Source organism: Nicotiana attenuata, unplaced genomic scaffold (genome assembly GCF_001879085.1).
Source record: "Nicotiana attenuata strain UT unplaced genomic scaffold, NIATTr2, whole genome shotgun sequence".
Classification (NCBI taxonomy): Eukaryota; Viridiplantae; Streptophyta; class Magnoliopsida; order Solanales; family Solanaceae; genus Nicotiana; species Nicotiana attenuata.
The window spans coordinates 208,450-280,538 of record NW_017670500.1 but is presented as its reverse complement, the minus strand read 5'-3'; the positions used below and the strand labels follow the sequence as shown (position 1 = coordinate 280,538).

Sequence of the window (72,089 nt, the reverse complement as noted above, 5' to 3'; positions counted from 1 at the left end):
ATAATACTGCTGCGGCGCGCAGCCCGATCCCATACTCAGTCCAGAATCATATAAGTCCCTCGAGCACAATAATATATAAATATTCAGCCCAAACTTCATTAGAAATATTATTTAGGTTCCATGTTTGAGAAAAAAAAAAGGCTGAGTTGCAAAAAAAAGTGCCAAATACTAGGACTGAGTTTAATTATATGTAAAAATGGTAAGAAACCAGCAAGAGCAATCCCTGAAGGATTCAATCAATTGGCACGAGGCCCAATTATGACAATTAATCCATTTTTATAAGGATATCAACTAAGCTTCAATCAATTAGGTAGTAATTTTATAAAGCGGGACGGACCAAGTCACAATCCCCGACGGTGCTCTACCCCACGCCCGTTATCCGGCATGCAAGTCACCTCAACATAGCACTACGATGTGCAAATTCGGGGTTTCAAACCCTCAACACAGCATTTACATCTATTACTAAGCTCAAGCCGGCCAAAATCCTAGCTCGCTATGCCCTTGCCTCTCAAATCGACCTCCTTGCACGTCGAATCTGACCAAAACCACAACGAATACGTCACATTATGCTATAGGATCAATACCCAATCGAAAATAATCGAAAAACATCAATAATCCCGAAATTGACAAAACCCGAGCCCCGGGCCCACTTCTCAAAACTCAAAAATTTTTACAGAAAAGTGTTCTTCATCTTCTCCCGATTCCGTACATATAAAGAACACCAAAATCGGAGTCTGTTTGACCCCTCAAATCGACCCCTAAAGGTCTCATAATCTCAAGCCCCAAAATCCTATTTTTCTACTGTTTTTCATGAATTAAAGGCTGGGATTATGGTCTATAATCACCCATAAACGAGTTTCAATAATCAAATCACTTACCTCTGTGATACCCACTGATTTTCTCTCTTAAAAATCGCCTCAGAAGCTTCTTCCCATTCAAAAATTGGAAGAAAACTCGATCTGCTCATTATAGGTATACTGATCACGCGTTTTACTGCTCCCAATGGATTCCTTGCGAAATTCTAATGAATTTAGGCTTTTGAATCACTCAATTTGACCTTATAATGAAGGAGATATGTAGGTTTTAAGATTTGCAAATAGTGCAGGTTTTTAATACGCCGTCAGGGGCAATTTCGTCATTAACCTGAAAATCTGGGCAACCTTGGTAAAATGACCATAAAATCCTCATACGATGTTCAAATTCGACGATTCTTTTTGCTACGGGTTCGTAATTACGATACGGATCTAATACTTTATTCAAAACAGTAATCAGAGCTCATTTGTTCAATACGATATCATTTATGCTTGAAGAAACGATGTCGAAGCATAAGAAAAACGAGCACAACGCAGCGCAAACCTATCCGAAACTCACCCGAGCTCCTCGGGACCGCATACGAACATACTAACACGTCACATATGACCATTCAAACTTAGTTGCACTCTCAAAACACCAAAACTAACATCAAAACACCAAATTTACATCGGATTCAAGCCTAAGTTCTTCTAAAACTTCCGAAACACGCATTTGATCAAAACCCCAACCAAATCACCTCCGAATAACCTGAAATTTTGCACACACATCCCAAATCACCTAACGAAGCTACAACAACTCTCGAAATTCCATTCCGACCCTCGGATCAAAATATCACCTATCAACCGGAATTTGCCAAAATACTAACTTCGCCAATTCAAGCCTAATTCTACACCGGACCTCCAAAATCACTTCCGATCACACTCCTAAGTCACAAATCATCTCCCGAAGCTAACCAAATCGTCGGAATCCACATCCGAGCCCTCTAACTCATAGGTCAACATCTGGTTGACTTTTCCAAAACAAGCCTTCCTTAAAGAGATTAAGTGTCTCATTTCCTTCCAAAAATCAACCCAATTTAACTCGTTCACACATGACACTGATAGTGAAGCATAACGAAGCAGGAAATGGGGGAAACGGAGCGGTTCTCACGAGAAGACGGGTCGGGTCATCACATCAAGCAAGTTTATATAATCTTCTTTTGATTTTCTCCTCCCTGACCCTCCACTTTTATGCAGAATGATTTTCTTTTAAGGCGTTACTCGATCTTAATCTTGGACGAGGCTCATGAGAGGAGTTTGAACACTGATATACTTATCGGTATGCTTTCTCGTATAGTAAGAGAGCGTCAGGTGAGATAATAGTTTGCTATCTCCATAAAGTTGGTTGTCATTTCATTATTCATAGGTGGCTTTAAAAATATTAGTGGTTACGCTCTAAGACTCCAGTTCTCCTTGACTCTCCCCATCCCCCTCCTTTTCTTTAATTATCTTCCTTTGACTTCTACGCTTTTTGACGTTTTTGATTATGTGCTTTATTGCAGAGAGAATATGAGGAGCAACAAAAAAAAGTTCTTTCAGGACAAACGGTAAGCCCTGAAGAGAGAGTATATCCACTGAAACTTGTGTTGATGAGTGCTACACTTCGAGTTGAGGACTTTATATCTGGGCAAAAAAATCTCCGTGATCCTCCGCCTGTAATGGAAGTCCCCACTCGCCTATACCCAGTTACTGTTCATTTCTCCAAGAGAACTGAGATGGTGGACTATGTCGGCAAAACATATAAGAAAATATTATCAATTCACAAGAGATTGCCACCTGGTGGTATACTTGTATTTGTGACAGAGCAAAGGGAAGTTGAATACTTGTGTCAGAAGCTGCGCAAAGCTTCTAAGGAGATAGTTGAGAGAGCTTCCAAATTGGATAATCAGACGTCTTTGGTTCTGAAGGGAATACCATCGAGGAAAATGTTATCAAGGAGATAAGTGAGGCATTTGATGATGAAAGGAGTTCTATGACTGAGATAACTGAACGTTTTAATTCCTATGATGAGGATCACGGGGAGATCTATGAATGTGAATCAGAAATTTCCTACGATTCAGCAGATGATAGTGATTTGGATGTTTATGGTGATGATGCACAGTTGTTAAACCAGAAGTCTCTGAGCTCTGATGGTAAGTTAAATGTTTTAGGTGAGGAGGGAAGCCTTACATCACTGAAGGCTGCTTTTGAAGCTTTGGCTGGTAAAAGGACATCACAACCAGCTAGCATTTTGAAGCCTGAGGCATCAGGTCTTAAGCGGGCTGGAAATCTTTTAAACAAGATGAGGACTAAGAAGAGAACGATTGATAGTTGTGCAATGCTAAGGAAATTGTGGGATGATAATCCTCGAGAATTGTTTTCAGAAATTTTGGATTGGTTTCAGCAGGGATTTCACGACCATTTTGAAGACCTTTGGGCAAAGATGCAACTTGAAGTATTTTTAGACCCAAAAGAATGGCTCTCCAAGAAGGTCAAGAGAGAGAAAAGGAACCCATGAACTTTCTATGATTAGGAATATTATATGCCTTTCAGAATCTATCTCTGCTTATTTTGGATGATATGAACTCATTTGGCATGTTCTCACAGGCATAATATCTCTTTCCAAAAATGTGAGGTAGTCTCCTGCCTTTCCTTTTCCCACTCTCGCATCGGGCAAAGGGAATTTTAGTCAGTTCTTCCTTTGATTAGTATTTTTGCATACTATGATTTCTAGTGAGGACCAGCTAAAATAATGATTGATAAGAACTCTTTCTTAGGGCAGAGTTTAAAATCTTGCGCCATGCTCTCGGGGATTTCTCGGTTATAAAAAAGATTTCTTTTTTGTTTATGAAATGGTCCTATAGTAGAATATATCATTCATAACCTATTTGAAATCATTAGAATAGGTAATCATATTATCAAAACCTAACCAACAGTAGTAAAATGAAGTTGCTGCTTGAACTCTCGATAAACTGAACGGTTACACATGTATTTATAGTGAATTTTTGTTATTACTATTGTTTCTAATGGATGTTTACTTGAAGCTTTCAAATGCTAAACATTGCATAACTTACTTGCCTCTTATGTTCCATAGGTGCGCAGCAGAGGATGCAATATAGAAATTTAATGGAGCAGTTATCGGGAAACAGATGGTTCGTCTTTCCTGGGGTCGAAATCCAGCAAACAAGCAGGTATTTACCAAGATGGTAAAATTTGATTTCTGAAAAGCTTTTACTTCAGATATTAAGTATCTTGTGCCAACATCTGTTTCGTGGAGTCTCCATATTTGCTGTAAAGTTTTCATAAGTTCTCTATTTTGAGCAAAATGAGAAGAAGGGCAACAATGCTTCCCAGAAAATCCTACTGATGTTCTGCTTTTGTATGCTGATGAAAGCCCCATTGCATCGTGTATCTCTAATAAGTTACTTGCCAAGAAAGTGAAATGTTGAGAAGTTGACATATCTATGCTTTTGTTCGTGGTTCCCATAATATTTATTTACATACTCAGTTTGCAGAAATATGTAATCCAATTGATCACTGTTGCAGCAACTACAAATATTATTAGGCTGATGTTTCAATAGCCTTGGAACTTTAAGCAATTCACCTGATATATTATATTCTTAATGGTGTACCTAAACGAATTGAAATTTTATTTTCTGTGTTACCTTTCATTATTGATTACATTAGATGCTTTCTTCTACAATCTTTTTCACTGGTTCTGGAGGATGTTCTGTAAAATAACATACTTATTTGTATTACTATAAGGGGGCGTGTGGTTGCATTACTAAAATGTGATAATACCTGTATAAAACTCCACATTAGTAATACAATGTCTGATTACCGTTTGAAACTTGCGTAAGATTCAGCATTATATAATAAGTACTATATATTGTTTGGTTGGGTTTTTTTTTTGATTTGCACCGGGTGTCCGAGTCTCTTCGAGCCCCGACTAATTCCGAGGGTGCACAGGCCCTCGGCAAGGAGTTTCCCGTAAGTGCACCACGGTTAATTCAGGTTTTACCCAGTCCGATGGCCCTCAGAAATTGTTTGCACCCAGTGGGTTTCGAACTTGAGACCTTGAAATGGAGAAAACCCCAAGGCTCAAGTCAATAGCCAGCTTAACCAACACCTGCATAAGTTATGCAGAAATCTATGTGTTATTTAGGCGGGATAGGTGAAATAAGAATACGGAAATTAGTAATACATGAAAGTGACCGAAATAACCCTCATGGATTAAACTTTTTTTTTGAAAAAAAAAACAAAAAAACACACATGTTTGTAATCTCTCCAATACAACTCATGCGTTATTAATTTCTGCATTACAATCCCAGCATATGGATCCCTGCATTACTAATCCCTATATTCTAATTCGTGCACTATTAATCTCCATAACTTGTCTCAAAACCAAGTTGGCCCCTTTCTGTTTCTTGGTTTTTTCCACTATTATATAATCGGAACTTTTAGAGCTTCAAAGTGACAATTTATGCATCTTATGCTCTTTATTAATAGTTGGCTGTATTTCTAGATTTTAGATTCCATGAAGGTTCTTCATAAAACGTCTGTATATTTAACTTATGTTTACTTTGTTTTTTGCAGTTGGGGACTGACTCTGGTAGCCAGTGGAATGGGGGTTATTATGGAAGGAAAAATTATTATTTGGAGGGGGGGTGTTACGGATATGATGCATCACAAAGTCAAGATCCTAGCATGTATGCTGCTGGAGCCGCTTATGGGGAATCTTCTAATGGCTACGGCATTCACCAGCAGCCAGTTAGCTAGCTGAACTATAGTCTGAGTGCTTTTTAGTTAGAGTTTGGCAAACTTTTTTAGTTGTATTGCCTTTATGATTTGATGAGGGGTGAACTTACTCGTCTCGTGTTTCTCTTACCTTCTCTCTTATTTATCTCTATTCAGCATTTTATCTTTGATCGACACTGTAAAATTTACAGAGTAGGATCAAACAATAAGTAATGGCAAACACAAATTTCAACACACATGTGACTTTTGTTTCTAAAATAAGTTAATTTTTTTTTGCCAAATTTTTTTTGTTGGAAGTTGCAAGTTGTATGTTATTAATGCCTTTGCCATGGATATTGAGCTCAAGCTGCAATTCTTTTTTTTTTCTTCTCTTTTTTGGAAGAGGGGTTAGGCTAATATATGAAAACATCAATAACCTCACTGAACAAGACTAAATCGTTCCATCTCTAGTTTTTTTTTCTTTTTTTTTTTCTAAATTGAAATAAAAATGATTTTTTAAAGTCCTGACGGTAGTTTGAGCTTAGTATAATGAGTTATTGACATTTATCATCGAAGAAGATTTTCACATGGACTTTGGCGGGTTATTGTCACGATCCAAAATCCAGACCCGATCGTAATGGCGCATTTCGTGAAGACAAGGCCAGCCGACACACTCCCAATTTATTTTAAGCAATTAAAATAATACCAGTTAAGTCTTTAACATAATAATAACGAAGAAGGGTCAAATATATCCTTGTACTATCTAAAATGGTTTAAATATATCCTCCATTATACTATTCGTTTAATTAACTCCCTACCGTTATACTATTGACACTGATTTACCCGCCACGTGGCAGCTCCAGTATAAAACGACCCACCTAATTTTAAATACCCGACTTAATTACAAATCCACCCATTATCTTACTGTTTACCCGACCCAATTCCCTACTTGATAAACCTTCGTTTCGCCATCATTAAAACTAAAAACAGAAAAACAAAGAAAGAAACTCCATCGCCGACAATGCTTCCACCTGACGACGGCTTCTCCACCGCCAATTCCTCCAATTCAAGAAACAATGCTTCAACCGGAAATACTATATCTTTGCCAATGCTTCCATATACACTAATTCCCTTAATCTTAGAAAAAATACTCCAGATTTTTTTCTCACCATGAAGTAACAGAGAAAAAAATTGGAGACTAAAGTATCGGAATATGAATTGTTTGTCTTTACCTGCAACTTGCACTGGCATATTTCAACCACTATAGTATGCTTCTATAGGTGATTTAGAATTTGAGCAAAAAGTGACTATAATCGAAAGAGGTGCCTTTGGAATGGTGAAGGTTGATAAATTTGTCATTCTTTACTGCTTACTTTGGAGTGGTTCCGTAAAATCTCCAATGGTAAAAGTACATAACTTTGTCGTCCTTCAATTATTGTTAAATTTTGGTTTCGATTCGATTTCGGGCTGTCGATTGCCATCTTCTTCATTCTTGTTTTTTTGCCTTCATCGGGTTAGGAAAGGGACTTTGAAAGACGAGGAAGACGGACCAAAACTTGAACAATATTTAAGGAGAGTAGGAGGTGGTGATGGCGGAAGAGGAGAAGGAGCTGCGACAATGGGTGATGTGGTACAAATTCTCGGGTCGGGTAATAGGTTAGATAATGGGCAAATTTTTAATTAGAATCGGGAATTTAAAATTGGGTGTGAATCCTTTGTTCCTGAGCTGCCACGTGGCACTCTGTCTAAATTAAGGGCAAATAAGTGCTAATAGTATAACGGTAGTGAGTTAATTGAATAAATAGTATAACGGAGGATATACTTAAACTATTTTAGATAGTACAGGGATATATTTGACCCTTTTCTGTAATAATAAACCCAAAATAAGGTGAAATAGTACAGTTTGCGAAATAGACATAGCCCAACATCGGGGTGTCACCAGTCATGAACATCTACTATAAATACTACAAGTCTAAAAGAGTCTACACAACTATTGCATAACTAAAATAAGAGAAAATAAGGTAGAGGGAGAAGCACTGGGCTGCGAACGCCGAGCAGCTACCTAGTGAATCTCCGATGTATGCTGGAAGCTCTCAACCCTCACAAGCAAGACCTGAAGCGCCTGAATCTGCACACGGGGTGCAGGGAGTAAAGTGAGTACTCCAACTCAGTGAGTAATAATAATAAATGTAGACTGAGTAATAAGAAATCACGTAAAGGCACATCAACAGGCTATAAAGAAGCGGTAAAAGCCAGTAAAAGCAATGAAACAGTGAAAATATGTAAAGTCACTTTAGTTCAGATTAAACTTCTTTGGAATGCCTTTTTAATAGTTAAGCAAGTAAATGACAGGCAACTAGGAAAGATAAACACATAAAGAACCGCCCCTCGGGCACAATACCAACAAAATCAGCCATTCGGGCAATACATGGAACAATACCAACCCCTCGGGCTATATCTCATATCACAATGGGTACCCGCGCTCACTGGGGGTGTGCAGACTCCTGGAGGGGCCCCTTACGGCCCAAGCGCAATATCAAGCCATCTCGTGGCATTATCAATAGGCTCTCGGCCTCATATCAACAAACCACCTCGTGGCGTACAATCTCAGGCCCTCGGTCACATGATCATAGATCAGTGTATCACTGCTGCAGCGTGCAGCCCGACCCAAAATTATCCTCACAACACAGGCCCTCGACCTTACTCAGTCAGAATCTCATAAGCCACTCGGGCAATAGTAAAACATGATGCTCAGCCAAGATATCATTTAAAATATCATTTAATGTGTTAAAACAGAGTAAACATGGCTGAGTTATGAAAACAGTAGAATATAGCATGACTGAGTACGAGTATGAAGTGAGGAAATATCAGAAAAAATACCCTAAGGGTCCAAATAGTTGGCACGAGGCCCAAATATGACATTCAGCCCAAAACATGATGATATCAAACAATTTTCAATCAAATACAAAGGTATTACCCACTGACACTTTTTATTTGTGTTGATGCCATCAATAGGTACTATGTGTGATTTGTTTGCTTATCTTCAATTGCATGTTCGTACTTGGCATTCTTAAGTTTGGTATGACGAAACATTTTATTCTGCTACCCAAACACTTTTATCCTTTGCTACCCATTTTGAGCCTTAATTTTTTGTTTCATACCCTCTTTTGGAATCAGAAATAGAGTTAGGAACTAGAAAAGGAAAAGAAAAAGAGAAAAAGAAGAAAAAAAAGGGAAAAGAGAAAAAGGAAAAAAAAAAGGAGAAAAGAAAAAAAAAAGAAAAAAACAACTTTGTCTTTTGAACTACGTTCGACCTGATTCTTGTCACCTCAAGATACATAGGCAGTCTTACGGTTCGGTCGCACCAAATAAAATATTTCATAATCCCACGAAGTCAAAAGTGGGGCAGATTTTCTTAGAAATCTCATCAAAAAATTTAAAAAAAAAGTTCCCCGAACTCCAAGAAACTGGGGCAGAAGTTTTAAATTTTGCCAAAAGACCTGATTCCAAAAGTTGTAATTTTGAACCCTTCATCATAAATTATTTTGAGCCTTCATATTACCCTTTCTTTCCAACCCTGTCCAAAAGCCTACATTATAGTCCAAAGAAAGACCTCCCGACCAATCTTTGAGGATGTCAAATCAAGTATGTGGCGAAAGTATGATCTTCTTGCATCATGAGTAATACCTTTGTTCTCAGCACAAAGAGAGAAAATGATAAAATGAGAGAGTCTTATCGGTGAAAACCCTCATGGGCACCGTAAGGCGACGGTGAGTTGAGAAAAAGAGCAAAAAATGAGAGAGGCTTGATGGTGAAAATCCTTCAAGGCAACACAAGTCAACTGAAGATTGTGGATCAAATAGGATAATTAAAGTGCTGAAGCACAGTTTCACAGCAAAGAGGTATGACAAGAGTTGAATATTAAACTTGCTTGAGAGATTAGGCCACTTAATCCAAAGGTGCATGTCATGGTTATTAGAGTTGGTATCCACATCTGATAAGTTTCTACTTTGCAATTTTCTTGTTAGGTATCATCTCTTTCCCTTGTCCCTTATTTTGCTCCTCTTGTTTTGTTTGAGTCCCTTTTTGAGTCTGTTTGGTCAGAACAAGTGAGAAATGACTTCAAATTTTGCTACTAGCTTTCCAATTGCACAATACAAATTTGGTTAGCACATCAAAATGGCATAAGTCTGGGAAAAGTGGTATGCGCATTGAGTTGGTAACAATCAACATGCTTTGGGATTCACGTGAAACGCAAGGGTTCGGTAAATGTCGATTCATGAGCAAAATGCAACAGATAGAGGATATTGGGATCAAATGGGGTAGGTGTGTTTTCTGTGATAAGGGTTGGAAGAAAATGGGTAGTCGATAACAGGGAAGGTCGTCCAAGTTAAAATCAAAGTTATCTTGGCAAGTGTAGAAGCAGTCGCTCTCAGGGTCAAGGCCACAAACTAACCACCATATTTAAACTCACAAGTTTTCTTTGTTTGAAACAGGAACAAAGTAGTGCAAGCGAGTGGGTTCAAAAACAAAAACAAAAAAAAAAAAAAAAAAAAAAAAAAGAGAGAAGAATCGACAAAGGGAAATTTCTCAAATCTTCGCCTTTATCCGCCTTACTAGTGTGCATAAAATATTGCCATTGCTCTACATATTTTTCCTCCTAGGATAAAAAGTCCTAGTCCGATGTATTTTCTTCCCAATAAAAATCTTAGTCTGATAAATCTTTCTACTAAGATAATAAACCTAATATGATGAATCTTCTTCTAGGATCGAAATCTTAGTCTAATGAATTTTTCTCCTAAGATAGAAGACCCAGTCTGATGAATCTTTCTCCTAGGATCAAAATCTTAGTCTGATGAATCTTTCTCCTAAGATAGAAGACCTAGTTTGATGAACTTTCTCCTAGGATAGAAATCTTAGTCTGATGAATTTATCTCCTAAGATAACAAAAGGGACCTAGTCTGATGAATTTTCTCTTAGGATCAAAATCTTAGTCTGATGAATCTTTCTCCTAAGATAAGCAAACCTAGTCGGATGAATTTTCTCCTAGGATCGAAATCTTAGTCTGACCTAAGATAAGAAAAGCTAGTCTGATGAACATTCTCCTAGGATCAAAATCTTAGTCTGATGAATCTTTCTCCTAAGATAAAAGGCCTAGTCTGATGAACTTTCTTCTAGGATCAAAATCTTAGTCTGATGAATTTCTTTCCTAAGATAACAAAAAGACCTAGTCTGATGAACTTTCTCCTAGGATCAAAATCTTAGTCTGATGTGTTAGCTTCAAGATTTCACGTATTAATTTTGATGATAACAAACTAATATAAATCAAAGAACATTTACTTGTGGCAATCTTACTTTTGTACAGGTTTATTCAAGAAAGAAGATGCTAGTAAAGATCCAAACAAATATGGGAAAGAGAATATCATGTGAAGAATTATCAAGGAAGATTACTTTCAGAGATTTAATCTCCAAGCGTCATAGTAGGATAAATATTTGAAAGTGAAAATTCAAATATTGAATGGCTTACTTCAATATCAGAAGAAGAATCTATAGAAATTATGAATGGTAAGTCTTCAACATCTTGAAAGGAAAGTTGCTAAAATCATGCAGAAGATCTGTTATTTTGTGGAAGAAAAATACTATATGGAAGAGATACTACAAGGACAAGGAAGGATATATTTTTATGGAATGAAAATATTTTATGGGTATAGTATATTCCATATTACGAAAAGCGATATCATGTCAAGTACTACAAGGAATTGGCCAAATCTTGCATTTAAGGAATGCTGCACAAAGAAGCCTATTTACTACGTATGAGATGGAAAGTACTGTTCTTATGGAAAGAAGCATGGGTTATGGAGTCAATCAAGAATTACTACAATCATGAAAAAGTAAATCATGGGATTTTGATTTAATCATCATGACTTATTGGAGGAAAATGAGGAATATTTTGAAGAAGAATCTTTAAGCAAAGAAACGTAATTATGCACTGGAGACTTGGAAGGCATAAGGTCCAAAGTTATAAAAAGGATTAAAGAAAGAAGGTGGAATTGCTTACTATCTTTCCTTATTACAATCAACAGATCGAGCACTTAATTACTTATGCTTCAAAAGGAAAAGTCCATTCAGAATATAAGGAACAATACAATATATGGAATCACATCCATATAAAGTGGTCAAATATTCCATTATGTGAAAGGAGATATGGAAAACTTTCCCATTGAAGGAAGATATCAGGATGCATGACTCTCTTCATATAAGGAACAAATTTGTTGAAATCAAGGAATTCTCTTGTGCCATATAATCCGGTAGAAGACCAAGGAAAGAAATTCAACGGGCTTGAAAGACGACTCGATAATCATCCAGATTCATACGGAGCTGTCAAGGAAGGACCAAATTCATAGTATATCTCAATGTTAGAAAGGGAAGATTCAATCAGAGTTCAAAAGGAAAAAAAAGGCTGTCCAAATTCAAAGAGAATCCATTGATCTCATTACTTAAGGAAAAATATATCCTGGCTGTAATATTTCTGAAGAAGGGACACAATCAACAATCAAGGAATCGTCAGTAACGGCTAGATCCAGGCAATATCTATAAATACCAGAATGCTCCGGTAAAGAAGTATGCAGCCTTCTATACAAATCGTCTATCCAATTACAAGTTCTTTATTCTACTCTTAACAAGCATTGTAATTCACTTTAGTAGATTTACTGTGTACACAAAAGAGAGAAGAGAGATAGAAAAATTGGAAAAGCAGTGTGTTCGGAGAGATTGTGTCATTGTTCGTTTCTTTGGTGAGCGAGTGAAAACCAAAGGGTTGTTGTTGGTGAGCGAGTGAAAACCAACCCTGTAAACGTTGGTGGTGAACGTTGAAAATCACACAAGCTGTACTCAACACAAATTACAAAGAGCTCAAGAGATAACATCCTTGCAACCAAGGAGACTGGATTAGGATACCACACCGAACCAGTATAAAATTCCTGGTGTCGTTTACTTTATCGCTCTTATATTATATTTTGTTCCTTTACTGTTTTATTGTGATTAACACTTGTTTAAATCAAAAGGACTAACAGTTCTGTGCAGGCTGTCTCCGCATAAGTCGACTAGGTCTGAAGAGTAGTCGACTAGAAATTTAAAAAGGCTACAATTCACCCCCCCCCCCCCTCCCTCTTGTACTTTCATGATGAATCTTTCTCCTAAGATAACAAAAAAACCTAGTATGATGAACTTTCTCCTAGGATCAAAATCGTAGTCTGATGAATCTTTCTCCTAAGATAGAAGACCTAATCTGATGAATTTTCTCCTAGGATCAAAATCTCAGTCTGATGAATTTTTCTCCTAAGATAGAAAACCTAGTCTGATGAATTTTCTCCTAGGATCGACGTCTTAGTCTGATGAATCTTTCTCCTAAGATAACAACAAGAACAACAACAACAAAAAAAAAAAAGAGGAAAAGGGGACTTAGTCTGATGAATCTTTCTCCTAGGATAGAAGACCTAGTCTAATGAATTTGCTAGTCAAATGTTCTTGGTTTTACTCCCAAGAGACGCACATCCCAGTCAAGTCTTTAGTTTTGCTCTCATCATTGCATCAATAACATAGGTGATTTACAGTTTTGCTAACAACTCACAAATCTTCCTAGTGCAAACTGGGGCAGAAAATTTTATTTGTTTTGTTGTTTTGTTGTTTTGATTGCAGGCACCCACCTGGAGAATGAGGGAATCCTTTTCAGAGTTACTTCAAATTTCAAGTCAGTAGCAGGCACCCACCTGGAGAACGAGGGAAGTCATTTCAGATCTCAATTCAAGTTAAAAGTAGCAGAAGCTCGTGGCAAGAATGCGAGTCAACAGTCCGAGGTGACCAACAGAAGTAGTCTCAATTCAAAAAAAAAAGAAAGGAAAGAAAATTGAATCCAAAATGCAGAACCAGAAAAAAAAGATGTGAACTGCTCAAGACGTGGTTGAGGTCACGAGCGCTACATGTCCGGTCTTGATCCGAAAAAGCTGAAGGAGAATGAACTAGCACCTGCAGCTAGCGAGCGTCAAGGTTCAAATCTAAAGTCTGCATTAAGAACCATTCAAGACTCAAGATCAAGCTTCAAAAGACTTATAGATAGGAATTTTGTAACTCATAGCTGACAGGCTTAGTTAGTCTTTTTCTTTTTTTGATTTTGATGTAATAACAGGGTCGCGGACTGGAACCTCAACAAAACGGCACCTCGACCGGCTCTCCATCTCAGTATACTCCATCACCTCATTCACTTCTGAACTACACGTGGCCTGATTCCTTTATAGCCAAGGATATGTAGGCAGCTCAGATACCAGGGCTCGGTCACATTCTCTTCCTTTCTCTTAGTTTTTGGTCTCTCTAAATAAGGGTCGGGTCAAAAAAACCTGTCTTGTCGTTCTTAGTCTGAAACAACTTCGTATTTTCAGTCAAAGAGGGGCAGTTGTAGACATGTGATTTTTGACCCACCCCAAGATTTTTTATATTTTAACATGTAAATATTTAATTTAGGCCTAATATCACTATTTCAACTAATTTCAACTCTTTTATTTTATTTTATTACAATAGAAATAAAAATTACAAAAGAATATTTTAGTTTATGTATCTTTCATAAATTTAAAAAAAATACAAAAATAGTACCTTGTTTTTATCTTTATATAATTTTAAAAATACAAAAATAATATATACATATATATATATATATATATATATATATAATAATGTTTTTGCATTGTGTAGTATTTTTATCTTATTTTAAAAGGAATCAATTAAGGTGTTGGACCATAATTTTAGGAGCTTTAGAGCCCAATTTTTGGCCCAATTCAGATTAGCCCATTAAGTCCAATACCCAATACCTATTAAGCTAACCCTATGGACCCTTCTAGACTCTTCTTAGGAACAAAAAAAAAAATAAAAGACCCTAAGGACCTAAGAGCAAAAAAAGAGACATATACACAAGATATTGACCTAGCAGCTGAAAATACAAAAAGAGAAGGAGACATATACAAGCAACGCTGTATTTTTACACAAAAAAGGACCCCCCTAGTGGATCTCCTTCATGGAGATGGAACAAAAACTCTACACAAGAGAGAAGACCAAAAACCCTTAAGAAGAAAACACCCACGAACGTCCCCTCTCTATCCGCTGGAGAAAACAAAAAACAAGCCCCTCCTCTCCAAAGAAAAAGAACGCCTCCAGCCTTCTTCCGCCACCACCAGCCACCAAATCGCCGGAGATCCGGCAACCACCAAGTGGGGCGGACCCACATGGAGTCAAGAGGGTTCATATGAACCCGCTTTGCCGAAAAATAGCACTGTGTATATAAGTATATTTTTCTGTCTTCAGAAAAGTAAAGGTATAAATATAATTTTGAACGTGCTATAGATAAGTAAATCGCCTAGCCTGCTGGTAATGAGGGTTCATGTTTTCCACATGGTCTGACTTCGAAACCAGCTATCCACACATGGCCTCTATTTTTTTATTTTATTTTAAAATAGGTCACTTTTTCAATAAAAACGACGTCATTAGCCCTTCTGCCCTTCTAAGTCGCATATGATTTTTGAGCTTGATGCCTCTCTCCCTCACTCTCTCTCCCCCTCTCTCTCTCTCTCTTCAATTTCAAAGAAAATCGCTTCCTCTGTTAGCCCCTGCCGAGAATGTCATCTCCCTCAAAGACAAAGGGCTTCATCTTGCTATCTAACTAAAAGTTCAGGTGATCAATAAGAACCAATTCTAGTTTTTCAATTTGTAGTATTTATTCCTCTTTTGCATAAAGATTTAATCCCAATAAATTTCCTTCACCTCTATGTGCTTTCTTCTCTTTGTTGACTGTTGTAGTTCAATTTCAAAGAACATTGTTTCATAGTCGTCTCCTCCATTAGCCATAAGCCACTGCCGCTTCTCGTTGGGTCGCCTCTCTCCATCTCTCGCCGTCAGCCCGACCCCATCAATTGTCACTATCAGGTTTTTCACTTGCTTATTTTACTGATTTTTGTAATTTATGCTTTGGAAAAAAATTCAGATTGTTTTAATGGGTTTTGGCTGAGAAATTGAGAGTAATAAATTTGCTTATATTGAGAAGTTAAGCACTTTTTCTCTTTAGTTATGGAAAATTTCAGATTGTTGTTGTTGGTTTTGACTTTTGAGTGAGAAATCCTTTTTCAGTTTGAGTATAATGAAAGTATAAAAAGTCTAGTTTGAGAAATCCTTTTTCAGATTATTAAACTATGTTGAATGAATGAATGACGAATTCATGACTGAAACAACTTCGTATTTTCAGTCAAAGAGGGGCAGTTGTAGACATGTGATTTTTGACCCACCCCAAGATTTTTTATATTTTAACATGTAAATATTTAATTTAGGCCTAATATCACTATTTCAACTAATTTCAACTCTTTTACTTTATTTTATTACAAGAGAAATAAAAATTACAAAAGAATATTTTAGTTTATGTATCTTTCATAAATTTAAAAAAAATACAAAAATAGTACCTTGTTTTTATCTTTTTATAATTTCAAAAATACAAAAATAATATATATATATATATACATATATATATGTATATATATATATATATAATAATGCTTTTGCATTGGAGTCTCAAGTGTTTTGAAAGGAAAATAATTATTTTTAGAAAAACGATGGCCTGATACACCGAAATCAAATGTCAGGTGGCGACTCTGAGTTATTTACTTTTGAACACAATTTTTGTCACTTTCTAATTGAAAAACCCTTTCGAGCTTTACTAAATCTTTTTATTTATGATAAGAGGTTTAGTGAGGTTTGTTAAAAAAGGGGTGTGACANACAAAAATAGTACCTTGTTTTTATCTTTATATAATTTTAAAAATACAAAAATAATATATATATATATATATATATATATATATAATGCTTTTGCATTGTGTAGTATTTTTATCTTATTTTAAAAGGAATCAATTAAGGTGTTGGACCATAATTTTAGGATTTTAGAGCCCAATTTTTGGCCCAATTCAGATTAGCCCATTAAGTCCAATACCCAATACCTATTAAGCTAACCCTATGGACCTTTCTAGACTCTTCTTGGGAACAAAAAAAGAAATAAAAGACCCCAAGGACCTAAGAGCAAAAAAAGAGACATATACACAAGATATTGACCTAGCAGCTGAAAATACAAAAAGAGAAGGAGACATATACAAGCAACGCTGTATTTTTACACAAAAAAGGACCCCCCTAGTGGATCTCCTTCATGGAGATGGAACAAAAACTCTACACAAGAGAGAAGACCAAAAACCCTTAAGAAGAAAACACCCACGAACGTCCCCTCTCTATCCGTTGGAGAAAACAAAAAACAAGCCCCTCCTCTCCAAAGAAAAAGAACGCCTCCAGCCTTCTTCCGCCACCACCAGCCACCAAATCGCCGTAGATCCGGCAACCACCAAGTGGGGCGGACCCACATGGAGTCAAGAGGGTTCATATGAACCCGCTTTGCCGAAAAATAGCACTGTGTATATAAGTATATTTTTCTGTCTTCAGAAAAGTAAAGGTATAAATATAATTTTAAACGTGCTATAGATAAGTAAATCGCCTAGCCTGCTGGTAATGAGGGTTTCATGTTTTTCCACATGGTCTGACTTCGAAACCAGCTATCCACACATGGCCTCGTTTTTTTTATTTATTTTAAAACTAGGTNAAACCTTTTTGGGATAATTGATAATAGGTGAATTTAGACTATAATCACACCTTAAATAGTCACCTTCTTGTGAGTTTTAATAGCTAAAAGTGATAACAAAATGCTCTTATTAGTGCTTTTCATGATTTGCAGGTGATATATGTATAAGGAAGGCTAAGGAGCAGTTTGGAGTCAAAATTGATGAAAAAGAGGCCAAACTGTGTAAATTCCCAATGAAGCTACGCCATGCCAGGCCGAAGATTCAGAGCACTGGGTCCACCGCGGTTCCACCGCGACCGCGGCAGAACCGCGGTGGAAAGCAGCTGCAGAACTTCAGGGATTCCGCGAGGGTGTTTGGCCGCGGTTCTACCGCGACCGCGGCAGAACCGCGGCAGGCGCGAAAACTTCAGGGGTCAAAGTGTCACATACGGGATTTTTAGACCTAAACCCTATTTAAAACATTAGACTTCGCCCAAGAGAGGCATGTATTGATTTTTAAGGTTTCTTAGCAAGGAAAACCATTGTGAGAGAATACTTTAAACATCTTTCTTCTTTTCTTTTGATTTTTATGATGAATTCAATCTTGGTTTATTTTCCCATAGCCATGAGTAGCTAAATTCCTTGTCTAAGGTTTTGATGGAACCTATTGGGTGATGAACTTCTTGTTTATGTGAATACAAATTGCTAGTTTAATCTCTATTTGTTCAACTTCGTATTTGTTGTAGTTAATTGACAGGATCCTCAATTAGCTGTGCCTATTTAGTGTGCATAACTTGGAAAAGAGTGCATATTTAGGTTATTGTTGAACAACACCACTCCTAGATTATTAGAGGAATCTATAATTGCGGGTTTAAAGGCGGGATTAGGGATAACGAAGCCTTGGGTGTAATCTAAAGTGAATCGTGCTAAATAAAGTAAGCTAGTGTATCTCGGGAGAGTGCAATAGTAAATTACTGTGATTACTCGGGAGAGATTTGCGGTAAGATTAGCGTTCATGATTGATAGAGATGTATGGGTAAATTTGTATGAGCATAAACAGAAGGGATTCCATCAATAGGGGAAATCATTGCCTTAGCTTTTCCTCATAATTGTTTACAACCTCATTAGTTTAGTTTACAACTATTTAGTTACTTGCAAGCTAGTCGTTAAAGAACACTCAACTGAGATTTGAATATTTGGGAAGCTGGTTCTGAAGAATTAGTGGGTCTGAAGATAGTGGTTGATAGGTTAACTCTCTGTGGATTCGACCCTGGGCGTAATACTCGGGTTATATTTGCAACGTCCGCAGAGTCCTTTTTCTAAGGCATAGTTGGGCGTGATCAGTGACACATCCCATATTCCATGAAAGAACAAAACACTTTGATATTGATTGTCACTTTGTAAGGAAGAAAATTCAGAGTGGTCAAATTCAGACTCAACACATAGGGACTAAAGAACAACCTGCTTACCTGCTTACCAAGAGTCTATACAAACCACAACATGAGTATTTGATTAGCAAGCTCGGAATGAAGAACCTCTTCCATCCCTCAGCTTGAGGGGGTGTGTTGAGAAGAATGCATAGTGTAGAAGTTAGTTAGGATGTTAGAAGTTAGTTAGTGGGCCACATGTACAGCTGTCAACAACTAATATATTATTAGGTAGTTAGTGGTTAAGTGATGTATATATACACACATGTACAGTACATGAAGAAATGGATGCGATATTTCCAAGCTCTGCTCAATTACCCTCTTCTTCCTTTCTCTGTTCTCTTTGCTCCTTCAATGGCTATACCTCTCTTAACAGGTATGCACTCTCTATTTTACTGCAAGCTCAATTTGGTTATAACTTATTATAATATTTATTTGATAAATAACTTATTTTTATGTTAACTGAAAGTTCCAAGGACATGGGACAATAATCTATATATATATATATATGAAATTGTCTTAGTACAGAAATTCTAAAATCAGATAACACAGAGAACTATTTGAGAGTTAAACTAAACATGTTCCATCTCTTAAGTTGCCTCATTCTATTTGATGAACATAGCCAACTATAAGGTCCTTTTAAGACTTAACAATTTTTGAATCGTGCCAGGAGGTTGTTAACATTGAGAACTAATAGAAAAACTGTCACAACCCAAAATTCAAATCGTCGTGATGACACCTATCCCAACCCGCTAGGTTAGCCAATTAACAATAAAATACGATAATAATAATACTGATGTCAGTCAAAGATGAGAGAAACTAAATTTTTATACAACTACCCAAGGACTAGTAGTACAAATCATGAGCTTCTAAGACATAGAGTTTACAAAGCTGGTTTGAAATGAAATACACTATCTGTTTGAAATATACATGAACAGATCTGAAATACTAAAGCTACCAAGATCAAGAGGCAGCTATGACTGGAACGCAGGTACATCTTCAGGTCCAACTCCCGCCGTATGCAGCAACATCAACATCCAACATCTGCACGCAAGGTGCAGAAGTGTAGTATGAGTACAACCGACCTCATGTACTCAAAAAGTAACAAACCTAACCTTAGGTTGAAAGTAGTGACGAGCTGGGACAAGGGTCAGAGTCGAACTCCAATAACCATATACAGTTCATAACAATATAATAAAGATGATACAAGAAATAACTCAACTCGTTCACAGTTACAGGAAGATAGACATGCTTTTCAAGTATACAATAGATCCCAAATCTTTCATAAAAAATCTCAAAAATATAGGAGTACGTCCGAAAACTACGATTTTTCCCAAAAGCCTTTCAACAATAAATAAGATGTTTCATTTTCTGGTAGCATGAGGAAAATTCATTTCTATACCTACATGTCAATATACAGGTGAAATCATGGATGTCACAAAATCAGGTAGCAGAAGGAAATGCATTTCTATGCATGTAGCTCAAGTACGCATGTCAAATGTAATGTATCTCAATGATGAACTCATGTACTCACACTCTCAAAGTACTCATCCTCATTGTCTCACACTTTCCACTCATCACACTCAATCACTCGACATACTCTGTCACTCAGTACTGTATAGGGCGGATCCAGCCCAAACATAATAACTGCTAGCCACTGCGCTCACTAGGTGTGCAGATTCCGGAGGGTCTCCTTCAGCCCAAGCGATATAATCCACACGGACAACTCACGTACTGCACGAACAACTCACATGTCATAGTATCAATATCTGGATCTGCACGGACAACTCACGTCGTATAGTATCAATATATGGATCCGCACGGACAACTCACGTGCTATAGTATCAATATCTGGATCGGCACGAATAACTCACGTGCTACACGAACAACTCACGTGCTATAGTATACATATCTGGATCTACACGGACAACTCACATGTTGTAGGGACAACTCACGTGCTATAGTATCAATATTTGCATCCGCACGGACAACTTACGTGCCATAGTATCAATATCTGGATCCGCACGGACAACTCATGTGCTATAGTATCAATATCTGGATCCGTACGAATAACTCACGTGATGCACAGACAACTCACATGCTATAGTATCGATATCTGGATCCGCACGGACAACTCACGTGCTATAGTATCGATAACCTTACAACCAGGCCCTCGGCCTCACTCAGTCATTAATATCTCCCGTCTCTTAGGCTCACAACACTCGTGCTAAGTAGCCCAAATCATGATATGAAATGTGACAATATACAATAACAGAGACTGAGATATGAAATGTAATGATAAATGCGACTTAGTAAATAACTACAATTAAACAAATAACTCAACAGCAATGAACGATCACTGTGGGTCCTAATAGTACTAACATATAGCCTAAACATGTTTTCTAGCATAAATCACAGCTCAAGTTCTCTAACACATAGAGTGCGGTACAAGCATTCAGATAAGATAGCTACAAAGTTCCATGGAATCGACTAAATCGTCATTTCTACGGTGCACGCCCACATGCCCGTCACCTACCAAGCGCGTCACCTCAACATCAATCACATAAAATATAATTCGGGATTTCATACACTCAACACCAAGTTTAGAAGTGTTAATTACCTCAAACAAGCCAAATCCAATGCCGAGCAAGCCGAACGATACTCCAAGAATGCCATCCCGCGCGTACCGACCTTCGAACGACTCGAAACTAGCCAAAAGCAACTCAAGAACATCAAATAAAGCCTAAGAAAACAATTTCAAATGATAATGGTCGAATCCTTAATCAAAAACCCAAAATCGATCAAAAAGCCAAACCTTAGCTCGCGCCTCGGAACCCGACTAAACTTATAAAATCCGACACGAGTCTAACCATACTAGTTTCATTCAAATCCGACTCTGAATCGATGTTCAAAACTCGAAAATTCTCTCTACGAAACTTTAGGCAAAAATCCCCGAATTCTCTTTTAAAATCATCAACCAAATGCCAAAAACGAGGATAGATTCATGAAATATAATCAAAACCGAGTAGAGAACACTTACCTCTAACCATGTGGTGAAAGTCGCCTAAAAAATCACCCAATTCCGAAGTGTATAGCTCAATATGTGATAAAATGGCCAACCCTCGATATGTATGGATTCTGCCCAGCATTTCCGCATATGCGGTCAAATTGTCGCATCTACGACCTCCGCTTTTGCGGTAAAATATCTTTTTTGCGAAGCCTCAGAAGACCAGCACTTTCCGCACCTGCGTATATTTCCCGTTTCTGCACACACACAGGTGCGACAAACAACTCACGCTTCTGCGCCACACTCCGTTTCTTGCGGCTACAATTATGCTTTTGCAGACGCGCAGATGTGCCCGTAATTCGGCTTCTGCGATCTTCCTCACCAGCTCTCACCTCGCTTATGCGACTCCTTCATCGCTTCTGCGACCATTGCACCTACACAAACCAGCCGCAGGTGCGATCACACCAGATCCTGCCACCAGCAGCCTTAGCCAAAAATGATTCAAACGATCCGATCCTCGTCCGAAATTCTTCCGAGCCACTCGGGACCCTGCTCGAATATATCAACTAGTCCTATAACATAACGCGGACCTACTCGAGGCCTCAAATCACACATAACAACATCGAAACGATGAATCTCACCTCAATTCGAACTCGAATGAACTTTAAACTTTTCAACTTCCAAAACTCGCGTCGAAACATATCAACTCAACCCGGAATGAACTCAAATTTTGCACACAAGTCCCAAATAACATAACGAAGCTATTCCAAATCCCGGATCCACAATCCGAATGCGATATCCTCGAAGTCAACGTGCGGTCAAACTTATGAACTTTCCAAACCTTCAAATTTCCAACTTTCGCCAATTAGTGTCGAATCCTTGTAGAATTGTCCAAATGCAAATTCCGGCATACGCCCAAGTCCAAAATTACCATACGGACCTAACAGAACCATCAAAACCCCTTCCGCGGTCAAATACACAAAAGTCAAACTTGGTCAACTCTTCCAACTTAAAGCTTCAAACGTGAAATTCATCCTTCCAAATCACTTCCGGATAACATAAAAACCAAAACTGACGATTCACACAAGTCATAATATATCATACGGAACTACTCATGCCCTCAAACTACCGAGCAACGTGCAAATGCTCAAAACGATCGATTGGGTCATTACAAAAACATTAAATCAAGATATAAATTTAGATACGAATTGCTAGTATAGTAATAGAGGTTGCTCAGCAAAGCGGTGTATCAAACAAAAAACATACATTTTTATTGGGTAATTTCGAATAATGGAGTGACCACTTGAGTAATGAACTCTAGAAAAATGTTATTTTGAAAGAAAGAAAAGACAAATTGATAGTGAATATTATATTATTTCTATTATATTTAAATGAAATTGAGTGATTTAGAGTCCGTTTGGACTTTAAAATAGTGAGTTTCTATAGAAATAACTTGTAAGCCAAAAAAAAAAAAGTTGGGATTGCCCATATTATTACTTTTGGCTTGTTTTAAGCAGTTTTTAACTTATTTTAAACACTTTTTAATTTTACCAAACACTAAAAAAAGCTAAAAAGAATTTAAAAGCTCTTAAAAACCAATTCAAACACCCTCTTATTCCTAAAAAACTATTTAACGAATGAAGTTAAGATTTATTCGTTTAAACTTTTTATAATATGAGTGTATACATGTTGAACTTCGTGATCGCTCGTTTAAAATGTTAAATCTGCTTTATATTCTATGTAAACGCGTCCCTCGTGCCATGCTACATGTCCGATGTATATCCTGTACCTTTCAACCTTAATTCCACATTTTAAAGGGAGATCCTCTGGCTATCACCATTTTCTGCTTTGCCCAGAAACCAAACCTGTTTACCACATATAAATGGAAATGGATCGCCACCATTCACCACCACCATAAATCACCACCAGCACCATAAATCCGCCGTGAATCTCGCCGCCTCGACGTATTTCTAACACCACCAACTTACATTTTCATTTCCCCATGCCTCCCTCTCGCGTCTCTGTACATATGGGCTAATTAATAATTTTTTTCCTTATCTTCATTTTTACTCAATAGTAATTTTTTTTTATGTATTTATTGTTATTATAAGTGTACATCTTGTTGTTTATTATTGCGAAGAAATGATAGTTCGGTCATTGCGATTCAAAATGACTACAATTGGAAAATGTTCATCGATTTATCGAACCTCGCCGGAATTTGATCTCCCGGAGCCGTCGTCGGGAAAGTTAGGGTTTCAAAAGCTACCGGCATGTAATAGCAGAGATAAATTGTTCGGCCTCAGCAGTACCGAGGTCAAAACGAGCTTCGTAGCGCCTTTAAGAGCGATCGAAGCTTCTAGAAAGGCTCATGTCAACGGAAAAGCTGAAAATGTTCATCGAACAGGATGTGATTCCAATGACGATATGCCTATAAATGATTGCCATGGTAGGCCTCTTTTTCTTTTTTTCTTTTTTTTTTCTCTCGATTTGTTTCCTTACCTTTTTATGCTTAATAATTCTGCTTAGTAAGGAAATACTGAAACTTAGAATTCAAATGTTCATTTTTGTGGTAGTTTAGATTGCTGTGTTGTTTTATATTATGCTAAATCAATGTGAAAAGTTGACTCCTGGACTCATTATTGTCATTTGCTTGTTGTGAACTTGTGACTTCCTTGAATTTAGGCCACAGTTTTAATCTAAGTCGGTGCTTCTAATTAATTTATATTTTATCTGACTGCAGCCACGAATTTATACAAGAGGATTTTAAAGTAGCAATTTTTGAACCCCGTTTGCCACTTCACTAGATCTCTCTTATGTCAAGAGGATTCAACAGCTTATATATAACCAAAAAATCGTTTTTCCCCTATTTGCACAGTATAATTTTTCAACGAATTATGACTTCTTAGTTCTTATTTCTAGTGGACGTAATAATTTGTTTTTTCCCTAAGTCGTGGCTTATTTCTGAGTGTACATGAAAAAGGACGAGGGATTAGTCCGTCTTTATTTACACCCTATTATGACTTCTTATTTCTTATTTCTAGTGGATGTAATTTTGGCTTCACGAAAATTTAGTTACTAATCCGACAATCATCTAACTAGGTGACAGTATACCTCAAATGTCTACAATTGGGAATTCAACAAACATTGTCTGGCACAAATGTACTGTAGAGAAATGTGACAGAGAGGAGTTGCTTCAGCAACGGGGTTGTGTTATATGGATAACTGGCCTCAGTGGTTCAGGTTAGTTTGAAATGCCAGAAGCCTCATATTAGCTCTCAATCTTTTTCTCTCTTCTCTCTCTTTCTGTTACTCTCTTGCCAGATGTTGTTTCTATCATGTATTACTATTACAACCATTTCCTAAATTTTTGGGTACTGTTCTGATTAGAACTCAGGCTTTGCATGCATATCTTTGCTCAATAATGCACAATAGCAACAGTTGCTTAAATGGTTTTCACATCACATGATTACTTATTACGAATATCGAAGGAGAACAACTCGGTGCTAGCAGCCTTCGCCAAATTTGTGCTTTTATAGGGCAATAGGAAACTACCCTATGAAGTATGAAAGTTTTCATTAAATACTCTTCTTGTAAAGCTAGATGCCTTTTGTATGATTTATGGGATTCAATCTTCCTTCAGAAAAGATGACATCAATCCTACCAAGAGCAGAATAGCCAAAAATCCAAATCAGAATAAGGCCTTTACTTTACCCTTTTCTTTTGGCAGATTGGTTATTCTATCAAGTTGAGTTAATTGAACTATGATATTAAGAAACGATAAGATAATCTCGAGTGTACTTGCAGCATTACCTTTCTCTCTGAGTCCTATTAGTAGGTCTGCTCGATGAACACAAAATACTGGTTAAGAAGCACAGTCGTCATTAGTTTGACACTATTCATCAGGGGAACCTGGAGGTAGAGTAATATACCGGAAAAGGCTGTCTACTCTGTCAGCCTCAAACATTGCACTTGATTTCATTTCAAATGCAGTGTCAATCATACTGCTAAACTGAAATGAACATATTAGTCGACACGCTATTGCAAGATACTCTATGAGTTTGCCTTGATTTGGAAGCACCTAAGAATGATTGTGGCAGAACATTTTAGTATGAACAGTTATTTCTTCTCTTAACGTTGATTAGTTTTTTTCAAGATACTACATATTATTTAGCATCAGGTACTGCTGTCCTCTTCGCTACTCTTATTTCCAATTTCTTTTCTAAGGCCTTCAGTCTATGAGCTCTCTCTCTCTCTCTCTCTCTCTCTCTCACACACACACACACACACACACACAAACACACACAAACACACTTTTTTATACATTCAACTTAATTTCAGGGAAGAGCACTTTGGCATGTGCTCTAGGTCGTGGCTTACATGCTAGAGGAAAACTCACCTATATCCTTGATGGTGATAATGTTCGCCATGGCCTGAATCGTGATCTTAGTTTCAGAGCAGAAGACCGAGCAGAAAATATAAGACGTATAGGTTGCCTTCTTTTTTGGTCTTTGCTTTGCAAATATTTCCAGAAGCCCTCTCATTTATTCTCCTGGAAACCTAACAATTCCAAATGCCTATAAATAGGGGAGGTGGCAAAGCTTTTTGCGGATGCTGGAGTTATTTGCATTGCCAGTTTGATTTCTCCCTACAGGAAGGAGCGAGATGCCTGTCGCGCTTTACTGGCAGAAGGGGATTTCATTGAGGTTTGTGATGGGAAATGGTTCTCAAAGGATTAGCTTCTCCACTGAGCCGTTGCTGCTTGGCACATATTATTAGCTGATTGAGTTGGATAACTTTTTTAGGTGTTCATGGATGTTCCTCTGCATGTATGTGAGGCAAGGGATCCTAAGGGATTGTACAAACTTGCTCGAGCGGGGAAGATAAAAGGTATTGTCTGTTTTCTCGATCTCTCTTTTCTTTGTTTTTGTGAGTTAGGATGTTATATCAGAAAGCTTTATTACAATGTTGATGGATGAGGGTGGTCAGTTGAAATTCCGAAGTTATCAACAGGGTAGTTCTGATGATCTGCTTTCCTCAATATCAAGTTGCCTGGCTTGAACATTTTTGGCCCTGTTGCTGCAGGCAAAAGACTCTTCTTTAGGGATGTTAAATGGGCAAATTGGATCAAATTTCAATGAAGTCATGAGGCAATATGCCCAAAGTTGGTGTGGGTTAATTTACCCTAAACAATGGGTCATTTCCAACCCGACCAACTCAACCATTTTTTATGGGTTTGTTTTTCTTATAATTTGTCTAATTACCAAGTCAAACTACAATCAACATTTTTTTGGGTAATTAAATTTTTTAATTAATCACCAGTAATCAGTTACAAATCCATAGCTTAGTCAAAAATAACTAGCTATCCAGGTACAAACACTAGAAAACCATACTAGAAACTTACTAAGTCAAACATAACTAGCTATCCAGGTACAAACACTAGAAAACCATACTAGAAACTTACTACAAAGAAATATTCTCAGAAGTTATATTGCTGTAGAGGAGTTCTAACTTCAGAAGGTGCTCTCACATTGCTTATATAAGCAATCTTCTTTGCAATGAGTTCCCAATCTTTATAGAGAGAAATGTGAAATCAAACCGTCAATTTCTTTTCTATTTTTTGTCACATTTTTGTGGGTAAATTTTGCAATCTAGATAGCCTATATAGACCAAACTTTTAGATGGCTTGAATACCAACCAACCCTCCCAACCTTGGACAAGTTGGGCGAGCAACACTTGTATGCACTAAGTTTACACCCCTACCCATCTTCTTTGTGTATCTCATCTTTCTGCTGGTTTTATTTTTTAGATTTTTATTTCACCTAAAACGTCACGTTATTTACTAACATTTTACTTGGTACCTTGCAGGTTTTACCGGTATTGATGATCCATACGAGCCACCCCTAAATTCCGAGGTAAGGTCAAGTCTGTTCTTGCTTAACATGCTGTACATAAGGGGATTGATTGTTTTCCTAGATTCTGCAGTCGCCTTGTTTCAGATTATCAGCATTTTTAAACTACATGATTTGACCTACTGTAACAAATTTAGGATCAGCCCGTATAAGTCATTGATACAAGTAATTGCAATCCTCCAATCTCTAAGTTGTGTTAGTCTCAACTATCTTTGGATATTCATTTGATTGCGTCATGCTTGCTTAAAGAGGATATAATCCATCCTCCTCAAAGCTCATGTTACTTACATGGGGTCTTGTATTTTTTCCGACGTGCAGATAGTTTTACATCAGAACCGAGGGCTATTTGATTCTCCTAATGATTTGGCTGATACAGTGATCTCATACTTGGATGAAGAGGGTTACCTGAAGGCATAACTGCTCAAGCCTTATCTGCATACCTGCAATTTCAATCTTTATTCATTGGCCGGTTTGGTATGGTTTTGAAAGATTTCGGTGGGGTATTTTCGGTTTTCAAAATGTTATGACAATACCATACCGAAATAAGTTCGATATGGTTTGGTTTTCTACCTTTTAGTTTTGGTTTGTGTGGTTCGGTAATTTCGGTATTACTCTTTAAAGTTATATTTTACCAACTATACTTGTGATTGTGATTGTGATTGATGAAACTGATTTTTCAGTCTCGAGCAGAAAAGAAAAAAAAGAGAGAGAACAAATTAAACCAAAACGTTAATAATTGTTCGTTCTAAAAATGAGACTCTCGTTCGATGCTTAAAAAAGGTATAGGAAAGCATCAGACATAATATTACTAGCAGTCAATGTCATGAACTACCAAATTTAAAACGAATATTTTGTAGCCATTTAACAAGTTAAATTTAGGGTAACAAGCTTCGCGTATCATGTTTAATACTAAGGAAATCACGCAATAACTAAATGATTAGAGCAAATTCTTTGATCAAGATTAAAGATACCCATGAACAGAAAATTCTTGGGTTTAAATCTAGGGGGGAGAGAGAGAGAGAGAGGGGTTAATCTGAGGTGGAGCAGTCAGTATTGGAAGTCCGGTTCAAGCTTTAGGGCATTAGAATATTGCTTTAAAATTCAAAGATTGAATGTCCTAAGTGGATCAAGAAAATTTTCACTTCAAAATATATTTAAATTATTCAAATATACGAAATTATTAACTGTTGCGAAATATCGTGGGTTAAGTAGCACACAATCACACACAAAGCAAATAGAGAAGAAAAATCAACATAAGATTTAACGATGTTCGGCTAAGCCTAATCCTCGGAGCAAAAGCAGAGAGAGTTTTCCACTATGAATGAGAAGAAAAGCACAATACAATCTTTAGAATCTCCAACTACAACCCCTCTATATAGATCCCAAAAGGTCCCAAACATATAAGAGAAAGGTTTCCCAATTTGACAAGGACTATGAGTTTTCCTTTCCCAAATCTATTAGGGCAATGGTTTTTCCTAAACCTATAGGGACTATGGGTTTCCTATAAATACAAGGAATTAATTCAAGCCACAAATAACAAATCTTCCCCTTGGCTTGAATTCTCTTCATCAACAGGAACAACGTCTCTCTACCTTGCCCTCAGCCCTCACAAGGGCTCTATCCATTACCGCACACATCAACCAAGTCTAGGCAACACCTAAACTTGTTAAGAGACTCAATCTCTTTAGCCATAGCACTAATCCGTCGATTTGGTTCTGTACTCTGAATAGCTTCTGAGTAGCTATAACACTCAAATGCATCAACGGTCTCTGCAACTCCCAAAGCAAATCCCACTGGATTCGTATATCCAAGAAGATTCCCATCAACTACGTTTGCAAACCTTTGCGGTCGGTTGATCACTCTCTTCTCCCTGCCTGTGGCAATGCTATATGGTTGTAGTTGTGCATCAACATTATCATCTTGATCAATATTTTGCACCTCCTCCACTTCCTCTACTTTAGAACTACTGGGCTGAGCTAGTGGAGATTCAATTTCTAGCTCTATGCGGTCACTGACACCACGATTTGTTTCTGCTATTGCCTTCTCCCTCTGACTGTCCAGTGAGGCAGATTCATTGAATCTTACATCCCTACTGATAATTAGCCCTGGAGTCTTTTGATCTGTGCACCACTACCTATAACCTTTCACTCTAGTTGCATACCCTAGAAATATGCACTTATTTGCCCTCGGCTCAAGTTTTCCGTCCCTCACATGAGCATAAGCAGGACAACCAAATATCCTTAAATTTGAATAATCAGCAGGCAAATTGGACCATACCTCAAGAGGAGTTTTGAACTCAATAGCTGTGGATGGAGATCTGTTGACCATAACAAACTGTATTGATTGCTTCAGCCCAAAAATCTTTGCTAACACATGAGTGTGAAAGCATGCTTCATGACCTATCACAAAGCGTTCTATTTATACGTTCTGCAACACCATTTTTTTTGGTGTTCCGACACAAGTGCGGTGTCTCACTATGCCCTTTCTGCTGCAGAAATTATCGAACTCAGCATGGCAAAATTCCAACTCATTGTCAGTTTGAAGACACTTAACTTTTCTTTCCGTCTGCCTCTCAACCATCGTCTTCCATTTAACAAATGTCGAAAATGCCTCATCTTTTATTTTCAGAAAATATTCCCACACCATCCTTGAGTAATCATTAATCAAAGTCATAAAATACCTGGCACCACTCTTGGAGGGAACTCTGTTTGGACCCCACAAGTCAGAGTGTATATAATCTAACTTGTCTCTGGTCTTGTGCTCGGCCTTCTTGATGAACTTCACCCTTGTCTGTTTACCAAACATACAATGCTCACAAAAATTCAAAACTTGATTTTTGTACCCATTCAGCAAATTCTGCTTACTCAAGAAAGACAATCCATTATCACTCATATGGCCAAGTCGCAAGTGCCACAACTGAGACTGATTCAGATCACTTTTCCCAGAAGCTACAGCAGCTTCCCCTTCAACTACACTGGCCTGAAGATGGTACAATTTAGAATGTAGTTTACCCTACATGAGTACCATAGAGCCTTTACACACTTTAAGTATTCCATTCTCAGAGTGAAATTTATACCCTTGATCATCCAAAGTCGATAGAGAAATCAAATTTATCTTTATCCGAGGAACATGCCAACACTCAATGTTTCTGATAATTCCATCGAACATTCTCAATTTGATGTTACCAACCCCCTCTACTGGTAATGGATTATCATCTCCCATATAGACAGTCCCACTCATTTGCTTGTAAGTTGTAAACCAATTCTTGTGTGGACACATGTGGAAAGTAGCACCAGAATCAAGAACCCAAGAATTCTGCCCATGACTAGAACTCATGGCACAGACTTCCCTACATAGTCACTATCATCAGAATTATTGCCAGTGTCAACAACATTTGCCGAATTATCTATTTTCTGCTTCTCTCTTTTCTCCTTCAGATTAGGACAATCTCTCTTGTAGTGACCTTGCTCCCCGCACTCATAACAGTATTGTTTCCTTGCTCTAGACTTCGATCTGGCGGTTGACTTTTTCCTATTAAAGTCCTTTGTTGTGTTCTTCCTTTAATCACAATACCCTCTTCCAGAGAAATGCTGTCTTTCCCATATAGCAGCGTATTGGCAAAAATATCATAAGACGGTGGTAAAGAACATAACATAATCAAGGCCTGATCCTCACACTCAATTTTGATATCCACATTCTTCAGGTCCATTATAATTGAATTAAACTCATCAATGTGAGTTTTAACAAGTGTATCTTCATTCATACAGAGATTGTATAACCTCTTTTTTCAGGTAGAAAAATATCAGTGATTTCTTAGAATACAGATCTTCCAACTTCTTCCATGCCGTTGCTGCAGAAGTTTCTTCAGCAATTTCCCAAAGAACGCTATCTGTAACGCTCATGAAGATCGCACTCAAAGCCCTATCCTTCAGGTCTGCCTTCTCTGTCTCTTTCATCTCTTCAAGAAAATCCTCATCAATTGCTTTCCATAACCTTTGTAACACCAGGGACGATTTCATCCTAAAATTCCATAGACTGAAACTAGAACCCCCGTCAAATTTCTCTACTTCGTACTTTGTTGAAGATGACGAAGACATCTTAACCCTAGATTATATGTAGAAACCCGAACCTTGCTCTGATACTAATTATTGCGGAATATCGTGGGTTAACTACCACACAATTACACACAAAGCAAAAAGAGAAGAAAAATCAACACAAGATTTAACGAGGTTCGGTGATCACGCCCAACTATGCCTTATAAAAAGGACTAAGCGGTCGTTGCAAATATAATCCGGTTTACAAGTCCGGAGTCGAATCCCACAGAGAACTAAGGCTTAGCTACAGCTGTTCAATATCACCAAGAAGACAAGCTTGAACAATTCCTAACTTATGGATATTAAGATTCTTGTGTTTAACTAATTAACTAACAAATTAAAATAGTAAATTAACAACTAAAGATACTAAGGATTAGAGACAAGATTAAGGAGGTCTAGAGTTATGATTTCCCGCTATATCTTCTATAATTTCGCCTAAGTATTCTCTACCGATCATGAGCGCTCTGAGTGTTGTAACTCTCTCCCGAGTAATTACCACAATTTACTAGATATATTTTCCCGAATTACGCTAGCTGGCATTAAGTACAGCTCACTCGGATCGCACCCAAGGTTTCGTTATCCCTAATCCCACCTTTAAACCCTCCTTATTGATCCATCATATACGTTAGGAGTGATGTTGTTCAACAACTACCTAAATATGCACTCTCTCCCGAGTAATACACACTTAATAGGCATAGTATATTGAGAGCTCTTCAACCAACCATAATAATAACGTAGTTGAACAAATAGAAAAAATACTACAGTAAATCTATATTAACGTAACAGGAAATCATCCTCCAATAGGTTCCATCAAAACCCTAGATAACAAATTAGCTATTCATAATAGTATGCATAACTACAATAGTAGAATTCATAACCAATAATGAAAATAGGAAGAAGGAAGTGAAAACTCGTAGAAGAATTCTTCGCCTTGCTCCTAGTGTGTTCTTGCCTCCTTAGGTCGAATCCCCGGTCTCCTTAGCCTCCTTAGGTCTAAATTATGTCAAAAGTATATCCCCCTTGCTCAAAATAGAGTTTATACATGTATTTATACCAAATAGGGTCGGGCCCAGATGAAACACCTTTTCCTGCGAGAAATAGGACTCTGGATCTGTAAAATTTGCACAAGCGCGCCGCATGGAGTGACGCGCCACGCGGTGTGCTTGTGGGGAAGTTCAGAGAGCTGATTCTGACAGGCTGCAGGGAATTTCCACAGGCGCGGCGCGCCGCATAATGCGCCGCGGTATTGAGAATTCGCAAAAATTCAAAACATGAAAGTTGTAGCACTTTCAAATAGCTTTCCAACGATATATTGTGGAGCCCAAACGGAGTTCTAAGCGAAAAGTTATGTGCATTTTACTAGACAATGCGCCGTATGCCCGTTCGATTCTCCGTTTCGTTCTTAACTATCATCCATTGATCCCTGAACACGATCCCGGCTTTATTCCTTGGGCTTTTACTCAGACTTCAAAGCTCCAAATCACTTGAATTCATTCCATAATATCTACATAGCTCGGAATCACTCCTACAAGGCATAAAATACACAATTAGTGCAAAACACTAGAAATTAAAGCTCAAACTCAGTTAAAGTGCCGTAAATTAGAGTGTAATAAGTGACTAAAATACGTAACTATAGCCTATCATCAACACCCACACTTAAACCATTGCTCGTCCTCGAACAATCAAACTACACTTTATATAGACACGACCTTTTTAAACAATTCTCCTAACTCATCACACCAAGAATACTTAAAATAGACTAAGCACAAAAGCGTAACATCTTCACCTCAAGATTTGACTTACAAGTACCGCAGATTATTCACAACTCACGCACTTACTCTAACATAGAGGTCACTGACATTACCTTTCCTTTATGAATCAAGTGCCCTCACACACAAAAGAGAGTAGTTCCACACAATAAAATTTAAGAGCACTTAGGAACTCAAGATAGAAAGAATTCACTCACTCTCAAAAATAACATTCATATGCCACAAAAGATGCACCATAGGCTTACCCGTAGTGTACTACTCTACTAATCGAGCTCATTCAGTCTAGGATCAAGTAGGACTTTATTTGGTTGTAATGTAGGCTGCGGGACGGGTAGGATACATTTAGATATAAGAGTGACTACACCTCTCTAAGCACTTTACTACATATACTTTAACATTCAAACCTCATACTTATGTCAAACCAAACTCCACCTTCACATCAATGTATATTACCCATACTTCTTTAAGCACAATTACATCAAGAGTCACCACTTATCAAGGAATATTTTTTTTCACAGCAATACAACTATTTTTTCCTTTTCTTTCTTTTTCAATTTAAGTGGCCCTTACTTTTTCAAAATAGTACACATTTCTCCTTATTTTATTGGTTCCACTCAAAAGTCAAACCAACCACCCCACACTTTAACTTTTATAAAGTTCATAACAATTCAAGTGCTCATGAGAGGAAACTGTTCAAATAGATGGTTAATTCAAACAAATGGGTAAGGCTTGTAATGTGGTTGCCAAAGAAACAGGATAATACAGACTCAAATGGGTTAACTACGATATATAACAATTAGGCGGGTAAAATATACATATCTGGCTCAACAAAGAAACGTCTATATCACTTTCAAGACTGAACAAAACTACTATTTCGCTTTTCAAACACACGGGGCAAGTTCTAGGCATCAACTGCAATGCACAGAATAACACCCAAATCTCACACACACATGACACATAACTCACTCAGGATTGGATTCATCAAGACACTCTAGTCAAAGCAGTTAAGCAAAGTTAAGATCATACAATTAAGGTACTTATACAAGAGTCAAAAACTGAGCCTCAGCGTCACAATCAAAGTACTCACTATTTTCAAGGCATAACAAAGTCAAGAGATATTGCTTCAATTCAAAACATAGCGCAATGGCTCCTATTCCTAAAAAAAGTAAAAAAAGAAACTAACTACACCCGATTCAAACAAAACCCTTGGAAAAGAACCGAGGCACAAAGAAAAATCAAGGGGTAATTGCTACACTACCTAACAAAAGAAAATCTTTTTTTGTCTTTTTCTTTAGACTTAAATCCCTCAAGAAAATTTTCTAATAGATCCATCGTCGGGAAAATTGTCTAATAGATCCATCGAATTTTTTTTTTAAAATTTAAAAAATCCAAAAAGTTATTTTTCAAATTTTCACTTCAAATCACTCAAAAAAATTCAAAAACAGCTCCAAGTTACAATCATGTCCAAATACAACTTTAATATTCAAATACCATTCACTTAAAAAACTTTTTCATTTTTTCGGAATTTTACAATTCTTATGTCCAAACACCCACTAAGTTTATACGCTAATGAATGCTAAAAACAGTTACACGATTAGATCATTACAAGGTAATTATTAAAAAATTAAGTAGTAACATATAAATACAGTAACTAATCTAATATAACAGGTAAAATTAACTAATACATATAAAAAAATTTGCACTACGTCCTTTCAAGAACATCCGATAAAAATTAAAATGGTAAAAATATTACTATTTCCGGTCCTCAAAGAGTGACCATTTTATCTTCGGAAAAGGTCCATATGTGTCCCTTTATTATTGAAAATTAGCTATGAGTACCCTCCGTTATACTTTCCTTCACTATTTGTCTCTACCTTTACCTATTTTAATATTTTTGCCCCTACAACTAACGGACTTGTTTAATAAGACACGTGAACCTAACCATCTATCCATTTACCCCACCCGTTCAGCCCCGCCCGAGACCTCCACTTGTCCTTTCCTATTTTCCAAATTAAATGAGTTGATCTTTTCCTTCCCCTCTCTCTCTATCTCTCTCTTTCTCTGTACTCTATCACCCAAAAATGGTGATACAAGAATCTCTTCCATGATGCAAAAACTACGAGCAGACAGCAGGTATCCACAAGCAACCAAGAGCTAATTGATATACCATTATCTAAATGGGTAAAGTCGAAATCAGTTTTTGTTTTGTCTTCATTTACCTAATTCAAAACTCATGAAAGCATTTCCATTTTGCACAATTTCATTTTTGATCGATAACTTTTAGGAAGTTTAATTGGATTTTCCCATTTTGAGTTTCTGAGTTGAAATTTGTGTGGTTTGACCACTATTTCGACAACGTGAACAGTGGAGGTGACGAGAAAATGGAGAGGAACAAGGGGCGGCCAAGACGTCGAATAGGAGAAAATAAGTAAAGAGAAAGAACAAGAGCTATAATTATGCATTTGTGAAAACTAAAAATTGATTTTTCTGATTTTATATTTGGATTTAGAGTTCTGTTTGGGGATGATGAATATGATCGCCTCCGGCAAGTTTCTTGATATTGAGTGAAATGGATTTAGAGTTCTGTTTGGGGACGATGAATATGCGTATTGTGTTAATAAGATGCTGGAATTTTGAATGGAATTGACCGAGATTCAACGAGCTTTTGATATGAGTTTGTCAGTTTTTTGACGGGTACGAGGAAGAATGGATGGAAGGCATGTTCAAGATGATTATAGCACATTTTTAAAAAATTTATGATACCAAAAAAAAAAAAAAGAGGGCACACGGGTTAGTCGGATTTGGGAGGAAAGATCCGAACTTTGATATGGGTCAGCCATTTAATCGGGTATCAACAAATAGTCGCCACGTGTCCTTTTAAAAGGTGGGTTGAGGGGTAAAATATTAAAATAGGTAACGTCGAGGGCAAATACCTTCAAAAAGTATAAGGGAGGTACTGATAACTAATTTCCAGTAGTAAAGGGACACATCTGGACCTTTTCCGTTTTACCTTTTTATTTTGGTCCAAAATAAATTGATTTACATAATTAGGAAAGAATTAATTTTATTTTTTCAAAATTTGCTCTTATTTACATATTCCAATGTGTCAAGGTAAAAATTACTTAAAGTTAATTTACTGAGTACATTATTTTTTTAACTATGAGTTTGTATTTTCTTAATGGGTTGTGTTAAATGTGGAGTATATGATGCTAGCGTTTGGCCATATATCCCAAATTTATTCTGAAAAAATCTGATTTGGGTGAAGTTCGGTTTGAAGATGAAAATGTGTTTGGACATACGTTTTCAAAACAAATTTTACAACTTTATTTTGGAAAAACATGTATATAATTCCCAAGTTTTGAGATTTTGGCCCAAAATCAGCTCAATAGCTGATTTTGGGATTTGAAATTTGGGATTGGCCAAAATATGGGCAAGATTTATGCCAAATATGAGTTTTGAAAATAAATCTTAAATTTATTTTGACAAAACTCATAACCAAACGGGACCTATAAGTCTTGAATTTCAAAAAATCAGAGAGCACGCAAATTAGTGCACAAAATTAAACTCCTTCCAAAATCACAGAAATAAAGTTGGGACATTGTACAGTTTTATGACCAATAAAAACCGGACATCAGAACACACGCGTGGATTTCACTTGTCGGATTAACGTGCGTCCACTAAGCGACGACAGGTTCACGGACCATGCATCGTCCAATAATCATCTGCAAAATCTCACCCTCCGCCAATCAACTTAAAATCTCATTGGTCGTGACTTTCACGCACACTTTTTCGCGAGTGCTTTCTTTTTATAACAGCTTTATGATATCATATTGGTCCACGTACTCATCATACAGCAAAATGAAGCAGTGACTATTTCGTAATTCCATTTGAATTCAAGGGGCAAATGTTATAGCAAAATTTGTATTCTTCTACCACACAATCATTTCATTCCCATATCAATTTTTGAACGCAGGTACGATAAACAGTAGCCAGGAGAAGAGTAAAGTTTCCTAAAGTCTCAATTCAAAACATATACAGAGAGGGAGAGAGTGAGAGATCGGTGTTTATAGTGAGATTATATTTGTATATTATCCCTCTCTCGTTTTCGCGTAATCCATGGGTCTGTGGGAAGCTTTTCTCAATTGGCTTCGAAGGTACTTTTTATGTTTCATATCAAGTCGAACGAATTAATGGATATATTAAGATTTATATAGTCGATTTCAACTAATTGTGAGATTGAGTCTGTAGTTGATTAAATATTTTGCGAGCTCTAGGTTGTAATTTTTGACCGTTGAAGAAATTCATATACCCGCCCCCGACTTGCTTGAGACCGAGACATAGTTGTTGCTGTGTTCTTCTTCTTTGTTTTGTTTATAATTGTGTATTTTGATTTTTTGGTATGTTATCAGTTTAACGTCAATTATGATTGCCGATGCTTGTGTTCTCCATGTGTTTTGGTCATATTTGGAATTTGAATGAGATGAGCTGTGGATTTTTTTTTGGTTTTTGTTTCAGGATGAGCAAAATTTGCCATCAATCACATTTTAGGTTAATGAGTTTCTGTTTTGCTTGTTACATGATGAGCTGTAATTGTTAGTGAATTATATTTTAGATTAATGAGTCTTTGGTTTGATGAGGTTCCGATGTGAGTTTTGTTCTTAAACTTTGGTAATAATGATCATTTACTGATATGCCTGTTGTATCGTAGAAATTTCTATCACTAACATCAAAGACATGCGAAAGATGGATGTTAAAAAAATTTAAGTTCTTTCCCCAGGTGGTCCGATCTAAATTGCAACTTGCAAACATGTCTTCTGCACCCCAAAGATATCCTACGAGCTGGAAGTAGTGTTTCTATGCATTAGATGGTCTCATTTTTACGTTTTTTTAATCAATCTCTCTGACAAAAACTTTATTCTCTTGGCATCATGTCGTCTTATTTTATATATGTTCCATTCGATAATATTATCGTAATTCTTCACCAATATTTGCAGATTTTTCTACCACGTTCTGGTTCCTGAATTAGGCTTATCTTACTCAACGTGTGTGACTTCTTGAGGTTTGTTTCTGTAGACAGATTTTTGCCTGGTCATCGAGACTGCCTCTTGTTAGAAACACAACGTGTAGTTGTTAGTACAAGATGTTGTGTCACATGGCCGTATGGTTGGGATACCTTTTTCTAGTCTTAAAAAGGTCTAGATACTGAGAGATAGAAACAATTTGTCAAGAGAATTGTCAGTGGCCCTTTGTTCCTTTAGTACATTTCAGCAGTTGAGAGTTTTCTTTGAGTTCCATCATATGTTTGAAACTCTGAACGTCCAATCAAGCTCAAGAGGTTTGGGTTGATGAACCCCACCAGTGGACTAATTATTGCTTTTATTTTTGTTTATCCATCTTTCCTCATTGCATAAATAGTTTACACAGTGTGCTGTGTACAGACTATTTGATTGCTATTGGTGTTTGTATAAATTTTTTGTGCAGTTACTCCAATTTGAATATTCACTTTAGATTTATACAAAGGAAACTTACTGTCATCTTGATTCTAAGCTGGACTAGTATAATAAAACTGTTAGAGTTTCTTTTTGCATTCACACTTGTGTAGCACCTGTATGATTCCTTATAAACGTCTTCATTTTGCAGCCTTTTCTTTAAACAGGAAATGGAGCTTTCTTTGATAGGGCTGCAAAATGCAGGGAAAACTTCACTTGTAAATGTTATAGCTGTGAGTAGATAACTAACAACCTTTTCTAGTGCCAGTATTTACATCTGTCGTTAACCTTTTATGTCCATATACGCGATGACTTACTAAATTTGCTCCACTTGTGTCATTCTAGACTGGTGGATATAGTGAAGATATGATACCAACGGTAAGTTCTCATCTTAAAGGAGCTATTCTATCTTTTAGTATTATGTGATACCACTTTCAATGTTACTAGGTTCTTTGATAATAATATGAGAATTACTGGATATTCAGGTGGGATTTAACATGCGGAAAGTGACTAAAGGTAATGTCACTATAAAATTGTGGGACCTTGGAGGTCAACCCAGATTCCGTAGTATGTGGGAAAGATACTGTCGTGCAGTTTCAGCTATAGTGTATGCATCTATTCTCTTGCTTATTCAGTTGCTTTAAGTTGAAGCTGCTTTACTTACCTCACTGAACTTCTGCACTTAGAAGTAAATGAATTCAATTATATTCCAGATTTCTTTTATCAGCTAATTCACTTCACCTTGTCTACTTATGAGTGATTTTTTCGTATGCATGGTATCATAATACTCTTGCAAGTCATAGAATTGTAGGAGACAGCAAATAGTAGATTGGAGGTCTTTTTGGTATTCGGTTGAATTTAGTTTCATCCAACCATCATTTGTTTAGGAAAAGCTGTAGATCAGATTATCAGGCTTTTGATGGATCTATTTCACAGCCTGGGTTGGAGAATTCCTTGCTTTCAGCCATTTCTTAATTCTGAAAGAACAATGCTAATCATGGACTTCAGGAGGGTTTTGCCAAAATTTTCAAGGATTTGAAACACTTCTGAAGATGCAATTTTATACTTATAGGCTTGAGTATTTCTTTTCCATCTATTAGGCTCGAGTATTATGTTTGTGACTTCTTTACTTTCCTTCTCTGCAGTTATGTTGTTGATGCTGCTGATCATGATAACCTTAGCATTTCCAAAAGTGAACTCCATGACCTGTTGAACAAGCCATCATTGAGTGGTATTCCATTGCTAGTATTGGGGAACAAGATTGACAAGCCTGGAGCCCTGTCCAAGCAGGCTTTGACTGATGAAATGTAAGCAGAGAAAATTGTATGAATATGCTTGGTTTTAGTTTGCATTTGGATTAATTCGAGTAATATTTGGGAAATTTACCTACCAAGTACATATCTTTCCCCTTAGTATGGTAAAATTGGAAATGAAGTAATTAAATAAAACAAAGGGCTTACATATTATATTTCTTTATCTATGTACTCTTTTAAAGAACAATTGGTTGTTGTGCAGGGGATTGAAGTCTATAACTGACAGAGAGGTATGCTGCTATATGATATCATGCAAAAATTCCACCAATATTGACTCAGTCATTGAGTGGCTTGTTAAGCACTCAAAATCAAAGAGTTAAAGATGACCCCCTTTGTTCTGCTACTGATTTTGTGTGTGAAATTTGTGAGGCTGTTGGTTCCTTCTGCTGGTTTCTCCAGAGTGCTATTGTATTGTAAATTAAATTATCTCTCGATTGAAAGAGCTGCTCATGTTTTATTCTTTGTGATTGTCTTGCTCGGCCGTCAATTTTTGCCCGTCCTCGTATCGAGCTTGGCTGCCAGATCATTTCTGTTCAGAGTAAATTTCACAACGCTTCTTACTTTGTAGTAAGATTGACGGTGTAACATAGGTTGTAGGATAATCGAACTGGCCTATCAAAAGATTTTATGTAAAATTCAAGATAGAGCTGGAATTGGACCAGTACAATACTACTTTTGATCAAATGGTATACTAACTGCATGCCTCACAACTGAAAGAAGCCTGAAACCACAATCAAAACAAATATTTTCTGAATCATAGGTTCATCAAGATTTTTTGTGGATCAACGGCAATTCAACCAGCTCTATTATACAGCCACTCCGCACCAAAGACAAAATATTTATTTTAAAAATAAAGAAAAGGTTAGCGACATTTTGAGGATATACATTTTGCATGTCAACCACCAAAAAAGGATTTCTGTACTCCTTTTGCGTATAAACTTCAATATGACCTCAATGCTATAATTAAGATCACTAGCAATGGAACAAAATCACAACATTTACAATTCTATCCGCATATCAACAATATATTGCCAACTGTACTGAAGATGAAAACCCAAGTGGTGGATCCAGCTAATGTCATCTGCATAAACAAGGAACGGCTTTATAAGTAAATGAAACCCTAAAGGCAACTTAATTAAGGTCTTACTGTACATCAATAAATCTTAAATCAATTTCACAGCAACCATTAGTTGTGATAAAACATATTGAGAAACTTTTTGGTAAAAAATTATAAGTTGCCCCTTGTAGTTGTCCGAAAAAAGTATATACTTCACCTTTACGGGCGACCTAATACCCCCTTATTCTTATTATTTGTGGAATTAATACCACCCTAAAAGCTGATGTGACAAAAAATAAATTAAAAAAAAAAAAAAAGAGGGGCGAGTGGGAGTCAAAATTCAAGGCTAAAATAAAAAGTAAAAAAGAAAAAGAAAGTGTCTTCCCCTACCCCCATCATTATCTCTTCAACTACTACTCTTCTTCTTGTCACTCCAAACCCAAAAGCTCCTAATCTCCATCTTCTAATTCCGTTGATACTACTTCTTTAGAGATAAACCCAAATATCAAAACCAAAATATTTTCGGAAAAAAGGGCTTCAATTCATATTTTTTATCTTAATTATCTAACCCAATTTCCCTTTCACTGATTCGAACTCTCAAAGGACCAACAATGGAGGTTTCAAATTTTTTTTACCTCCAATCTTCTCCAATCATTAGTTAAATTGATTTTGAACTCCAATTAGTAAACACATATGTGATAAGCACAAAATGATAAGTTTGAATCAATTTTCAACGGTGGATATTCCCCAGAGACTTGGTGGTATGGCAGGCATAGTGGTGGGGTGTGGCGAATTTGGTGGATTGATGTGGTTATGATTATTGGTGGCGGAAGATGCGGGTTTAATGATAGTGCTGTGGCAACGGTGGTGGTGCTATGGCGGTTTGGTGGTGGGCTATATTTTTTAAAATCTGACATTATACTGATATGGCAGTGACATGGCAATGACGTGGGGCGAGTGTAGAACACCTTTCATTATGCAATTGGGTATATCAGTTCCAGGGTGGTAATTAGTTCCACAAAAAATAAGAATAGGGGGGTATTAGATCACTCGTAAAAGGTTAAGTATATAGCTGACTTTTTCAGACAACTACATGGGGCAACTTATGTATTTTCCCAAACTTTTTGCATAACGACGGCATATTGAGAAACTTCAAAAGCAAATTAAAAATTCGGAAACTACAGAAGTGAACACAACAACAATTCGCGACCTTGTATTAACAAGATAGCAGTATTCAGGCCGATAGCATTCCATCCTCCAAATTAAGCAAATATGATCGACTCTTAACATGATGACGCGCGCTAGTAGCTCCTAGAGCAGTATACCAGATACCAAAATTCTATATTGAAAACTTAAACAACATACTCAGTGTGATCCCACAAGTGGGGTCTGGAAGGGTGAGTGTATGCAGACCTTAACCCTACCTTGTGTGGTAGATCTATATTGAAAACTTACAACAACTTAATGAAATTGCCTATCCATTATGCAATCGGGACCAATACTATATATTGAATCAAGAGTCAATGTATAATGTGAGTACGTAAGAATCTAGCAAGTTGGTCTTCACGCAAGTTTGTGGAAAGGTGTGTGCTAATGCACAACGAAAAGCATCTCAAGTTTTCAGCAGTCCCATACACCAAAATAGACATCTAATACTTGCAAAACCCCTAGTTTAGCAAATACGTGCAGCATTTTGAACCCAAAATTTTGCAAAATTGAACATTTTTATTAATGTTCAATATGTTATCAAGCTTGCTTTTTAGTATTTCTGACAATTAATTAACTTTCTCTCTGTGATATTTTAACACTTAGAAAATCAAACTGCATATCATCACTTAACAGTACAAAGTTTAGATAATTAATATCTCATGGCTCATTATGGTATTACAAAGAAAAAGTCTCAACAACCACAGTAAGCGGTCTCTTGAAAGATTAGCTTACCAGACGGAGATGGTTTGATGCTGCAATGCCTTCAATGTAACTTCATGAAAACACTGTGCTGCCTCTGCCTCTGCTTCAGCCGCCTCTGCAATCCTTGCCGCCCGTTCCGCCTCAGCAATGGCAGCTTCAGCATCTGCAACTGCTTGTGCAGCAGCTGCAGCAGCCTCCTCTGCAGTCATGCTCTTCATCTGCTCTAACTCCACATCAACTTGTGCTTTAGTCCGTATTCTAATTTCATTCTTTTCTATAATAGTGGAATCCTCCTTTCCATCCATAAGAAAAGGGAGATGGCCTCCCTTGGTACCAGATGATAATCTACTCGGGGCAATCCTGTATTGATGCCTTACCTATCAATGTGGATGGAAGCGTCAAGATCCAAGATTAAGAAACAGACTAGTACATCCATAATTGGGCTTTCTACTCACAGTGTTTGCCAATTCCTCTACAAGAAAGAAGATAAAAGAACCGAAAGAAAGTAATGTTAAGTTCCCACATTAAATGTTTGCAATTGCAAATCATGCGACGAATTTTACTCTGCAACCAACAATGTGTGCTTCCAGGCATATGACTTTTTGAGCATTGTTGATAAAACTCTAACCAAAGTATCCAAGACCTCAGTGTCAGTCTTGGAACTCAAGAAGACGCACTATGATTCAGGAGAGGATGCATAACTGAATGAGAATAGAACGACAAACCAAAAAGAATAAATTCAGGCATTTCATTCTCTCGTTGCCTTACCCCTTCCTAGCTTAGGCATGATGTGATAGTAAAATGAAGCTTATGTCTGAATAGAAGCATGATCTTCCAAGTCTTGAAATGATAAAACATGGCTTCCTTCACTAAAATTGATCCTTACCAATCTTCTTCATGATGCCATCAACGGACACAACCACCTTTCTGTTACTAGTTCTTTTTTTTTGGATAGCCAAGAAATTTCTGAGGGCCAGAGGCGTCGGTTCAAAACTCGATGGATAATGGGCTCGCTTCTCTACCTTTTCCACTTAAATACAAAGCTTTTGTCTACAGAGCGTTCGATCCCATGATGTGTGCGTACCCCACCCATCATTTGTTGCGCTTTTAGCATTAGAGCAAAGCCCTAAGGGCCCTTTTAGTAAATCTTTTGTAGTGCGATGAAACTTACATCTTTTGGGGGGCATGATAATCTCATCGTCAACTTCCATCCCACAGCAACAGGAAAAAAGAGCCAAATAATGATAAAGAAAAGAACTACAACAAGGACAATTCAACATACAACGCCGATTCTCCTCAGTTACCAGCCATGCACTGATGTTAATGCTATAATAATGGGGAACAGGCATTACATGTCTTCTACATGCAGTAAATGCATCTCCATTGAACATAAAGAAGGGAGAGAGAGAGATTCTTCATCATTTCCACCAGTTTCTCAGGTTGATTACCTTTATCAGTCTTCCTTTATCAGTCAACGCCTTCAAATTTGCTGCCAACAGTCTTTCAAAGTTTGGAGGTGCCGTATACCACTCCTTCAAACAAACAAAAATTGTTGAGTGAAAGTCATCTGAAGTAATGAAAAGAATATACCAGCATTTACAAGGTCCATACACTTGTATCATCAAGTTAAACAGAGAGTAAAAAAAATAAGGATAGAGTGAACCTTTTTGTCGGGAATTATAGTACAAAGAAATCTTGCCCAAGTGAGCAACTTCACTCTTCATAAGCAAATCTCATCTTAATCTCTCAGAAAGAAGCATAAGCATGCTCACTTACATCAGTCTATGTCGAAAACAAAAGATATCCAGTGTATGATGGGCAACCTGATTAGAATTGAAAAAGTGGGAAAGGAAAATTACCACTACCCACCCCCAGCATCCCTTTGGCCATCCCACTACTGACCATGTTGGGCTGGGTTGCATAACCTTTCCTGCACTTCTTTCCAGTTTCCACCTTTTTTTTGCTTCTGCTTGGGTACTTCTTAGTTCTTAACTTCTTATCCCTCTCCCTAGTAGTTCTCGGAGTGCTCAAGTTTGCGGGATGAAGCATCAAAAGGCATTGCCAACTAGTGAAAAGCTAAGTTAAGAAAATATTCCAGCATAAATATCAGCTACCAAGATACAAACAGCACAGGCATGTTTAACCTCTAGCAAGTCTTGACACCTTTCCTGCACTTCTATCCAGTTTCCACCCTTTTTTTGCTTCTGCTTGGGTACTTCTTAGTTCTTATCCCTCCCTAGTAGTTCTCGGAGTGCTCAAGTTTGCGGGATGAAGCATCAAAAGGCATTGCCAACTAGTGAAAAGCTAAGTTAAGAAAAAATTCCAGCATAAAATCAGCAACTAAGATACAGACAGTACTCAATCAAGCAATCCTGTTTGACACTGGATTGCCAAGGGAAAGAGTCTCGCTAATAAAAGGGAGAAAGGCAATTGATATTTGTCCTTTTTGTTATCTTGCTAGATCAAGAAACAATTTCAAAGTGTTTATCTCCTTGACTCATAACAACATCTTTTTAGCTCCTTGAAAATAACATAGAACGAACGGCGAACAACGGGGTTGAATCAGCGCATGGTGGATCCACAATACTGCGTTGATCCATGGCTGCGTCCACCCCTACCCTGCATAGGTTGAAGTCTCTTTCTTTGATCAAATCCTTTTTGACTCCCCTATGACCTTATCAAAGAGAAGCTTTTCCTATGCTATACTGGCAAGTCTATTGTTGTGTTAGGAAGGGTGTCTCTTCTCATGTTTTTGTGTTCGAGGAGGATTTTGGTTTGAAGAGAAAGAAAACTGTCTTAGAAATGCTTAGCTAGGCAGAAACCGTATACACGTAGCTAAGAGCCACTTGGCTATATCCGCCCTTAACACCGCACAGGTTGAAGTCTCTATCTATGATCATATCCTTTCTGAACTCCCTATCACCACTTATCAAAGACTAATGTTGTGTTAGGAAGGGTCTTTCTTCTCACGCTTGTGTTCGAGGAGGATTTCCATTAATGCTTAACTAGGCAGAACTTAAAAGTGTATACACATTGAAGTAGCCCCCCACCCCCCACCCACCCCAAAAAAAAGTGACAAATTAGATTAAGTTAAAAGGAGATGGTTCTTGGGTCTAACTCAACTCCAAAACTAATGAGGTAAGGATTGTTTAAAACCATATAAGGAGATAACTCATTTCATCGCAACAATTTAAGATACTCTAACGACTCCCTACCCCTCCCCGCTTCTCGAGTACATCTAGGACAGGATATTTAGAGTGCGGACAACATAACATGGATGGCCCAAGGCCTAACTCAACCACAAAAACTAACTCATGACTCGTGAGTCACGACGTGAGAATTGTCCAAAACCATATAAGGAGACAATAACCTGCTCCTCCATCAATGTGGGACATGTTAACAAAACAATAACTAAACAAAATATACCAAATCTACAAGATTTTCCAACTCTTTTTACTCATATAGACTTATATCAAATATGCTAAAAAAGAGGAAAATTACCTCTATGTAAGACAAAATTGCATTTCGACGAGATCCATGTGGTTCCTTCAATTTGGCTATTGCCTCCAATATAAGATCGTCCAATCTATAATCAATGAAGAAGCACACACAAGTTTGGTACATTATAATATTAAAAGGCAACTCCCAAAGCGAGTATTTCTAAGAAGGGAAAAAGAAAGAGGCAATTATTAGAACTAGATTACATGAATTCCGAACTTGTTATTTCAGTTTTAATGACCAAAAGATATAAAATCAATTTAAAAAGCTATGCTTCATAGTAGGTGACAACATCTAATCAAGGACTTAATTTGCTTTTAAAAGAATAAAGAGAATACGGTGAAAGAAAAACAAATTAGTGGGGAAGAGGATAATCAGTTTTGCCCACATTTGCACTGTAACACAAAAACGAGAAAAATGAGCCATGTATCCATGTTACAATAAAACAACATTATTTTACATGAAGAATTACTCCAACAATTTCACATGAAACTCCCAAAAAACAAATCAACCAATCAATGAACTACGGTCTGTACTATATGAATCCTCTACCCATTTTGCACTCTATTCAAGTCATATTCAGAAGATTTCACTATAGCTATCTTCTTTTTGTATTGGTTGTTAACCTACCGCAACCATCCTTTATCCAAGCTTGAAAGCAGTTATGCTATGCTTACATAAACAGAGTTCGCAACCAAACAACTGAGAAACGAAAAATAGAGCATCAATACATAAACTGAAACTTAAGGCTTTCTCAAGAAAAATATAAACTAAACTTCAGGCTCTAAGCTACAGTAACATTCTTCCGCTTGAAGCACGATCCTTTTTTCTCAGCTTTGCAGGACTTCCCCCTAGAAAGAGGAACCCACATTTGATTTCAGAGGAAACAAGGAAAGTGATGAATAGAAGGCAGCTGCTACGCATTTTGCCCAAGATACCACTATAAAATATGAACAGAGAGCTCCCTTTATCGATAATTAGAAAATACCAAGTTGGTTACAAAACCTTTCCATAAAAGAGCAAGCTGACTTCCAGAACTATATGGTTTCCATATTAAATTCCTTATTTAAAGGTACTTAAGACACTATTATAATAGATACTCACTTACAGATGTTCTTTGATGAACAATATTATTAAATATTAAATGCATGAAAGTTGAGTCTCAAAATGTGCTTTGATTGTTTATTTCTAAAAGGTTTGAGTGCTTCAACATCTCAAATTTTTTGGTTAGATATCTTATGGAGTACACTAATTTCTTAGAAAGTGATTTCAGAATCGAAGAAGTCAACAAATGAGTTCTCTCCACCAAGCTCTCCAAAAGCACAAGCTTTATGAGATCTGCGTAATCCAAGATTTGAATAAGGAAGATTTAAGTGAATCGGTAGTATAATTACCTACAAATCGTTTTTTCACAACCAACATCCTCCAGTGCATCACCAGACGATGCAAGAGGTTTAGGATCAAGAACTTCTATATCATTCTCAACCGCGGTGCTAACAAGCAAGGAGTTGCCATCACGCTTCTGCTTAGGCTGGACACTTTTAGAGACAACCCTTCCTTGATGCCGAGACGCTTGATGCCGAGACCCCAAACCATTTGCCATGACATGTAGATTTCTCCATTTATCCTGCCCAAGCAAAACTAAGCCCATCAAGGCAATTTTTACTAACCAAAACAAGCGGAAAAAAGAAAGAAAGGGAAAAAAAAGCACAACCAGACAGAAGAGACATTCAATGCTACTATATGAATATAAGACACTCCAGCCGGCTAAATAAGCTTCCCACAGAATGACAAGACAAGATTTGACAACGTTGTTATGCCTGGTACCTTCAGATCCACATTTGAGCGAGAGCGCAACACAGCAGCAAACTCTGGATCTTTGAGTATGGTGCTCCATTTTCCAACCCCATACTTTGCTACACCAGCTTTAAGGGCAGCTTCTTCTTCTGATGTCCACTTCTGCTTTGGTGCACCCATCAATAGGTTCACCACTTCCTGACTCTGAATAGGAAAGTTGAGCTCTCCTATCTAGAGAAGCATCTACTCTATTCAGAAAATGAAAAGCTGAGTTGTGAAAAAAAAAGTACTCCAATACGGATGCATAAATTATTCAAAATACCTTTAAGGCCAAAACCTTCGCAAGGAATCTAGAAATAGGAAGTATTTGTTCTTATACCTTACTTTTTAAAAAATACTGGGTACTTATATAAAAATACAACCAGTATAATACTTGAATATGCACAGAATTATAATTAAAAAAATATTAAAATGTTCGTTCTCGCGATTAGGGCTAGAACGACAACATCAAAAAAGGAATCAAAGTTTCTATAGAAATAAAATTCTGAAACGTGTCGTACCGGGAGAAAGGGCCAGCGCGGAGTTTGTGACGGTGACGGAAATAACTCGCCGGCGAACGGAAGTTACGCCATTGAAATCACGGTGAACTGTTGAAGTTGAAACCTAGAGATCGAAAATGAATTTGAAACCCTAAGAAAAATTATTTCAAGAGTAAATTCCGATTAACCCCTTCTCTTTTGGGTTTGTAAAATAACACCATCAGCACCAAATTAGTAAATATTGTGTGGGTAGCCACTTTTTAAAGTGTTATTTACTTTTTATCCTGCATTTTTAATGCTTAGCAATAGTAGCCACTAGCCTATTAAAATTAATATGAAAAGACTGTGTTGCCCTTTCTTCTATCTCTTTTCCTTCCCAAACCCTCTATCAAATCCGGGTTTGACATAAAAGTCTCTATCCAGTCTTCTGCAAATACTGGAACTAATTTGATCTGAAAAGATATTCTGAATCTGCTACTCGTCAATGTCCAAACTTCAAATCGTTAAAAACCCTGGATGCTCTTTCTTAACAATATTTCTTCTCTTGTTGAAACTACTCATGTATTTCAGTTCCTGCTTATATCGTTCCTTTTTTCTTTAAATTTCACCTAAATGATTCTAGAAGCATTTTTATTGAGTTCTGAAAGTGGCTAATCTTGATATTTTTTTGGCGAGGCAAATATAGTCAGTGCAATTCGAGGTGTTATCGGGTTACACAAAATGCATAGCAGAAGACATAAAGAGTCGTGGTTGTGGTAGGTACTTGATCCTGAACTTAGAGTTAGAAGTTCAAAAATTAATGACACTTGGTCTTTAATTTAGAGTTACAAGCACATAAATTAAGGACAGATAGTCCTTAACTTAGAGTTACAAGCACAGAAATTAAGGACAGGTAGTCCTGAACTTCGAGTTCCAAGTTCAAAAGTTAAGGACACTTGGTCATGAACTTAGAATTACAAGTTCAAAAGTTAAGGACACTTGGTCTTGAACTTAGACTAACAAGCTCAAAAGTTAAGGACAATAGGTCCTGAACTTAGGCTAAGAAGCCCAAAAGTTAAGGACAATAGGTCCTGAACTTAGACTAACAAGCTCAAAAGTTAAGGACACTTGGTCCTGAACTTACAGTTACAAGTTCAAAAGTTAAGGACACTTGATCCTCAACTTAGACTAACAAGCAAAAAAATTAAGGACAATAGGTCCTGAACTTAGACTTACAAGTTCAAAAGTTAAGGAAAAGTAGTCCTTAACTTAGAGTTAAAGCACAGAACTTAAGGACAGGTGGTCCTCAACTTCGAGTTCCAAGTTCAAAAGTTAAGGACATGTAGTCCTGAAGTCCTGAACTTAGAGTTGCAAGTTCAAAAGTTAAGGACATGTAGTCCTGAAGTCCTGAACTTACAGTTGCAACTTCAAAAGTTAAGGACACTTGATCCTGAACTTTTATGAGCAGAAGGGTGTTTTCGTCCGGGCAGGTAAAGTTTATTAAAGCAGTGGCTAAAGACTAAAAATATTTTAAACAGTGGCTTAAAAGTAAATACATGTGTTATTAGTGCCTAACCGTGCACTTTCCCCACCAAATTACATGTATTTTCAAAATATTAAGAATAACCTTCAATTATTTTATGGTTACTCAAAAATGAAAATAATAACTAATAGTACCCAATAATTTCTCCTATATTAGAAGCCACAGTTGAATTCCTTGAAGTGCCTGTTTCATCAACATGCCTGTCTGGCATGAAGGCTTTTCTAGCATTCCACGTTCTTTGAGTGGATTTGATGCATACAAAAATTAACTGTAATTTAGTTTACATCTTCTGCTTGGAGCCTTGGACACGTGTCGTCATTGTTCAGAGGACACTTTCTTTCCCTATTTTAACCATTTACTATATTGGACCTCTCTTAGGTTTTCCTTCTCTAAATGATGTCACAGCTGAGTCTATTTTGGTAATATTAAGTCTTTCTCTTTTTTAGGGATCATTATGTTTTTTTTAGAGCCGCCTATTAAAAGTTGACAACTGGTATCTTGTTTGACATAACTCAAAAAGGTAAAATTATGTTTTGTGTTTATTAACAGAATAATAAAATGAATTGCAATTGATACTCCACTTGAAATGAAAAGGTTCCTCGTGTCTTTGCCTTCTTCTGTTTAAAAAAAAATCATAAATGGTCATTGTAGGACTACGATATTATAGCCGATTGAATTACAAACAAGGGCAAAATACTATTTTTGATAAATTTAAAAAGCTACCTCTGACATCAATTTTTCGCACAATTACTTCTGAGGATTTAAAAATATACTACTGAAAAAGGAACATAACTAATAAATTATAAATGAAGAAATAAATATGTAAAGATAAAATCCTGACCAAAGTTATGATTTATTTCCCCTCACGCCAGAAAAATTAGAATCTAGAAAAGAACAAAAGTGAAGATCAACAAAGAAAACAGGAAATTGAAAAAGAAAAACAAAATAAAACCCAACATCATAGGCCTTGCGGTAACAGTTGATCGAGCCATAAAAAGGGCGATGAACTTTAACGCATGAGTTTTGAAATTTAAAATTTAAAGCACAAAACTATAAATTCTAACTTTTACGTGTACGAAAATTGATACAGAAAGACGAACTTCCTTATCAAGTTTCAGTACATATATGTAAGGACCTTCCGTATATTATTGGGCGGACGCACTTTGGCTTATGCGGTATCATCCGACACCGCTTCGGCGAAATTTTTTATTAGATATTGATATGCAGTCAATTGAAATCCAAACATCTTAATTATACAAAATAATGCAAATGACACTGTTTGTCGTGAAATATTGCATTAGTTCACTACTATAGTGGTACTATTCCGTATTATTGAATGGTGGTTTGAACTTCTGTAGTTGCATTTTCTTTACAGTTTTTGAGCCTCTATTCGATGTAAAATTTGATGTCAACAAGGGTTGAACCACCTCTTCCAACTGGTAAGAGCAAACAAAAACCAATAGGTTGATGGTCTATTTCGTCTATTATAGTGACAATAACATTTAAATCATACTGGAACAAATTCTTTTTTAATTTCAACAATAAGAAAGCTTCTCATTCTGCAACTTTAATGATGAAAGCATGTCGAGGAAATTTTTAGTAAAGTATCTAAGTTGTATTTTTCTTTCACTATGTCGTTGTTACTATAGTCTGTTTATTTGCTCATGTCTTTAAATATCGACACCTCTTACAAAAATATCTGCGTACGCCCTTGCGTATATAGTCGGTGAATCATAAATTTTCGAATATCTGTCGAAGAGCATAAATTTTTATGCATGATATGAATGTCAATCAAATACAATTCACATGCATCTATAAAATGCACAAGACAATTATCCAGCAATTAAACAAAAAAAAAAAAAAATAATACGCAATGCAGTAGACACTCATTCCACCAAAAGAATTCAAAAATCCTATAATTTCAAACAGAGAATATGTTTTTATCTATCCTTTCTAAAGGATAAGCACATAAATAAAAATCCTCTCCCCAAAGCCACCCATCGGCATCCCAACTTGTACCTCGAAAAACAAAGAAGAAATCGATCGACCAAATAGTTTACCCAATTTAAGATACTTTAATCCAGCAACACTTACGCATGGTAAATATAAAAATTAAGAATATTAAACACAGGAATATGAGTAGAAAAGGTGGGATAAGGAAAAGGAGAAACATGTAAAACCAATGTCACCTAATAACTGTAAATGGCAACTGCCTGCACATACTCATCAGGAAGATCGAGAGAAGAGAGATAAATGAGAATCGCAGAGATCGACATTTAGCCGAGCCTCCCAATTCGACCTAACAGGGGGAATGAGTTCGAATTGAGTTTTAACGTTCCAATATTGGGAAAAAGGGAGGATTCTTAAAATTATTTTGTATCTACTATTCTAATAAGTATAAGTTGATCATATTTAGGAAGCTTTTATAAAAGAATTAAAACAAATGAATTATATACTCTGAAACAAAAGTTTGAAATAATTTCATATTATATTATATTGACAAAAACTACATTACCCAACTATGTTGATTTATGCCGCTACTATGGATGAAGTATACAAACCGTCCTTAAAGTTGATGGTCTTGAATTTTTGTTCCAGCTTATCCTATGGGTAAAATTTTAACTTTTAACAAGTGTTATCTTTCGCTTACCCTATGTACAACACTTTTAGCTTTTGACCTTAAAATTCTGCATATGAAGCAAACATAGGTCAAACGTTAAAAGACCACCCAAAAAAGTGTTATATTTCTGTAATTTTTTTGCATTACTGCTCATAGGATTAAGAAATGTTTTAGGGGCATTTGCATATATAACTATTTTTGGGGCAACCGTCGAATTTATATTACAAAACTTTGCAAAGTGGACCCACTCGGATATGAAGTAGTTCAATCTCTTCAGTGCAATTTCAGAAATCAAATTTGAAGTTCTTCTATCTTTCAACTGCAACTTCAGAAATTCAAATCTTAAGTAGTTCAAGCTCTTCAAAGCAACTTCGGATTTCAAATATGAAGTTCTTCTATCTTTCAATTGCAACTTCACAAATTCGAATCTTAAGTTGTTCAATTTTTTAGTACAACTTCAAATTCAAAATCTGAAATCTTAAATAGTTCAATTTTTCAATACAACTTCAAATAACTTCAGATTCAAACTCTGAAGTTTTGAAACATAAACGTGTTTTTCGAATTTTAATAATCCAACACACGATTCAACACCCAAATCTACTCCACATGAGCTCAAATTTGAAACTTAACTTTCAAATATAATAAGAACAAATCTCAATCATCAAATTATTAAAGCAACAATAAATTTAATAAATCCATTTTGGAAGAGAAAAATGTATGTATCTAAAGTTACTAAAAAAAGTAAGTACAGATCCAATCGGTGGCACAAAATTGGGCGCCTCATAAATTTTTTACAATGTTTTAACTTATTGTGTTGGGCCCGTGTTTACCACGGGCCTATGGCCACTAGTATTGTATAGAATGAGCAGATTTCATTTAATTTCCCGAATATTTGAGGTAAAAAAAGTAACGTATCATTCATCTTTTGCATGAAAAAATGTTTAAGTTACATTTTAAAGATCATATCACCTATAAACTATATTATTATTCGAAATTATTATTTATATGATATCACCTATTTTCAAAATAACTACCAATGGAATATTTTTAAGAATAATTAGACCTTTAAACAGGGGCGGATTTATATGGACCCAAGCGGTGTCACGGGACACCGCTTCGTCGAATTTTTTTATTACATATATATATATATATAAATAATAAGTAAAACAATAATATAAGATAAAGTTATTAAAAGTGATATCACTTGCAATGAAACAGCTGATTAGTCCAGCGGTTGGTATCGTCCATCTTCTGTGAGATGTCAAGGGATCGAACTCTCTTGGCGCAACAAAATAGTTTTTTTATTTGAACATGTGGCTGCTAGTTACGGGGGCCTATTGCTAAAGTTATAGGCTGTATTTAAAAACTACTTGACCCTAATTTGTTAAAAACCTTTCAGAAGTAGGAATTGGTGCCCACTTTAAAAACAATTCTTTGCCCTCAGTTAGCATAAAAACTACTTGACCCTAATTTATTAAAAACCTTTCTGAATTAGGAACTTTAAAAACGATTCTTTACCCTCAATTAGCATAAAAAGTACTGCTGCCCACTTTTCAATTTTCAAACTCCAAAGAAGCTAAATTGCATCAGGTTAGTACTAATTCTTTGTCTCTTTAGATGATAATTTTTTATTAAGTACTTGTACTTTTACTTTTTTTTATTTCTTTATGACTAGAACTGTGAATCTATTTTGTAATTAATTTTTTTGGTGTATTTAATGATTTTGGGAGTTAATGAAGTTGTTAATTATAAGTTATTGTCGTGCTGATCAATCTACTATTCATCACTTGCTTAGCTTGATGAATAGTGATTGCCGTTTTCTGTAATAGACCAAGTTATTAGATAACAAAAATAAGAGTTTAAGTTATCTAGAAAAACAAATAAGAGTATTACAAAATTGTAGCAGTAATCTTTGAACAAATATTCAAAGCTTGTTCATCATTACAAAAATATAGTCAAACAAAAAGTTGTTGTCATTTATATATTGGCTTCGATGTGATCAATTTAGAAAGAAATTAATTACATGTCAAAAGTAAAACTAGTTAGAGTTAATTCAACAAAGAATTATGAATTATAGAACTAAAACGAAAACATAGTTAGGGGGACAACTTTTTTCAAGAACTAGAAAAAGAAAGGTACATCAACTAGTTTAGTGACACTGCAATTTTCTAGACATAGTTTAGTGATTTTCTAGACACTGCAATTCACTTGCTTTAATTAATTTTTTTGGGTGTATTTAATGATTTTGGGAGTTAATGAAATCGTTAATTATAAGTTATTGTTGTGCTGGTCATGTTAACATAGTTTGACCGATTCTTATGAATGTAAATGTCGAAGTTAGAGTATATGAGTGTGTAGTATGGATTTTCTCCTAGTTTATTTCAGTCTATTTTCTAGTTATAATAAACTTATTTAGGATTTATCTAAGAATAAAGTGGATACTTGAATTTTTGATTCAGATTAAATTACAATGAAGAGATACTATACTGCAACTTCCAAAATTCAATATTTAAGTTCAACATCTCAAGAAATTTTTGTGGTAAATTTTGTCGCTTTAATCCTCAATGGTTTTCTGAATATGATTGGTTGGAGTATAACGTAACAAAAGATGCAGCTTTTTGCTTCTATTGTTATTTGTTTCAAGATGAATGCATCAAACAAGGGGGAGGAGATGTATTTTCAAGTGTAGGATTTACAAGTTGGAACAAGAAGGAAAGATTTGATATGCATATTAGTGGACCAAATAGTATACATAATCAGTCAAGAAAGAAAAGTGATGATTTGTTGAGACAAAAACAATCCATTCAAAGTGTACTTGCTAAACAATCTGATCAACAAAAGCTAGAATATCGGATTCGTTTAGAGGCTGTAGTTGATGTGATAAGATATCTTTTACACCAAGGATTATCATTTCGGGGACATCGTGAAGATGAATCATCTCTCAATAGAGGTAACTATGTTGAACTTCTTAGATGGTATACTAAAAGGTGTGATCATGTTGCCGATGCATTTAAATAAGCTCCAAAGAATAATCAATTAACTTCTCCATACATTCAAAAGGATATTATTACTGCATGTAAGATGGAAACAGTTAAATTTATCATTGAGGATTTAAATAATGATCACTTTTCCATATTAGTTGATGAATCTCGTGATGTGTCATGTAAGGAGCAAATGGCTATTGTTTTGAGGTATGTTGATTGAAGGGGAAGTGTGATGGAGCGATTTATTGATATTGTTCATGTTCGTGAAACTACTACTTTATCTCTAAAGAATGGAATTATTGGTTTACTTGCTCAACATTCTTTAAGTCCATCTTCCATATGGGGACAATATTATGACGGAGCAAGCAATATGCAAGGTGATATAAATGGGCTTAAAATCTTGATGCAAAAAGAAAGTAAAGGTGTCCATTCTATTCATTGTTTTGCTCATCAGCTTCAACTAACTCTTGTTGCAGTGTCTAAAAGATGTGATGAAGTGCAAGAACTTTTGTTGGTTGTTTCCGATATCTTAAATATGGTGGGATCTTCTTTCAAGCGTAGAGATGAACTTCGCGAATCTCAAGCGGAAGAAATTGAAGAAGCATTACGTAAAGGTGAGCTTGAAACTGGTAGGGGCTTAAATCAAGAATTAGGTCTTGCTAGAGCTGGTGACACTCGATGGGGTTCTCACTTCAAATCCTTTAACAATTTTATTCTTATGTTTGGCCCTATCATTGATGTACGCAATTGCTGTTAATGCATGTTTTGAAGAAAAGTGTAAGGCAAAGAGATACCTCAAAGCATGTTTAACATTTGAGATTGTCTTCATGTTGCATTTTATGCGCACTATTTTAGCAATCACAAATGAGCTTAATGTTGCCTTTCAAAAGAAGGAGCAAGATATTGCAAATGCTATGATACTTGTTAGAGTGGCAAAAGATCGATTGCAGCTTCTAAGAGAGAAAGGTTGGGCTTCACTTATTGATGAGGTATCTAAGTTTTGTATCAAATACGACATATTGATACCTAACTTTGATGAACCTTATGTTATCCTTGGAAGATCACGTCGTAGAGTTGCAGAGTACAATTTTTTTCATCACTACCATGTTGTAGTATTCTGTAAAACTATTGATTGGCAATTTCAAGAACTCAATAACCGCTTTGATGAGGTGACAACTGAATTGCTTCTTGGAGTTGCTTGCTTGAACCCAGTTAACTCTTTTTCAAGTTTTGACATTGAAAAGATATTGAGATTAGCGAAGCTATATCCTGATGACTTTGATAAATATTCTATAGTTGACCTTCATTTTCAGTTTGAGAATTACATTGTTGATGTCAGAGATCATGACAAAAGGTTTTTCGATCTTAAGGGACTTGGTGATCTTTCTAAGAAACTAGTAGAGACAAAGAAGCATGGGACTTATCCTCTTGTATTCCGGCTAGTGAAATTTGCTTTACTTTTGCCAGTTGCTACGGCTACGGTTGAAAGAGCTTTCTCAGCAATGAAGTTGATTAAGACTGACTTGCGTAATCGAATGGATGATGAGCTTTTGAGTGGTTGTTTGGTGCCTTATATAGAAAAAGAAGTATTTAGTAATATTTCTAATGAGGCTATTATGGATACATTTCAAAACATGAAAACTAGTCGAGGAGAATTATAGTTACGTGCTTGAATTGTGTTTTGTTAGTATAATTTAAGTTGTCTTTTTATAATATGATATATTATATTACAATAATTTATTCAATTGTTCACTCTGTTAAATAGTGACACTGCTTATAAAAATCCTGCGTACGCCACTGCCTTTAAACATGTAAGAGTTACGTGAAAATTACAAGTAACTAGCGAAACAAATTTCATTACTAGCAATATTACAAGTAACAAGATGGACCAAAGACATTCAAAATTTGAAGCTCTAACAAAAGAATATTGCATGAAGCAAAATGAATTTTAAAAAACTAAAAGAAAAACTACAGGTAGAAAACGAGAGGTATGAAATTTCAAAATTCTATAGAATATCATTGCTTAATATTTTCAATTACGGAAAAAGAACATGTCATAATTCATATTAATTGAGGTTTATTTTGATATTTAGAAATACTTCTGACGATTCAACTCATTTTTATTTGTTGCTATTTAAGAATTGCTCCATGGGTCTTATCAGATAGGTTTGATGCTTCTTGGGACTTTTTGGTGACCATGAAGCTGTCACCATGAATTGTCGAGTAAATAGATCAGATTCGGACGAGGCTGCTGCTCCGTGATGATACGGACTCGACCCCCTCCTATCCACTTCGGGGCACCATAGCAGGTCGGCATATCAAGGGAGTTTATTTTCTCGTTCAAAAGGTGAAAGGAATATTATATCTAGCACTCAAAAGGTCGAGGGGATTAAGTGAAATTCACTAAATAATAAAATTCTACGTACAATAATACACAATGTTTGGTTATCAATTATTAAAAAATAATCTTCGTATGACTTATGTACTAATACCTACTTAAGTTATGCACTAATCTTGTATACTATCTTATGTATGATAGTATAAAAATAAAAGTGTGTCTTAACATGATTAGAGTAATTATAGACAAAAACATTTCTTAAAGATATGATAAATTATTCATCGCATAACTTTCGGCATGATTATTCAATACATAAGCATTATATCTATGCATAATTAATTGGTAAACCAGACACCCCTAATGTCAAATGCCCCCTTACGCCTTTTTTCACGCCTTGAGGGATAAACAAATGAATATTAGGAATTTCTTTTATCTCAACAAATTTTATTTTCTCTCTCTCTTTTTTTTTTTGAAACGAAATGAATATTAGGAATTTCTTTTATCTCAAAAAAAATTTATTTTCTCTCTTACTCTAATTCTGATTAAGATATCACACAAATATTAAAACTTTGGATGGTAATAGGTGATAAAATAATGAATAATACACATAAATTGGTGTTTCTACATGGAAGACGGTGGAAATAACGTCTATTATTTGTTGTGATATTGCTCAGCCGCATATAAACTGGATGTATTGTGAAAATAATTTTTTACTTATATACACAATTATCAACTTACTTTAGCATAATGTAAATGGAAACTTGCTTATTTGTCAAGCTATTAATCCTAAGTCCTAACCCTATATGGATGATAATATTTAGTTATCTTCTAGGTGATATAATAGTATAAAATTAAGGTAAGCTCTCACTATGGAGAAGTTATTCAAAGTTGAATCATAATGTCACTAAATGTTAATACATATGTGCAAAGGTGGAAGTTCAAGAAAAAGAGGTGATGGGAAGTTAAAAAAGTTATTTTATGGAGAGCATGGAAACTTTTTTTTATTTTGGACCGTACGTGAGATTATTATTATTATTTTGTGTAAAGTCCCTCTCTACATTTTGTATAGAGCTTCTATTGTTGGACGTGAAAGCCCATTTGAATAGAATAGTACATGTATAGGCCAAAATTTGCCGTACGGAAATTTAGCGTAAAGCGGCATTAAGGAAAGTATCGATCGAGGTCGTCCAGGAAGCAGTGAGATTCGTGATTGGGCTGTCAACAACGATCGAGGTCGAGTACCAAGGACATAACAATAACGACTAGTTTTTGTAATAGGATAATAAAGAGAATATTCTATTGAATATTCTCTGCACTTATACTGTTATGGTTTGTTAGGGATATGACTCATATAAATAAAAAAAGAGACAATAGTGTAGAACATGTAATATTAACTTGATAAGAACACTTTTCAGAAGAAGATTCTCTCTCTCTAGCAAAGATACAAATATTACCTTTTACAATATTCTTGCACGCATTATTCAATATCTTTCCATCAGATCCGAGAATAGTTCGAACATTCGAGGATTTGTCTGTCATTCATCATTGTCAGAAGGAACAATCATCAATCTCCTTCATTATTGGGTGAATCTTTTTGCCTATTTACATAAATGTCATTTATTGCTAGTTATTGTTAGTTATTCCCCCATCATTATCCATACCTTTTGGAATATTAAATGTGTCTTATTTTCAATCACCCACTGACTTTACCCTGTGTCATCCAAGCTGTCATGTTCTATATCTAGAGATATTATTATTAACTAAGTTTAACCCTTCATTACATAAAATTTAATAGTTTAACTGAAAGTTTATACTTTTTGGTCAAACAATTTGGCGACATCTGTGGGATTTCCTAGTTAAATTTTTAGTTTTCTCTAGATCTACAACTAGCACGGATTGCTAACAAAAAAAGAAATAAGAACAAAATTCCTTTTCCTAGTACGCACATATCTGATATAACAGGTAATGGAGAAGAAAGAACGAGTGTAATGAGAGACCTCACAACCAACCTCTTGAACACCATCAATGAGTTTTCTGAAACAAAAGGTGAGGATATAATGCCTCTCCCAGGCGAGGCGAGTCACCTCCTCCTCACGATAGTATCGTGACGTCCCGCGGTAAAGGAGCTTCCAGGTCCGTGATGAATGAGACGCCGCCAGCAGTAAAAAAGCTCCTCGAGGCTTGGCCAACTAACACGCTAACCAGCATCCTCCACAAGCCCGCCGAGGATACAGTTATAGAAAATGCAAGAACTTGCATTACACCAACAACAGTCGAGTAGCATGGCCCATTCCCTCCTCCAATGATAGGTATTACTCACAACACAGTTAATAGTGCAGGTGCGACACCCTCACAACCATTTTGAAAAAGATGGAGGAAATAGAGAACGAGAACAAAGTGCTTCGGTACCAAATGAGAGAACACCAAGAAAGGGTCGATAAAATACCGGGTGCCCCACATCTCTTTCCAAAGAGAGATGCTGGTCGGTTTGTCGAGCAACCATATAGTGATGAAGCCGCCCCACATGCCATACTAAAAAACTTCAAAATGCCGCACTACCTAAACATATATGATGGTACGCCCGATCCCGAGGACCGTGTAACTCACTATGTCATCACCGTGAAAGGCAACGACCTCGCCAAGGAACAAGTATCCTCCATTTTGTTGAAAAAATTCGGCGAGACCCTCACCGGAGGAGCATTAACATGGTATTCTCAACTACCCGCGCGTTCAATTGAAACATTCGAAGGGATGGCCGATAAGTTTGTAGCGGCCCATGCTGAGGCCAAAAAGGTAGAGGCAAGAGTGAACAATATATTCGCTATCAAACAATCACTGGGAGAAGGATTGAGGGACTTCCTCGCCCGATTCAAACGATTAAGAATGACCTTACCAAACGTATCAGAAGGAATGACCGTCAGCTTTCCAGAACGGGTTAAATAGAAATGGTTCAAGGGCGATAAGAAAGTTGTTAAGTCGATTTATGAAGTATCCCCCAACTACTTGGGATGAAATAAGCAATGCCTATTGTGCCGAGGTTAGAGCAGACGAGGACGACTTCAATGGGCTGACTCAGCGATTGACCTCAGTACAAGCCGAGTCCACGAACGATCGAAGAAATGATACTAGAAGGGACCTCGTAGCTCCATGACCCAACCAGAAACGACATCTACCATATGTCAGAAGCACCATTGCACTCCCTTCCCCCCTATGAAGAGGGGCCCACCCAGACCAAGGATAGGGGCTTACCGGAACGAGAGAGGTATGCCCCATTTGTTATCCGCTCACAATTGTGTGTCACCTTCATAAATAGTCTACGCATTGGAGAAGCTCGGACCGAAGGTAAAGTGGCCACAAAAGATGAGGTCAGATCCAACCACCAGAAAGTTAGACATCCCTTGCGAGTTCCACCAATAACGAGGGCACAAAACCGAGGACGGCATCGCCCTAAGACAGGAGGTCGTAAACATGCTCCGACAAGGACACCTCAAAGAATTGCTGAGCGACCGGGGAAAGACCAACTTTGCTAGAGGACGTGAACAACATCAGGAACCGCCGAAACCACCCTCACCAACCCGCACCACCCAAATGATCATTGGTGGCGGCGACGACGCTTTTATCAATAGTGTAAAGTTCATCACAACCCATAAGCTCAAATGGTCGATCACTCACGAATGGTATGACGAACTCGAAGAAACTATCATCTTTGATAAGTCAGATACCCACGATTTTGTTTTCCCTCACTATGATGCCCTTGTTATCACTTTACAAATTTTAGATACAGATGTGAGACACATTATGGTAGGCGATGGGAGTGACATATGCATTATCCACCTTCGAGTACTTGCACAAATGAAACTCGAGGATAAGATAGTGCCGCGTTGCATCACGCTAACAGGTTTTAACAATGCAGTTGAACAAACATATGGAGAAATCACATTCCCCGTCCTGGCCGGCGGTGTCACTCTAGAAAACACATTCCATATCATGGACCAGGACACGACATACAATGCCATAATAGGGCGACCATGGATATACACCATGAGATCCATCCCCTCCAGCTTGTACCAAGTCTTCAAATTTCCAACTCCATGGGGAATATTCAGCATACGAGGAGAACAACGCATATCTCGGGAATGTTACTGCATCGCCCTGAATTGTACGGTCACTCAACAAATGAATGGCAAAGCAAAAGAGTAGCAATTAACAGGGCTGAGGTCGATCTGTGATTAGAGAGAGGACGTCATTACAGATCCTGATATGGTAAAAGCTGCAGAATCGACCATAGAAGACCTCAACCCCATTCAACTAGATGGCAACGACCACAACAAGAAAGCTTACATCGGTTGTAAGCTTCAAGAGCCAAGTAAATTCCGTCAATTCTTAACTACTAACGCAGACTTGTTTGCTTTTAGCCGTGCAGATATGCCAAGTATCCTGAAGGAAATAGCTACACACAAGTTGAACGTCAACCCATTCCACCCCCGGTGAGGCAGGTTAGGCGTAAGTTCAACTCCGCGATAAACGATGCAGTACGGACGAGGTCAAAAAATTATTGGAAAATGGCTCTGTTAGGGAGTCAAAATACCCCCAATGGGTTGTCAATGTGGTCATGGTGAAAAAGAAAAATGGGAAGTGGCGAATGTGCGCAGACTTTACAAATTTAAATAAAGCATGCCCCAAAGATTCATTCCCATTACCTCATATCGACCATCGATGCAACGGCCGGGCACGAACTGCTGAGTTTTTTTTACGCCTACTCAGGCTACAATCAGATCCTTATGGAAGAGGAGGATCAGGAAAAAACCATTTTCATCACCCATCAAGGAACGTACTGCTACAGAGTCATGCCTTTTGGACTGAAAAATGTAAGGGCAACGTACCATAGGTTGGTAACAAAAATATTCAAGTACCAACTCGGCAAGACGATGGAAGTCTACATAGACGACATGCTGGTCAAGTCCAAAAGCAAAGAAGATCACATCGACCACTTGAGAGAAACCTTCGACATACTCAGGCTATACAAAATGAAACTAAACCCCAAAAAATGTGCATTCGGTGTGCCTTCAGGAAATTTCTTGGGTTTTGTAGTGTCACAGCGAGGCATCGAGGTCAACTCTTACCAAATCAAAGCCATGTAAGGGATATCAGAGTACGTAACCACCAAAAAACAGATTCAGAGGTTGACTGGCTGTATCGCTGCCCTTTCAAGGTCGCGATCATTTGATAGGTGCCACAAATTCTTCGGTGTACTCAAAAAGGATAACGACCTCCAATGGACCTCTGTGTGCGCCCAAGCCCTAAAGGAGTTAAAGGCTTACTTGTCTTCGCCACCATTGCTTTCAAAACCAGAACCCGGGGAGCGCCTCATCGTCTACCTTGCTATATCCGAAGTAGCTGTGAGCGCAGTCCTAGTCTGAGAAAATAAAGGTACGCAATCTCCCATCTATTACATTAGCAAAACTCTAGTCGATGCCGGGACGAGGTGCCCCCACCTCAAAAATTTATCCCTGGCCTTGGTTGTAGCTTCACGAAAGCTTAGACCCTACTTCCAGTGCCACCCCATCTCGGAGTCACAACTTTTCCCTTAAGAAGTATTTTTATAAACCCGAGCTATCGGGCAGGTTAGCCAAATGGGCCATAGAATTAAGCGAGCATGATATCACATATCAACCGCGAATGGCGATAAAGTCACAAGTACTTGCCGACTTCCTCGCCGATTTCAGTGCAAAAATAATGCTCGAAGTCGAAAAAGAAGCCGCCCACGCTTCTCCCCAAAAATAGGACATCTGGATTTTGTACACCGACGGCACTTCTAACGCGTCAGCATCCGGACTAGGACTCATACTCGAAGTCCCGACAGGCAAAGTGATTTGCCAGTCCATAAGATGCCCGGTGATGACTAACAATGAGGCCGAGTATGAGGCCATAATTGCAGGGTTAAGGCTAGCACTCAAGTACGGGGCGAGACGAGTAAGACTACGCTGTGATTCTCAACTTGTCATCAACCAAGTCATAGGGACTTTCCAGATCAAAGAGAAAAGGTTACAAAATACCAGGCCGAGATCTGTAAACTGTTGCCCGAGTTTGACGAATGTCAGCTCAACCAGATCCCCCGAGCACAGAACACCGAGGCCGACGGCCTCGCCAAATTGGCAACGACCACCAAAAACGTTACAACCAAAGAAATAAACGTGGTCATCCTCCTCCACTCGTCGATAGATCAAATCGAGGTAAGAACCATAAACCTAACTTGGGACTGGCACAACCGTATTGTCACATATTTGTAGGATGGCATACTCCCAGATGATAAAAAGAAGCCAAGAAACTTCGAATGCAAGCAGCCAGGTACAACATCATTCATAACGACCTATACAAGAGGATGTATGGCGGCCCCCTAGCAAAATGCTTAGGCCCAAATCAGACGCGGCGCGCCCTTGAAGAAGTCCACGAAGGTTACTACTGGCCCACCGTGAAAAAAGAGGCCGCAGACTTCGTGAAAAAATGCAAGCAGTGCTAAAAGTACGCCCCAATGATCCACCAAGCCGGTGAGCACCTCCACTCAGTCACTTCCCCTTGGCCGTTCATCAAGTGGGGAATGGACATCGTGGGCCCCCTGCCTTCTAGGCCAGGTAACGTACGATTTCTTTTGATTTTAATTGACAATTTTTCTAAATGGGTAGAAGAAGGAGCATTCGCCCAAATACACGAACAGGAAGTGATCGCCTTTATATGGAAAAACATCGTATGCCGTTTCGTCCTCCCCAAAGAAATTAGTTACGACAACGGACCCCAATTTATAGGAAAAAATATTACCGAATTTTTTGAAAAGTGGCATATCAAAAGAATACTCTCAACACCGTATCACCTCGCGGGTAACAGACAAGCAGAATCCTCCAACAAATCAATACTGAACATCATGTAGAAAAAACACGAAGACGCCATGGGGCTATGGCTGGAATTACTACTAGAGGTACTTTGGGCCTACCAAATAACGCCGAAGACGAGCATAGGAGATACGCCTTACTCATTAGTCTATAGAACTGATGCTGTAATATCGGTCGAGGTCGGAGAGCCCAGTATGAGATACTCCTGCGAGAGCGGGCCAGGGAATGACGAAAGCAGAAGGCAGGAGCTCAACGAAGCCGAAGAACGAAGGGATATGGCCTACATAAGGATGATCGCCCAAAAACAACACGCAGAACGTTAGTACAACAAAAAAGCAAAGGTCAAACTACTCAAAGTCGGGGACTACGTGCTCAAAGCTAAAACATAAGCGAGCAAAGACCCATGGGAAGGTAAACTGGGAATAAATTGGGACAACCCATACAAAATCACGGCAATAGCAAACATAGGGTCATTCCAACTAGAAACAATGGAAGGAAAACTACTACCAAACAACTGGAATGTCACCCTATTACATTTCGCGTTTTCGTATGTTAAAGTTTCGTGGTAAGTTAATCGACGTAGGCTCGAGAATGAGATTATTTTTGAGGTTATAAGTATTTATGCTATTTATAATTGGTGGTAAGTAAGTACCGTAAAGGTTAGAGGGTAAACAAATCAAAGAAGACGAGTTTCGTTGAAGGATGTCAATTTGGGATAAAATACGGTCCAAGCTATAATACCTCATATTTATGGACTAGTGCCATACAAGGTACCACATGACCATGATCGTAAGGTGTATAAAGTGTGTTAAAAGTGATAGTATTTTAAGTAATTTGAGATAATTTTTAATTATGTGGGTAATTAGTTAATTATTGGTTTAGTGGGAGATTAACAAGTTAATTAGCTCTTTGTGGATAAGCATAATGGACCTCCTAACGTGGCAGCAAGTGGGGTTCTTAATCAAGCCAAATGGTGACTCTTGGTTTATGTAACTAGGTGGTATATTTAGGAGATTTTTGGGCAAAAGTAATCCACAAAAGTGGGGCCCACAACCCACAATTATAAGAGATTTTCCTACATCATTAAGTGGGATGTTTATGTTTGCTAAGCAACGGATGAAATCTCAAAAAGGAGTTCATATGAAACTGCATAATACTATAGCAGCGTGAGATTGCGATTCTAAGGGAGTACGGTACAATCTTCTCAAGAATATCATACGGATTTTTCCCTACTTCGATCCGTCATTACGTGTTTTATCATAAAAGACGTGTTAGAGGGATTGTCAAGAGAATCGGCTTAGGTATGTTAAGGCTATCCCTTCTTTCCTTTTGGCATGATCCCTATGATACAAATGAAACGAGCAAAACGCACAACTTTCATAAATGCCTCTATTCATAGAAGCACTAGGGGTGCCTATGTTCTTGATTTCCCATGTGTCTTATTATATCTTTAGTTTATGGGTCTCAGAAAAATACGTAGTTGATAAAGTTTATCTGAAAGCATATTGATCTTATGACATTCCATTAATCTTATTAACTTACTTCTTATGCATTTCATTCATTTATACATGTACATTGACCCATGACCAGATGGCTTTATATATGCGTATATTATATGTATATGGGATATGGGTAAAGGTTACAACATTATATATGCACCACCACCTGACCAGTTCGTATACTTTGATGATTTCATCCATAAAGGCCGAGATGATATGATGGGACGCCCTCAGAGGCTTGATGATGTTATGTACACATATACCTATGCATGATACGACCTTTACACGCATATACATGACTTTATAAATATTTCAGGATTCACAAAGTTATTTAGACTTACAGGCGGATTCCGTCACTCCATGTTTCTTTTATGCATTTTATGTACTGATTTTCATGCCTTACATACTCAGTACATTAATTGTACCGACGATCCTATTTTCCGGGGCCTGCGTTTCACGCCCGCAGGTGCAGGTAGACAGACTGACGGCCCCCCTTTTTAGGATCCTTGATCAGCGAGAGTTGGTGTACTCCACTTGATTCGGAGTTGTTATTAGTTTTGGTACGCTATTTTTGTATGTAGATATGGGTACGACGGGGTCCAGTCCCGTTCTTTATACAGTTGTACACTCTATTAGAGGTCTGTAGACAGTCATGTATAGTTGGGTAGTATGTGACCTTTTCAGCTTTTAATTTTGGATATATAGTTGTCTATAGCAGCATTGTCGGCTCGCCCTACCGTATTTCGCATGTATATGTATATATGTTTTTTTGACATGTTTTCTCACATAAGTTGTTCATGTGATTCAACAGTTTATTGACAGGTGTTATTCATGACCTACCCTTAATTCAGTTTATATCTTAGACGCATGCTTAGGGGTGTTTAACAGGTAGGACTCGGTCACTCGTCATGGCCCATCGATTTGGGTCGTGACACACCCACGTCAAGCACTTCAAATTTTAAGAAAAAACGTCCTCCAAGTCGTACTCTTTTTTCCCTCACTTGATTTTTGTCCAATTGGGTTTTCTCAAAGAGGTTTTTAATGAGGCGACGAAGAGGACACTTCAAGTTGAAGTGCGAACGGATGGAGGCACAGGACAACCAGTTCATTTCTTAACCTCTCAATATACTTCTCCAGGTCGACCAATGAAGGGACTAGATAGACTGGGATTGGAATTCCATCCAACACTAGATAGACTGGGACTGGAATGCCAGCCCGGAAAATATCTAAATTTCTCCAAGTGTATGAACAAAGCACAAATGCATGAAGTTCGCCCATATTTTCGCCAAACGCACAACCAAAGCAACGTTTCCTCAACACCTATTCGGCCTTTGGCCATAACTAAATATAGGTTACATTCGACCTCATTCGAATTAACACCTTTCCGGCCCCCGGTCATAACTAAATATAGGTTATATTCGACCTCATTCAAATTAACACCTATTCGGACCTCGGCCATAACTTAATACGGGCTATATTCGACCTCGTTCAAATTAATACTTATTCGGCCCTCGGCCATAACTTAATACGGGTCACATTCGACCTCGTTCGAATTAACACCTATTCGGCCCTCGGCCATAACTTAATACGGGTTACATTCAACCTCGTTCGAATTAACACCTATTCGACCCTCGGCCATAACTTAACACGGGTTACATTTGACCTTGTTCGAATTAACGCCTATCCGACCCTCGGCCATAGCTTAATATGGGTTACATTCCACCTCGTCTGAATTAACACCTATTCGGCCCTCGGTCATGATCAAACCTAAGTTTTGATTAGACTTCATTCAACCTACTTGAACAAAGTTTTTATGGCTAAGGCGACCAAGCAACAAAAAAAGAGGCATACAAACTCGAACAGAAGGAAAAGAATCAGGTACGAGCAACAGAACTGCATTTCATACTTAGAGTATTCTTTTTACAAAAGCTAGAAAAGACACCCACAAAAAATATATACACAAGTCTACAAACAAAAAGAAGGAAAAACAACTAATCTCCGCCATCGCCATCGCCATCTCCATCAAGATACTCATCCTCATACTAGGCGTCCTGTTCAATCCGATCCACACCCACATCCTCTTCGTCATCACCAGCCTCCGGTGTAGCGGGATAATAGCCACAAGCAATCTGAGCTGCATGTGCCTTAACACGAGCATCCTCGAAGTCGGCCTCCGAAACTATCCCTGCCCCCATCAGATCTCTAAATATATCCAGTTGGGCCTCGGCGTGTATCCACTTCTCATACAGATCCCGCGGAATATCAGGAAAAGCAGAAGTGTGAGAAGAAGACGGTTGAGCCAATAATTGTGCCTTCTCGGCTTCGAGAGCAACAACTCGATCACCAAGGCTTGAAACCTATTTATCCAACTCCCCTATCTGCTCATCAAAATGCTCTTCTCTGAGCCTGGCCGTCTCCAGAGCACTCCCCGCTCAGAATGGAGAACGCATACCACAATCTCAGAAGCCTCTATTTTCCTTGTAGCCCCCAACCAGGCCAATTCCGCCTTCTCCCACTCCGCTGCCTTCTCAGCGACCTTGCCACTCAGAGTGTCCACTTTGATTTCACGCTCCACGAGCTCAACGATTCCACTTGGGCTTTAAGGTCGGCGCATTGGGCCTTGACTCCGTTGCTCAGCTTAAGTTCTTCTTCTTTATCCCTTAACACCCCTTCGAGAATGCTGCATTTTCCGATGACTGTTACCAACTCATCATTCTTCTCCTTCAGTTTAGCTTAGAGAGCCTAGAAATTTCCGCTCTCACCAAACCGTCTGCAGATCTCGCGGTGCTTGTTACAGTACTCGCGATACTTCCGCTCCATCTTCTAGAAAATAACATTACACCTCACCTCTAGGCGAGAACTCTCAATCTCCAAAACCACAATCTAAAAAAAAGAGAAGAGAAGATAACAGAAATTGAGAACGAAGCAGAAAGCAATAAAGGTAAAAAAACTTACCATGAGTGCGAGGCCGGCTATACTCCTTGATAGGATAGCATCATCCAATTTCTCAAGAGTTTGGCCCTCCACATCGGAGCAGAGGGGACCCAGGGAAGGGACCACGTTCTCCGTTTTCACTAGTAAGTCTCGATCTGTGGGGATCGTAATGGTCCATGCGGGTCCCTCGAATCTCCCCTCAAGACGGGTAAACCCCTCCCTCATCATCTTTACCTCATCTGCGTCGATGTCGGAGCCCATTTCATAACCATCCTGGGTGACTCCCTTATCTCTCCCATCGGCTGACGGAGCAGGAACATGAGCCGGTCGCGAGGACGAGGGCTCATCTCACCGTGAAGCATCAGAAACTCTCACAGACGGCCTCCAGCTCCAGTCTCGGCATCGTGAAAAGATACGCCCTCTACGGCCTTAGTCGAGGGTGGGATCTTAAATGGCAACTTGTCATCGTCAAGCACTACAGCCGCCATTTCATGATCACCCCTTACTGAATCTACAGCCCGGATGGTCCCATCACCGACATCTACCGATCTCGTTTTTACGGGAAATCAAACCCTCATCGCTCGGCGATGACTCCTCTTCATTGTCTATTAGATGATGCAAGGGGGAAGTCGGAAGTGCTGCTGCATATACAGTTGATGACCGAGCAAACCTGGTCGCAACAGAAGGGGGAATAGATGTAGTCAAACCCAGGCAGGCCTGACCACAGTCACAACGGGAGCTGACTTCGAAAAAGTAGTCTTCCTCTTACGAAATGCAGGGGGAGGAGCCCTCGATTTTCTCGAAGGTCCCCGGGCTGAAAAAGGAAGATTAAAAGATTCATTTCCTACACAATTCTATAACAAGCAAGTGGCCACGATGTTAAAACAGTTTTAAGTAGAAACAGATGAACTCACCGGTCGCAAAAGACGCCGGCCCTTAAAAATAGATGAACTCACCGGTCGCGGAAGATGCCGGCCCGAATTTCTTGAGAAAGGCTGGCCACTCGCGAATCCCCACCGTGTGAAGCAGAACCTGGCTAACCTAGTCATGAATGTCCCCGACCAAAGGAGGGGGCTCAGTCTCGGCTACACGAAGAAGGAAATGAAATGTCAAAACACGACTAAAACTAGCAAAACAAACGCTTGATATAAAAAAAAGAAAAATAAATACTTACCGGCATAATTCCAATCCTTAGGGAAGTCGCTCGCGTTGGCCACCACGTCCTCGGTTTTGACAAAGAAGTAGTTGAGCCAAAACTGACGATTTGCCTTATTGTCCATCTTCACCACTTAACGTTTGATTCCTCGGTGGCGAAGGTGCAACATCGTCCCCCTATGGAAACTAGGGGCGAAGAGATGCATCAAGTGACGAAGTGACACCCCGACCCCGGCTAATTCCGCATATTTCGTAAGCATGCAGATAAGCTTGTAGATGTATGGAGAAATTTGGACCGGGCGAACACGGTAATAACGGTAAATTCCTCCGCCAATGGGAGAATAGGAAAGGAGTAACCGACGTAGAAAGGGTACGTGTAGAAAGCGCAATACCCAAGGAGGTGTATTTGTACCACATCGCGCTCTGCTAGAATCAGATCGATATGGGCAGGAATTTTGAACTTTGCCCTAAACTCAGCGAGTTCAGCCTCTTTCATCAATGACTTCGAGATCTCAGGGTCATCCTCAGGCACCTTTGAAAAATCGGATCTAACTTTTTCACTACGAGGGATTATCTCCTCCACCGTAGGAAAATTCTCATCTTCAACGACAACGAAAACACTATCAATATGGCGAGGCATACGCACCGCCAAAGGAACAAGGTCAGTTGCCCTACCAGAACTAGAAGATACGTTAACCTTTATTTTTAGAGAGGATGTTGTAAGTGCAGAAAAGTTGTGAGCATTTGGTGTTACCGGAATAAGGGAAAGCAGATATACGATAGTGAGGCAAAGAGGGCAAGAACTCTATATGAAGAATGAAGAAGAAGACAGATTCGATATTTAGAGTGAAAAAAAGTAAACGAATGGTTTCATATCCCTATTTATAAGAGTTCAAGCATCAGGATCGAGACCTAGTGCAGGTATTAGAATGGCAGAGGCACGGGAAACGATGTAAGGCATCGGGAAAATGCATAATAATGATGCATGATGTCATGAACTCACTCTAAATCGATGTGACCCCAAAGGTTGCGGCTCACGAAAGGTCAGGTTTTCACCTCGTCTGAAATGCCACTACGCGACTTGCTCGTCCAAACTTCCCAACCAAGACAAACAGGGTTCGCTCATCAAGGCCGTCAGT

General features: G+C 37.6%; 5 protein-coding genes across 9 annotated transcripts in view; 4 read left to right on the top strand and 1 right to left on the bottom strand.

The window, feature by feature from the left end:
- Positions 1–3,065, top strand: part of LOC109240261 (ATP-dependent RNA helicase DEAH13-like) — a 6,804-nt gene extending 3,739 nt beyond the window's left edge. The window contains exons 5-6 of the mRNA XM_019406892.1: positions 2,049–2,162; positions 2,354–3,065. Of these exons, the coding sequence (XP_019262437.1) occupies positions 2,049–2,162; positions 2,354–2,794 (555 nt within the window). The 3' untranslated portion in view covers positions 2,795–3,065. The remainder of the gene's footprint in view (positions 1–2,048; positions 2,163–2,353) is intronic.
- A 20,304-nt stretch (positions 3,066–23,369) lies between these two features.
- Positions 23,370–28,197, top strand: LOC109240268 (adenylyl-sulfate kinase 3-like). Of its 2 annotated transcripts, XM_019406900.1 has the most exons (7): positions 23,373–24,081; positions 24,735–24,875; positions 25,974–26,123; positions 26,220–26,338; positions 26,438–26,522; positions 27,501–27,547; positions 27,863–28,197. In XM_019406900.1, the coding sequence occupies exons 1-7, from the start codon at positions 23,778–23,780 to the stop codon at positions 27,959–27,961; spliced, it is 945 nt and encodes a 314-aa protein (XP_019262445.1). In that variant the 5' UTR covers positions 23,373–23,777; the 3' UTR covers positions 27,962–28,197. The 2 variants fall into 2 exon arrangements, with proteins under 2 accessions (XP_019262446.1, XP_019262445.1); XM_019406901.1 differs by lacking the exon at positions 25,974–26,123 and having other exon boundaries at positions 23,370–24,081.
- Positions 28,198–37,343: 9,146 nt separating this feature from the next.
- LOC109240267 (ADP-ribosylation factor-like protein 8a) lies at positions 37,344–40,671 on the top strand. The gene is made up of 6 exons (XM_019406899.1): positions 37,344–37,561; positions 39,048–39,129; positions 39,242–39,274; positions 39,382–39,503; positions 40,042–40,203; positions 40,412–40,671. The coding sequence occupies exons 1-6, from the start codon at positions 37,524–37,526 to the stop codon at positions 40,527–40,529; spliced, it is 555 nt and encodes a 184-aa protein (XP_019262444.1). The 5' UTR covers positions 37,344–37,523; the 3' UTR covers positions 40,530–40,671.
- A 262-nt stretch (positions 40,672–40,933) lies between these two features.
- LOC109240266 (single myb histone 6-like) lies at positions 40,934–49,234 on the bottom strand. Of its 4 annotated transcripts, none has more exons than XM_019406897.1 (7): positions 49,033–49,234; positions 48,503–48,715; positions 48,070–48,302; positions 46,679–46,763; positions 44,626–44,709; positions 43,208–43,554; positions 40,934–41,290 (listed from the first exon to the last, which is right to left on the bottom strand). In XM_019406897.1, coding segments are annotated over exons 2-7 (900 nt in total). In that variant the 5' UTR covers positions 48,653–48,715; positions 49,033–49,234; the 3' UTR covers positions 40,934–41,289. The 4 variants fall into 4 exon arrangements, with proteins under 4 accessions (XP_019262442.1, XP_019262441.1, XP_019262443.1 ...); XM_019406896.1 differs by having other exon boundaries at positions 48,503–48,720; positions 49,033–49,201; XM_019406898.1 differs by having other exon boundaries at positions 48,503–48,703; positions 49,033–49,201.
- A 7,135-nt stretch (positions 49,235–56,369) lies between these two features.
- Positions 56,370–57,798, top strand: LOC109240260 (zinc finger MYM-type protein 1-like). Its single transcript, XM_019406891.1, has 2 exons — positions 56,370–56,820; positions 56,909–57,798. Exons 1-2 carry the CDS (start codon positions 56,370–56,372, stop codon positions 57,796–57,798), a joined length of 1,341 nt encoding a protein of 446 aa, XP_019262436.1.
- The last annotated feature ends 14,291 nt before the right edge of the window (positions 57,799–72,089 follow it).

Excerpts from the sequence above, each read along its gene's own strand:
- LOC109240268 (XM_019406900.1), top strand. The coding sequence starts at position 23,778 with ATGATAGTTCGGTCATTGCGATTCAAAATGACTACAATTGGAAAATGT. Across the intron at positions 24,082-24,734 it reads GCCTATAAATGATTGCCATG|GTGACAGTATACCTCAAATG; the intron begins GTAGGCCTCTTT and ends TCATCTAACTAG. Across the intron at positions 26,523-27,500 it reads TCGAGCGGGGAAGATAAAAG|GTTTTACCGGTATTGATGAT; the intron begins GTATTGTCTGTT and ends GGTACCTTGCAG.
- LOC109240260 (XM_019406891.1), top strand. The coding sequence starts at position 56,370 with ATGGAGCGATTTATTGATATTGTTCATGTTCGTGAAACTACTACTTTA. Across the intron at positions 56,821-56,908 it reads AGCTGGTGACACTCGATGGG|AAAAGTGTAAGGCAAAGAGA; the intron begins GTTCTCACTTCA and ends CATGTTTTGAAG.
- LOC109240266 (XM_019406895.1), bottom strand. The coding sequence starts at position 48,572 with ATGGAGCACCATACTCAAAGATCCAGAGTTTGCTGCTGTGTTGCGCTC. Across the intron at positions 46,764-48,069 it reads TGTGAAAAAACGATTTGTAG|ATTGGACGATCTTATATTGG; the intron begins GTAATTATACTA and ends CATTGATTATAG. Across the intron at positions 44,710-46,678 it reads CAATTTTGTCTTACATAGAG|GAGTGGTATACGGCACCTCC; the intron begins GTAATTTTCCTC and ends GTTTGTTTGAAG.
- LOC109240267 (XM_019406899.1), top strand. The coding sequence starts at position 37,524 with ATGGGTCTGTGGGAAGCTTTTCTCAATTGGCTTCGAAG. Across the intron at positions 37,562-39,047 it reads TTTCTCAATTGGCTTCGAAG|CCTTTTCTTTAAACAGGAAA; the intron begins GTACTTTTTATG and ends TTCATTTTGCAG. Across the intron at positions 39,504-40,041 it reads CGTGCAGTTTCAGCTATAGT|TTATGTTGTTGATGCTGCTG; the intron begins GTATGCATCTAT and ends CCTTCTCTGCAG.